This window comes from Osmia lignaria, unplaced genomic scaffold (genome assembly GCF_051020975.1).
Source record: "Osmia lignaria lignaria isolate PbOS001 unplaced genomic scaffold, iyOsmLign1 scaffold0006, whole genome shotgun sequence".
NCBI classification, from domain to species: Eukaryota; Metazoa; Arthropoda; class Insecta; order Hymenoptera; family Megachilidae; genus Osmia; species Osmia lignaria.
Window position 1 is genome coordinate 12,085,589 of NW_027478163.1, and position 72,089 is coordinate 12,157,677.

The window sequence follows — 72,089 nt, forward strand, 5'->3', positions numbered from 1 at the left end:
CATAAAAAGTAGGAAACTTAATTCTCTACAAATAAGGTCTCTTAACATTTTGCCATAGCTCGCTTGGTTTCCGAGATATTTGCAGATTTATCTCAAGGGAAGGGGCCTCAGGGACATATTTCGAGATATTTCTTCTTCTTGTTGTTCTTCTTCTGCACAGCTAAGCTGGAAGTGGCATTTGCAGGTCGCAATAGTGCAGAGTTATCTCAAAGAAAGGGGCCACGGTGTTTCTGTATCTCTATTATGTTGGTGCGGCTTCGGAACTTTTAAATATCTCGATATATCTCGAAAACTACGCTTCTGATCAAAAAATATCAGAGAACGCAAATTGTAGGAAACATAATTCTCTACAAAAAAGGTCTCTTAACATTTTGCCATAGCTCGCTTCGTTTCCGCGATATTTGCAGATTTATCTCAAGGGAAGGGGCCTGACGGACATATTTCGAGATATTTCTTCTTGTTGTTGTTCTTCTTCTGCACAGCTAAGCTGGAAGTGGCATTTGCAGCGCGCAATAGTGCAGAGTTATCTCAAAGAAAGGGGCCACGGTGTTTCTGTATCTCTATTATGTTAGTGCGGCTTCGGAACTTTTAAATATCTTGATATATCTCGAGAACTACGCCTCTGATCGAAAAATGTCATAGAACATAAAAAGTAGGAAACTTAATTCTCTACAAAAAAGGTCTCTTAACATTTTGCCATAGCTCGCTTCGTTTCCGAGATATTTACAGATTTATCTCAAGGGAAGGGGCCTGACGGACATATTTCGAGATATTTCTTCTTCTTGTTGTTCTTCTTCTGCACAGCTAAGCTGGAAGTGGCATTTGCAGCTCGCAATAGTGCAGAGTTATCTCAAAGAAAGGGGCCACGGTGTTTCTGTATCTCTATTATGTTGGTGCGGCTTGGGAACTTTTAAATATCTTGATATATCTCGAGAACTACGCATCTGATCAAAAAATATCGTAGAACATAAAAAGTAGGAAACTTAATTCTCTACAAATAAGGTCTCTTAACATTTTGCCATAGCTCGCTTGGTTTCCGAGATATTTGCAGATTTATCTCAAGGGAAGGGGCCTGAGGGACATATTTCGAGATATTTCTTCTTCTTGTTGTTCTTCTTCTGCACAGCTAAGCTGGAAGTGGCATTTGCAGCTCGCAATAGTGCAGAGTTACCTCAAAGAAAGGGGCCACGGTGTTTCTCTATCTCTATTATGTTGGTGCCGCTTCGGAACTTTTAAATATCTGGATATATCTCGAGAACTACGCATCTGATCAAAAAATATCATAGAACATAAAAAGTAGGAAACTTAATTCTCTACAAAAAAGGTCTCTTAAGATTTTGCCATAGCTCGCTTCGTTTCCGAGATATTTGCAGATTTATCTCAAGGGAAGGGGCCTGACGGACATATTTCGAGATATTTCTTCTTCTTGTTGTTCTTCTTCTGCACAGCTAAGCTGGAAGTGGCATTTGCAGCTCGCAATAGTGCAGAGTTATCTCAAAGAAAGGGGCCACGGTGTTTCTGTATCTCTATTATGTTGGTGCGGCTTGGGAACTTTTAAATATCTTGATATATCTCGAGAACTACGCATCTGATCAAAAAATATCGTAGAACATAAAAAGTAGGAAACTTAATTCTCTACAAATAAGGTCTCTTAACATTTTGCCATAGCTCGCTTGGTTTCCGAGATATTTGCAGATTTATCTCAAGGGAAGGGGCCTGAGGGACATATTTCGAGATATTTCTTCTTCTTGTTGTTCTTCTTCTGCACAGCTAAGCTGGAAGTGGCATTTGCAGCTCGCAATAGTGCAGAGTTACCTCAAAGAAAGGGGCCACGGTGTTTCTGTATCTCTATTATGTTGGTGCGGCTTCGGAACTTTTAAATATCTCGATATATCTCGAAAACTACGCTTCTGATCAAAAAATATCATAGAACATAAATTGTAGGAAACATAATTCTCTACAAAAAAGGTCTCTTAACATTTTGCCATAGCTCGCTTCGTTTCCGAGATATTTGCAGATTTATCTCAAGGCAAGGGGCCTGACGGACATATTCCGAGATATTTCTTCTTCTTGTTGTTCCTCTTCTGCACAGCTAAGCTGGAAGTGGCATTTGCAGGTCGCAATAGTGCAGAGTTATCTCAAAGAAAGGGGCCACGGTGTTTCTGTATCTCTATTATGTTGGTGCGGCTACGGAACTTTTAAATATCTGGATATATCTCGAAAACTACGCTTCTGATCAAAAAATATCAGAGACCGTAAATTGTAGGAAACATAATTCTCTACAAAAAAGGTCTCTTAAGATTTTGCCATAGCTCGCTTCGTTTCCGAGATATTTGCAGATTTATCTCAAGGGAAGGGGCCTGACGGACATATTTCGAGATATTTCTTCTTCTTGTTGTTCTTCTTCTGCACAGCTAAGCTGGAAGTGGCATTTGCAGCTCGCAATAGTGCAGAGTTATCTCAAAGAAAGGGGCCACGGTGTTTCTGTATCTCTATTATGTTGGTGCGGCTTCGGAACTTTTAAATATCTTGATATATCTCGAGAACTACGCATCTGATCAAAAAATATCGTAGAACATAAAAAGTAGGAAACTTAATTCTCTACAAATAAGGTCTCTTAACATTTTGCCATAGCTCGCTTGGTTTCCGAGATATTTGCAGATTTATCTCAAGGGAAGGGGCCTCAGGGACATATTTCGAGATATTTCTTCTTCTTGTTGTTCTTCTTCTGCACAGCTAAGCTGGAAGTGGCATTTGCAGCTCGCAATAGTGCAGAGTTACCTCAAAGAAAGGGGCCACGGTGTTTCTGTATCTCTATTATGTTGGTGCGGCTTCGGAACTTTTAAATATCTCGATATATCTCGAAAACTACGCTTCTGATCAAAAAATATCATAGAACATAAATTGTAGGAAACATAATTCTCTACAAAAAAGGTCTCTTAACATTTTGCCATAGCTCGCTTCGTTTCCGAGATATTTGCAGATTTATCTCAAGGCAAGGGGCCTGACGGACATATTCCGAGATATTTCTTCTTCTTGTTGTTCCTCTTCTGCACAGCTAAGCTGGAAGTGGCATTTGCAGGTCGCAATAGTGCAGAGTTATCTCAAAGAAAGGGGCCACGGTGTTTCTGTATCTCTATTATGTTGGTGCGGCTTCGGAACTTTTAAATATCTGGATATATCTCGAAAACTACGCTTCTGATCAAAAAATATCAGAGACCGTAAATTGTAGGAAACATAATTCTCTACAAAAAAGGTCTCTTAAGATTTTGTCATAGCTCGCTTCGTTTCCGAGATATTTGCAGATTTATCTCAAGGGAAGGGGCCTGACGGACATATTTCGAGATATTTCTTCTTCTTGTTGTTCTTCTTCTGCACAGCTAAGCTGGAAGTGGCATTTGCAGCTCGCAATAGTGCAGAGTTATCTCAAAGAAAGGGGCCACGGTGTTTCTGTATCTCTATTATGTTGGTGCGGCTTCGGAACTTTTAAATATCTTGATATATCTCGAGAACTACGCATCTGATCAAAAAATATCGTAGAACATAAAAAGTAGGAAACTTAATTCTCTACAAATAAGGTCTCTTAACATTTTGCCATAGCTCGCTTGGTTTCCGAGATATTTGCAGATTTATCTCAAGGGAAGGGGCCTCAGGGACATATTTCGAGATATTTCTTCTTCTTGTTGTTCTTCTTCTGCACAGCTAAGCTGGAAGTGGCATTTGCAGGTCGCAATAGTGCAGAGTTATCTCAAAGAAAGGGGCCACGGTGTTTCTGTATCTCTATTATGTTGGTGCGGCTTCGGAACTTTTAAATATCTCGATATATCTCGAAAACTACGCTTCTGATCAAAAAATATCAGAGAACGCAAATTGTAGGAAACATAATTCTCTACAAAAAAGGTCTCTTAACATTTTGCCATAGCTCGCTTCGTTTCCACGATATTTGCAGATTTATCTCAAGGGAAGGGGCCTGACGGACATATTTCGAGATATTTCTTCTTGTTGTTGTTCTTCTTCTGCACAGCTAAGCTGGAAGTGGCATTTGCAGCGCGCAATAGTGCAGAGTTATCTCAAAGAATGGGGCCACGGTGTTTCTGTATCTCTATTATGTTAGTGCGGCTTCGGAACTTTTAAATATCTTGATATATCTCGAGAACTACGCATCTGTTCAAAAAATATCATAGAACATAAAAAGTAGGAATCCTAATTTTCTACAAAAAAGGTCTCTTAACATTTTGCCGTAGCTCGCTTCGTTTCCGAGATATTTGCAGATTTATCTCAAGGGAAGGGGCCTGACGGACATATTTCGAGATATTTCTTCTTCTTGTTGTTCTTCTTCTGCACAGCTAAGCTGGAAGTGGCATTTGCAGCTCGCAGTAGTGCAGAGTTATCTCAAAGAAAGGGGCCACGGTGTTTCTGTATCTCTATTATGTTGGTGCGGCTTCGGAACTTTTAAATATCTCGATATATCTCGAAAACTACGCTTCTGATCAAAAAATATCAGAGAACGTAAATTGTAGGAAACATAATTCTCTACAAAAAAGGTCTCTTAACATTTTGCCATAGCTCGCTTCGTTTCCGAGATATTTGCAGATTTATCTCAAGGGAAGGGGCCTGACGGACATATTTCGAGATATTTCTTGTTCTTGTTGTTCTTCTTCTGCACAGCTAAGCTGGAAGTGGCATTTGCAGCTCGCAATAGTGCAGAGTTATCTCAAAGAACGGGGCCACGGTGTTTCTGTATCTCTATTATGTTGGTGCGGCTTGGGAACTTTTAAATATCTTGATATATCTCGAGAACTACGCATCTGATCAAAAAATATCGTAGAACATAAAAAGTAGGAAACTTAATTCTCTACAAATAAGGTCTCTTAACATTTTGCCATAGCTCGCTTGGTTTCCGAGATATTTGCAGATTTATCTCAAGGGAAGGGGCCTGAGGGACATATTTCGAGATATTTCTTCTTCTTGTTGTTCTTCTTCTGCACAGCTAAGCTGGAAGTGGCATTTGCAGCTCGCAATAGTGCAGAGTTACCTCAAAGAAAGGGGCCACGGTGTTTCTGTATCTCTATTATGTTGGTGCCGCTTCGGAACTTTTAAATATCTGGATATATCTCGAGAACTACGCATCTGATCAAAAAATATCATAGAACATAAAAAGTAGGAAACTTAATTCTCTACAAAAAAGGTCTCTTAACATTTTGCCATAGCTCGCTTCGTTTCCGAGATATTTGCAGATTTATCTCAAGGGAAGGGGCCTGACGGACATATTTCGAGATATTTCTTCTTCTTGTTGTTCTTCTTCTGCACAGCTAAGCTGGAAGTGGCATTTGCAGCTCGCTGTAGTGCAGAGTTATCTCAAAGAAAGGGGCCACGGTGTTTCTGTATCTCTATTATGTTGGTGCCGCTTCGGAACTTTTAAATATCTGGATATATCTCGAGAACTACGCATCTGATCAAAAAATATTATAGAACGTAAAAAGTAGGAAACTTAATTCTCTACAAAAAAGGTCTCTTAACATTTTGCCATAGCTCGCTTCGTTTCCGAGATATTTGCAGATTTATCTCAAGGGAAGGGGCCTGACGGACATATTTCGAGATATTTCTTCTTCTTGTTGTTCTTCTTCTGCACAGCTAAGCTGGATGTGGCATTTGCAGCTCGCCCTAGTGCAGAGTTATCTCAAAGAAAGGGGCCACGGTGTTTCTGTATCTCTATTATGTTGGTGCGGCTTCGGAACTTTTAAATATCTCGATATATCTCGAAAACTACGCTTCTGATCAAAAAATATCAGAGAACGCAAATTGTAGGAAACATAATTCTCTACAAAAAAGGTCTCTTAACATTTTGCCATAGCTCGCTTCGTTTCCGCGATATTTGCAGATTTATCTCAAGGGAAGGGGCCTGACGGACATATTTCGAGATATTTCTTCTTGTTGTTGTTCTTCTTCTGCACAGCTAAGCTGGAAGTGGCATTTGCAGCGCGCAATAGTGCAGAGTTATCTCAAAGAAAGGGGCCACGGTGTTTCTGTATCTCTATTATGTTAGTGCGGCTTCGGAACTTTTAAATATCTTGATATATCTCGAGAACTACGCCTCTGATCGAAAAATGTCATAGAACATAAAAAGTAGGAAACTTAATTCTCTACAAAAAAGGTCTCTTAACATTTTGCCATAGCTCGCTTCGTTTCCGAGATATTTACAGATTTATCTCAAGGGAAGGGGCCTGACGGACATATTTCGAGATATTTCTTCTTCTTGTTGTTCTTCTTCTGCACAGCTAAGCTGGAAGTGGCATTTGCAGCTCGCAATAGTGCAGAGTTATCTCAAAGAAAGGGGCCACGGTGTTTCTGTATCTCTATTATGTTGGTGCGGCTTGGGAACTTTTAAATATCTTGATATATCTCGAGAACTACGCATCTGATCAAAAAATATCGTAGAACATAAAAAGTAGGAAACTTAATTCTCTACAAATAAGGTCTCTTAACATTTTGCCATAGCTCGCTTGGTTTCCGAGATATTTGCAGATTTATCTCAAGGGAAGGGGCCTGAGGGACATATTTCGAGATATTTCTTCTTCTTGTTGTTCTTCTTCTGCACAGCTAAGCTGGAAGTGGCATTTGCAGCTCGCAATAGTGCAGAGTTACCTCAAAGAAAGGGGCCACGGTGTTTCTCTATCTCTATTATGTTGGTGCCGCTTCGGAACTTTTAAATATCTGGATATATCTCGAGAACTACGCATCTGATCAAAAAATATCATAGAACATAAAAAGTAGGAAACTTAATTCTCTACAAAAAAGGTCTCTTAACATTTTGCCATAGCTCGCTTCGTTTCCGAGATATTTGCAGATTTATCTCAAGGGAAGGGGCCTGACGGACATATTTCGAGATATTTCTTCTTCTTGTTGTTCTTCTTCTGCACAGCTAAGCTGGAAGTGGCATTTGCAGCTCGCAATAGTGCAGAGTTATCTCAAAGAAAGGGGCCACGGTGTTTCTGTATCTCTATTATGTTGGTGCGGCTTGGGAACTTTTAAATATCTTGATATATCTCGAGAACTACGCATCTGATCAAAAAATATCGTAGAACATAAAAAGTAGGAAACTTAATTCTCTACAAATAAGGTCTCTTAACATTTTGCCATAGCTCGCTTGGTTTCCGAGATATTTGCAGATTTATCTCAAGGGAAGGGGCCTGAGGGACATATTTCGAGATATTTCTTCTTCTTGTTGTTCTTCTTCTGCACAGCTAAGCTGGAAGTGGCATTTGCAGCTCGCAATAGTGCAGAGTTACCTCAAAGAAAGGGGCCACGGTGTTTCTGTATCTCTATTATGTTGGTGCGGCTTCGGAACTTTTAAATATCTCGATATATCTCGAAAACTACGCTTCTGATCAAAAAATATCATAGAACATAAATTGTAGGAAACATAATTCTCTACAAAAAAGGTCTCTTAACATTTTGCCATAGCTCGCTTCGTTTCCGAGATATTTGCAGATTTATCTCAAGGCAAGGGGCCTGACGGACATATTCCGAGATATTTCTTCTTCTTGTTGTTCCTCTTCTGCACAGCTAAGCTGGAAGTGGCATTTGCAGGTCGCAATAGTGCAGAGTTATCTCAAAGAAAGGGGCCACGGTGTTTCTGTATCTCTATTATGTTGGTGCGGCTACGGAACTTTTAAATATCTGGATATATCTCGAAAACTACGCTTCTGATCAAAAAATATCAGAGACAGTAAATTGTAGGAAACATAATTCTCTACAAAAAAGGTCTCTTAAGATTTTGCCATAGCTCGCTTCGTTTCCGAGATATTTGCAGATTTATCTCAAGGGAAGGGGCCTGACGGACATATTTCGAGATATTTCTTCTTCTTGTTGTTCTTCTTCTGCACAGCTAAGCTGGAAGTGGCATTTGCAGCTCGCAATAGTGCAGAGTTATCTCAAAGAAAGGGGCCACGGTGTTTCTGTATCTCTATTATGTTGGTGCGGCTTCGGAACTTTTAAATATCTTGATATATCTCGAGAACTACGCATCTGATCAAAAAATATCGTAGAACATAAAAAGTAGGAAACTTAATTCTCTACAAATAAGGTCTCTTAACATTTTGCCATAGCTCGCTTGGTTTCCGAGATATTTGCAGATTTATCTCAAGGGAAGGGGCCTCAGGGACATATTTCGAGATATTTCTTCTTCTTGTTGTTCTTCTTCTGCACAGCTAAGCTGGAAGTGGCATTTGCAGCTCGCAATAGTGCAGAGTTATCTCAAAGAAAGGGGCCACGGTGTTTCTGTATCTCTATTATGTTGGTGCGGCTTGGGAACTTTTAAATATCTTGATGTATCTCGAGAACTACGCATCTGATCAAAAAATATCGTAGAACATAAAAAGTAGGAAACTTAATTCTCTACAAATAAGGTCTCTTAACATTTTGCCATAGCTCGCTTGGTTTCCGAGATATTTGCAGATTTATCTCAAGGGAAGGGGCCTGAGGGACATATTTCGAGATATTTCTTCTTCTTGTTGTTCTTCTTCTGCACAGCTAAGCTGGAAGTGGCATTTGCAGCTCGCAATAGTGCAGAGTTACCTCAAAGAAAGGGGCCACGGTGTTTCTGTATCTCTATTATGTTGGTGCGGCTTCGGAACTTTTAAATATCTCGATATATCTCGAAAACTACGCTTCTGATCAAAAAATATCATAGAACATAAATTGTAGGAAATATAATTCTCTACAAAAAAGGTCTCTTAACATTTTGCCATAGCTCGCTTCGTTTCCGAGATATTTGCAGATTTATCTCAAGGCAAGGGGCCTGACGGACATATTCCGAGATATTTCTTCTTCTTGTTGTTCCTCTTCTGCACAGCTAAGCTGGAAGTGGCATTTGCAGGTCGCAATAGTGCAGAGTTATCTCAAAGAAAGGGGCCACGGTGTTTCTGTATCTCTATTATGTTGGTGCGGCTTCGGAACTTTTAAATATCTGGATATATCTCGAAAACTACGCTTCTGATCAAAAAATATCAGAGACCGTAAATTGTAGGAAACATAATTCTCTACAAAAAAGGTCTCTTAAGATTTTGCCATAGCTCGCTTCGTTTCCGAGATATTTGCAGATTTATCTCAAGGGAAGGGGCCTGACGGACATATTTCGACATATTTCTTATTCTTGTTGTTCTTCTTCTGCACAGCTAAGCTGGAAGTGGCATTTGCAGCTCGCAATAGTGCAGAGTTATCTCAAAGAAAGGGGCCACGGTGTTTCTGTATCTCTATTATGTTGGTGCGGCTTCGGAACTTTTAAATATCTTGATATATCTCGAGAACTACGCATCTGATCAAAAAATATCGTAGAACATAAAAAGTAGGAAACTTAATTCTCTACAAATAAGGTCTCTTAACATTTTGCCATAGCTCGCTTGGTTTCCGAGATATTTGCAGATTTATCTCAAGGGAAGGGGCCTCAGGGACATATTTCGAGATATTTCTTCTTCTTGTTGTTCTTCTTCTGCACAGCTAAGCTGGAAGTGGCATTTGCAGGTCGCAATAGTGCAGAGTTATCTCAAAGAAAGGGGCCACGGTGTTTCTGTATCTCTGTTATGTTGGTGCGGCTTCGGAACTTTTAAATATCTCGATATATCTCGAAAACTACGCTTCTGATCAAAAAATATCAGAGAACGCAAATTGTAGGAAACATAATTCTCTACAAAAAAGGTCTCTTAACATTTTGCCATAGCTCGCTTCGTTTCCGCGATATTTGCAGATTTATCTCAAGGGAAGGGGCCTGACGGACATATTTCGAGATATTTCTTCTTGTTGTTGTTCTTCTTCTGCACAGCTAAGCTGGAAGTGGCATTTGCAGCGCGCAATAGTGCAGAGTTATCTCAAAGAAAGGGGCCACGGTGTTTCTGTATCTCTATTATGTTAGTGCGGCTTCGGAACTTTTAAATATCTTGATATATCTCGAGAACTACGCATCTGTTCAAAAAATATCATAGAACATAAAAAGTAGGAATCCTAATTTTCTACAAAAAAGGTCTCTTAACATTTTGCCGTAGCTCGCTTCGTTTCCGAGATATTTGCAGATTTATCTCAAGGGAAGGGTCCTGACGGACATATTTCGAGATATTTCTTCTTCTTGTTGTTCTTCTTCTGCACAGCTAAACTTGGAGTGGCATTTCCAGCTCGCAATCGTGCAGAGTTATCTCAAAGAGAGGGGCCACGGTGTTTCTGTATCTCTATTATGTTGGTGCGGCTTCGGAACTTTTAAATATCTTGATATATCTCGAGAACTACGCCTCTGATCGAAAAATGTCATAGAACATAAAAAGTAGGAAACTTAATTCTCTACAAAAAAGGTCTCTTAACATTTTGCCATAGCTCGCTTCGTTTCCGAGATATTTACAGATTTATCTCAAGGGAAGGGGCCTGACGGACATATTTCGAGATATTTCTTCTTCTTGTTGTTCTTCTTCTGCACAGCTAAGCTGGAAGTGGCATTTGCAGCTCGCAGTAGTGCAGAGTTATCTCAAAGAAAGGGGCCACGGTGTTTCTGTATCTCTATTATGTTGGTGCGGCTTCGGAACTTTTAAATATCTCGATATATCTCGAAAACTACGCATCTGATCAAAAAATATCATAGAACATAAAAAGTAGGAAACTTAATTCTCTACAAAAAAGGTCTCTTAACATTTTCCCATAGCTGGCATCGTTTCCGAGATATTTGCAGATTTAGCTCAAGGGAAGGGGCCTGACGACATATTCCGAGATATTTCTTCTTCTTGTTGTTCCTCTTCTGCACAGCTAAGCTGGAAGTGGCATTTGCAGGTCGCAATAGTGCAGAGTTATCTCAAAGAAAGGGGCCACGGTGTTTCTGTATCTCTATTATGTTGGTGCGGCTTCGGAACTTTTAAATATCTCGATATATCTCGAAAACTACGCTTCTGATCAAAAAATATCAGAGAACGTAAATTGTAGGAAACATAATTGTCTACAAAAAAGGTCTCTTAACATTTTGCCATAGCTCGCTTCGTTTCCGAGATATTTGCAGATTTATCTCAAGGGAAGGGGCCTGACGGACATATTTCGAGATATTTCTTGTTCTTGTTGTTCTTCTTCTGCACAGCTAAGCTGGAAGTGGCATTTGCAGCTCGCAATAGTGCAGAGTTATCTCAAAGAAAGGGGCCACGGTGTTTCTGTATCTCTATTATGTTGGTGCGGCTTGGGAACTTTTAAATATCTTGATATATCTCGAGAACTACGCATCTGATCAAAAAATATCGTAGAACATAAAAAGTAGGAAACTTAATTCTCTACAAATAAGGTCTCTTAACATTTTGCCATAGCTCGCTTGGTTTCCGAGATATTTGCAGATTTATCTCAAGGGAAGGGGCCTGAGGGACATATTTCGAGATATTTCTTCTTCTTGTTGTTCTTCTTCTGCACAGCTAAGCTGGAAGTGGCATTTGCAGCTCGCAATAGTGCAGAGTTACCTCGAAGAAAGGGGCCACGGTGTTTCTGTATCTCTATTATGTTGGTGCCGCTTCGGAACTTTTAAATATCTGGATATATCTCGAGAACTACGCATCTGATCAAAAAATATCATAGAACATAAAAAGTAGGAAACTTAATTCTCTACAAAAAAGGTCTCTTAACATTTTGCCATAGCTCGCTTCGTTTCCGAGATATTTGCAGATTTATCTCAAGGGAAGGGGCCTGACGGACATATTTCGAGATATTTCTTCTTCTTGTTGTTCTTCTTCTGCACAGCTAAGCTGGAAGTGGCATTTGCAGCTCGCTGTAGTGCAGAGTTATCTCAAAGAAAGGGGCCACGGTGTTTCTGTATCTCTATTATGTTGGTGCCGCTTCGGAACTTTTAAATATCTGGATATATCTCGAGAACTACGCATCTGATCAAAAAATATTATAGAACGTAAAAAGTAGGAAACTTAATTCTCTACAAAAAAGGTCTCTTAACATTTTGCCATAGCTCGCTTCGTTTCCGAGATATTTGCAGATTTATCTCAAGGGAAGGGGCCTGACGGACATATTTCGAGATATTTCTTCTTCTTGTTGTTCTTCTTCTGCACAGCTAAGCTGGAAGTGGCATTTGCAGCTCGCCCTAGTGCAGAGTTATCTCAAAGAAAGGGGCCACGGTGGTTCTGTATCTCTATTATGTTGGTGCGGCTTCGGAACTTTTAAATATCTTGATATATCTCGAGAACTACGCATCTGATCAAAAAATATCGTAGAACATAAAAAGTAGGAAACTTAATTCTCTACAAATAAGGTCTCTTAACATTTTGCCATAGCTCGCTTGGTTTCCGAGATATTTGCAGATTTATCTCAAGGGAAAGGGCCTGACGGACATATTTCCAGATATTTCTTCTTCTTGTTGTTCTTCTTCTGCACAGCTAAGCTGGAAGTGGCATTTGCAGCTCGCAATAGTGCAGAGTTATCTCAAAGAAAGGGGCCACGGTGTTTCTGTATCTGTATTATGTTGGTGCGGCTTCGGAACTTTTAAATATCTTGATATATCTCGAGAACTACGCATCTGATCAAAAAATATCATAGAACATAAAAAGTAGGAAACCTAATTTTCTACAAAAAAGGTCGCTTAACATTTTGCCGTAGCTCGCTTCGTTTCCGAGATATTTGCAGATTTATCTCAAGGGAAGGGGCCTGACGGACATATTTCTAAATATTTCTTATTCTTGTTGTTCTTCTTCTGCACAGCTAAGCTGGAAGTGGCATTTGCAGCTCGCAATAGTGCAGAGTTATCTCAAAGAAAGGGGCCACGGTGTTTCTGTACCTCTATTATGTTGGTGCAGCTTCGGAGCTTTTAAATATCTTGATATATCTCGAGAACTACGCATCTGATCAAAAAATATCATAGAACATAAAAAGTAGGAGACTTAATTCTCTACAAAAAAGGTCTCTTAACGTTTTGCAATAGCTCGCTTCGTTTCCGAGATATTTGCAGATTTATCTCAAGGGAAGGGTCCTGACGGACATATTTCGAGATATTTCTTCTTCTTGTTGTTCTTCTTCTGCACAGCTAAACTGGAAGTGGCATTTCCAGCTCGCAATCGTGCAGAGTTATCTCAAAGAGAGGGGCCACGGTGTTTCTGTATCTCTATTATGTTGGTGCGGCTTCGGAACTTTTAAATATCTTGATATATCTCGAGAACTACGCCTCTGATCGAAAAATATCATAGAACATAAAAAGTAGGAAACTTAATTCTCTACAAAAAAGGTCTCTTAACATTTTGCCATAGCTCGCTTCGTTTCCGAGATATTTACAGATTTATCTCAAGGGAAGGGGCCTGACGGACATATTTCGAGATATTTCTTCTTCTTGTTGTTCTTCTTCTGCACAGCTAAGCTGGAAGTGGCATTTGCAGCTCGCAATAGTGCAGAGTTATCTCAAAGAAAGGGGCCACGGTGTTTCTGTATCTCTATTATGTTGGTGCGGCTTCGGAACTTTTAAATATCTTGATATATCTCGAGAACTACGCATCTGTTCAAAAAATATCATACAACATAAAAAGTAGGAATCCTAATTTTCTACAAAAAAGGTCTCTTAACATTTTGCGGTAGCTCGCTTCGTTTCCGAGATATTTGCAGATTTATCTCAAGGGAAGGGGCCTGACGGACATATTTCGAGATATTTCTTCTTTTTGTTGTTCTTCTTCTGCACAGCTAAGCTGGAAGTGGCATTTGCAGGTCGCAATAGTGCAGAGTTATCTCAAAGAAAGGGGCCACGGTGTTTCTGTATCTCTATTATGTTGGTGCGGCTTCGGAACTTTTAAATATCTTGATATATCTCGAGAACTACGCATCTGACCACAAAATACCATAGAACATAAAAAGTAGGAAACTTAATTCTCTACAAATAAGGTCTCTTAACATTTTGCCATAGCTCGCTTCGTTTCCGAGATATTTGCAGATTTATCTCGAGGGAAGGGGCCTGACGGACATATTTCGAGATATTTCTTCTTCTTGTTGTTCTTCTTCTGCACAGCTAAGCTGGAAGCGGCATTTGCGGCTCGCACTAGTGCAGAGTTATATCAGAGAAAGGGGCCACGGTGTTTCTGTATCTCTATTATGTTGGTGCGGCTTCGGAACTTTTAAATATCTTGATATATCTCGAGAACTACGCATCTGTTCAAAAAATATCATAGAACATAAAAAGTAGGAATCCTAATTTTCTACAAAAAAGGTCTCTTAACATTTTGCGGTAGCTCGCTTCGTTTCCGAGATATTTGCAGATTTATCTCAAGGGAAGGGGCCTGACGGACATATTTCGAGATATTTCTTCTTTTTGTTGTTCTTCTTCTGCACAGCTAAGCTGGAAGTGGCATTTGCAGATCGCAATAGTGCAGAGTTATCTCAAAGAAAGGGGCCACGGTGTTTCTGTATCTCTATTATGTTGGTGCGGCTTCGGAACTTTTAAATATCTTGATATATCTCGAGAACTACGCATCCGATCAAAAAATATCATAGAACATAGAAAGTAGGAAACTTAATTCTCTACAAAAAAGGTCTCTTAACATTTTGCCATAGCTCGCTTCGTTTCCGAGATATTTGCAGATTTATCTCGAGGGAAGGGGCCTGACGGACATATTTCGAGATATTTCTTCTTCTTGTTGTTCTTCTTCTGCACAGCTAAGCTGGAAGCGGCATTTGCGGCTCGCACTAGTGCAGAGTTATATCAAAGAAAGGGGCCACGGTGTTTCTGTATCTCTATTATGTTGGTGCGGCTTCGGAACTTTTAAATATCTTGATATATCTCTAGAACTACGCATCTGATCAAAAAATATCATAGAAGATAAAAAGTAGGAAACTTAATTCTCTACAAAAAAGGTCTCTTAACATTTTCCCATAGCTGGCATCGTTTCCGAGATATTTGCAGATTTATCTCAAGGGAAGGGGCCTTACGGACATATTCCGAGATATTTCTTCTTCTTGTTGTTCCTCTTCTGCACAGCTAAGCTGGAAGTGGCATTTGCAGCTCGCAATAGTGCAGAGTTATCTCAAAGAAAGGGGCCACGGTGTTTCTGTATCTCTATTATGTTGGTGCGGCTTCGGAACTTTTAAATATCTTGATATATCTCGAGAACTACGCATCTGATCAAAAAATATCATAGAACATAAAAAGCAGGAAACTTAATTCTCTACAAAAAAGGTCTCTTAACATTTTGCCATAGCTCGCTTCGTTTCCGAGATATTTACAGATTTACCTCAAGGGAAGGGGCCTGACGGACATATTTCGAGATATTTCTTCTTCTTGTTGTTCTTCTTCTGCACAGCTAAGCTGGAAGTGGCATTTGCAGCTCGCAATAGTGCAGAGTTATCTCAAAGAAAGGGGCCACGGTGTTTCTGTATCTCTATTATGTTGGTGCGGCTTCGGAACTTTTAAATATCTTGATATATCTCGAGAACTACGCATCTGTTCAAAAAATATCATAGAACATAAAAAGTAGGAATCCTAATTTTCTACAAAAAAGGTCTCTTAACATTTTGCGGTAGCTCGCTTCGTTTCCGAGATATTTGCAGATTTATCTCAAGGGAAGGGGCCTGACGGACATATTTCGAGATATTTCTTCTTTTTGTTGTTCTTCTTCTGCACAGCTAAGCTGGAAGTGGCATTTGCAGCTCGCAATAGTGCAGAGTTATCTCAAAGAAAGGGGCCACGGTGTTTCTGTATCTCTATTATGTTGGTGCGGCTTCGGAACTTTTAAATATCTTGATATATCTCGAGAACTACGCATCTGACCACAAAATACCATAGAACATATAAAGTAGGAAACTTAATTCTCTACAAATAAGGTCTCTTAACATTTTGCCATAGCTCGCTTCGTTTCCGAGATATTTGCAGATTTATCTCGAGGGAAGGGGTCTGACGGACATATTTCGAGATATTTCTTCTTCTTGTTGTTCTTCTTCTGCACAGCTAAGCTGGAAGTGGCATTTGCAGCTCGCAATAGTGCAGAGTTATCTCAAAGAAAGGGGCCACGGTGTTTCTGTATCTCTATTATGTTGGTGCGGCTTCGGAACTTTTAAATATCTTGATATATCTCGAGAACTACGCATCTGATCAAAAAATATCATAGAACGTGAAAAGTAGGAAACTTAATTCTCTACAAAAAAGGTCTCTTAACATTTTGCCATAGCTCTCTTCGTTTCCGAGATATTTGCAGATTTATCTCAAGGGAAGGGGCCTGACGGACATATTTCGAGATATTTCTTCTTCTTGTTGTTCTTCTTCTGCACAGCTAAGCTGGAAGTGGCATTTGCAGCTCGCAATAGTGCAGAGTTATCTCAAAGAAAGGGGCCACGGTGTTTCTGTATCTCTATTATGTTGGTGCGGCTTCGGAGCTTTTAAATATCTTGATATATCTCGAGAACTACGCATCTGATCAAAAAATGTCATAGAACGTAAAAAGTAGGAAACTTAATTCTCTACAAAAAAGGTCTCTTAACATTTTGCCATAGCTCTCTTCGTTTCCGAGATATTTCCAGATTTATCTCAAGGGAAGGGGCCTGACGGACATATTTCGGGATATTTCTTCTTCTTGTTGTTCTTCTTCTGCACAGCTAAGCTGGAAGTGGCATTTGCAGCTCGCAATAGTGCAGCGTTATCTCAAAGAAAGGGGCCACGGTGTTTCTGTATCTCTATTATGTTGGTGCGGCTTCGGAACTTTTAAATATCTTGATATATCTCGAGAACTACGCATCTGATCAAAAAATATCATAGAACATGAAAAGTAGGAAACTTAATTCTCTACAAAAAAGGTCTCTTAACATTTTGCCATAGCTCTCTTCGTTTCCGAGATATTTGCAGATTTATCTCAAGGGAAGGGGCCTGACGGACATATTTCGAGATATTTCTTCTTCTTGTTGTTCTTCTTCTGCACAGCTAAGCTGAAAGTGGCATTTGCAGCTCGCAATAGTGCAGAGTTATCTCAAAGAAAGGGGCCACGGTGTTTCTGTATCTCTATTATGTTGGTGCGGCTTCGGAACTTTTAAATATCTTGATATATCTCGAGAACTACGCATCTGATCAAAAAATATCATAGAACATGAAAAGTAGGAAACTTAATTCTCTACAAAAAAGGTCTGTTAACATTTTGCCATAGCTCTCTTCGTTTCCGAGATATTTGCAGATTTATCTCGAGGGAAGGGGTCTGACGGACATATTTCGAGATATTTCTTCTTCTTGTTGTTCTTCTTCTGCACAGCTAAGCTGGAAGTGGCATTTGCAGCTCGCAATAGTGCAGAGTTATCTCAAAGAAAGGGGCCACGGTGTTTCTGTATCTCTATTATGTTGGTGCGGCTTCGGAACTTTTAAATATCTTGATATATCTCGAGAACTACGCATCTGATCAAAAAATATCATAGAACATGAAAAGTAGGAAACTTAATTCTCTACAAAAAAGGTCTCTTAACATTTTGCCATAGCTCTCTTCGTTTCCGAGATATTTGCAGATTTATCTCAAGGGAAGGGGCCTGACGGACATATTTCGAGATATTTCTTCTTCTTGTTGTTCTTCTTCTGCACAGCTAAGCTGGAAGTGGCATTTGCAGCTCGCAATAGTGCAGAGTTATCTCAAAGAAAGGGGCCACGGTGTTTCTGTATCTCTATTATGTTGGTGCGGCTTCGGAACTTTTAAATATCTTGATATATCTCGAGAACTACGCATCTGATCAAAAAATATCATAGAACATAAAAAGTAGGAAACTTAATTCTCTACAAAAAAGGTCTCTTAACATTTTGCCATAGCTCGCTTCGTTTCCGAGATATTTGCAGATTTATCTCAAGGGAAGGGGCCTAACGGACATATTTCGAGATATTTCTTCTTCTTGTTGTTCTTCTTCTGCACAGCTAAACTGGAAGTGGCATTTCCAGCTCGCAATAGTGCAGAGTCATCTCAAAGAAAGGGGCCACGGTGTTTCTGTATCTCTATTATGTTGGTGCGGCTTCGGAACTTTTAAATATCTCGATATATCTCGAAAACTACGCTTCTGATCAAAAAATATCATAGAACATAAATTGTAGGAAACATAATTCTCGACAAAAAAGGTCTCTTAACATTTTGCCATAGCTCGCTTCGTTTCCGAGATATTTGCAGATATATCTCAAGGGAAGGGGCCTGACGGACATATTTCAAGATATTTCTTCTTCTTGTTGTTCTTCTTCTGCACAGCTAAGCTGGAAGTGGCATTTACAGCTCGCAATAGTGCAGAGTTATCTCAAAGAAAGGGGCCACGGTGTTTCTGTATCTCTATTATGTTGGTGCGGCTTCGGAACTTTTAAATACCTTGATATATCTCGAGAACTACGCATCTGATCAAAAAATGTCATAGAACGTGAAAAGTAGGAAATTTAATTCTCTACAAAAAAGGTCTCTTAACATTTTGCCATAGCTCTCTTCGTTTCCGAGATATTTCCAGATTTATCTCAAGGGAAGGGGCCTGACGGACATATTTCGAGATATTTCTTCTTCTTGTTGTTCTTCTTCTGCACAGCTAAGCTGGAAGTGGCATTTGCAGCTCGCAATAGTGCAGAGTTATCTCAAAGAAAGGGGCCACGGTGTTTCTGTATCTCTATTATGTTGGTGCGGCTTCGGAACTTTTAAATATCTTGATATATCTCGAGAACTACGCATCTGATCAAAAAATATCATAAAACATAAAAAGTAGGAAACTTAATTCTCTACAAAAAAGGTCTCTTAACATTTTGCCATAGCTCGCTTCGTTTCCGAGATATTTGCAGATTTATCTCAAGGGAAGGGGCCTAACGGACATATTTCGAGATATTTCTTCTTCTTGTTGTTCTTCTTCTGCACAGCTAAACTGGAAGTGGCATTTCCAGCTCGCAATAGTGCAGAGTCATCTCAAAGAAAGGGGCCACGGTGTTTCTGTATCTCTATTATGTTGGTGCGGCTTCGGAACTTTTAAATATCTCGATATATCTCGAAAACTACGCTTCTGATCAAAAAATATCATAGAACATAAATTGTAGGAAACATAATTCTCGACAAAAAAGGTCTCTTAACATTTTGCCATAGCTCGCTTCGTTTCCGAGATATTTGCAGATATATCTCAAGGGAAGGGGCCTGACGGACATATTTCGAGATATTTCTTCTTCTTGTTGTTCTTCTTCTGCACAGCTAAGCTGGAAGTGGCATTTACAGCTCGCAATAGTGCAGAGTTATCTCAAAGAAAGGGGCCACGGTGTTTCTGTATCTCTATTATGTTGGTGCGGCTTCGGAACTTTTAAATATCTTGATATATCTCGAGAACTACGCATCTGATCAAAAAATATCATAGAACATGAAAAGTAGGAAACTTAATTCTCTACAAAAAAGGTCTCTTAACGTTTTGCCATAGCTCTCTTCGTTTCCGAGATATTTGCAGATTTATCTCAAGGGAAGGGGCCTGACGGACATATTTCGAGATATTTCTTCTTCTTGTTGTTCTTCTTCTGCACAGCTAAGCTGGAAGTGGCATTTGCAGCTCGCAATAGTGCAGAGTTATCTCAAAGAAAGGGGCCACGGTGTTTCTGTATCTCTATTATGTTGGTGCGGCTTCGGAACTTTTAAATATCTTGATATATCTCGAGAACTACGCATCTGATCAAAAAATATCATAGAACATAAAATGTAGGAAACTTAATTCTCTACAAAAAAGGTCTCTTAACATTTTGCCATAGCTCGCTTCGTTTCCGAGATATTTGCAGATTTATCTCAAGGGAAGGGGCCTGACGGACATATTTCGAGATATTTCTTCTTCTCGTTGTTCTTCTTCTGCACAGCTAAGCTGTAAGTGGCATTTGCGGCTCGCACTAGTGCAGAGTTATCTCAAAGAAAGGGGCCACGGTGTTTCTGTATCTCTATTATGTTGGTGCGGCTTCGGAACCTTTAAATATCTCGATATATCTCGAAAACTACGCTTCTGATCAAAAAATATCATAGAACATAAATTGTAGGAAACATAATTCTCTACAAAAAAGGTCTCTTAACATTTTGCCATAGCTCGCTTCGTTTCCGAGATATTTGCAGATATATCTCAAGGGCAGGGGCCTGACGGACATATATCGAGATATTTCTTCTTCTTGTTGTTCTTCTTCTGCACAGCTAAGCTGGAAGTGGCATTTACAGCTCGCAATAGTGCAGAGTTATCTCAAAGAAAGGGGCCACGGTGTTTCTGTATCTCTATTATGTTGGTGCGGCTTCGGAACTTTTAAATATCTTGATATATCTCGAGCACTACGCATCTGATCAAAAAATATCATAGAACATAAAAAGTAGGAAACTTAATTCTCTACAAAAAAGGTCTCTTAACGTTTTGCCATAGCTCGCTTCGTTTCCGAGATATTTGCAGATATATCTCAAGGGCAGGGGCCTGACGGACATATTTCGAGATATTTCTTCTTCTTGTTGTTCTTCTTCTGCACAGCTAAACTGGAAGTGGCATTTCCAGCTCGCAATAGTGCAGAGTTATCTCAAAGAAACGAGCCACGGTGTTTCTGTATCTCTATTATGTTGGTGCGGCTTCGGAACTTTTAAATATCTTGATATATCTCGAGAACTACGCATCTGATCAAAAAATATCATAAAACATAAAAAGTAGGAAACTTAATTCTCTACAAAAAAGGTCTCTTAACATTTTGCCATAGCTCGCTTCGTTTCCGAGATATTTGCAGATTTATCTCAAGGGAAGGGGCCTAACGGACATATTTCGAGATATTTCTTCTTCTTGTTGTTCTTCTTCTGCACAGCTAAACTGGAAGTGGCATTTCCAGCTCGCAATAGTGCAGAGTCATCTCAAAGAAAGGGGCCACGGTGTTTCTGTATCTCTATTATGTTGGTGCGGCTTCGGAACTTTTAAATATCTCGATATATCTCGAAAACTACGCTTCTGATCAAAAAATATCATAGAACATAAATTGTAGGAAACATAATTCTCGACAAAAAAGGTCTCTTAACATTTTGCCATAGCTCGCTTCGTTTCCGAGATATTTGCAGATATATCTCAAGGGAAGGGGCCTGACGGACATATTTCGAGATATTTCTTCTTCTTGTTGTTCTTCTTCTGCACAGCTAAGCTGGAAGTGGCATTTACAGCTCGCAATAGTGCAGAGTTATCTCAAAGAAAGGGGCCACGGTGTTTCTGTATCTCTATTATGTTGGTGCGGCTTCGGAACTTTTAAATATCTTGATATATCTCGAGAACTACGCATCTGATCAAAAAATATCATAGAACATGAAAAGTAGGAAACTTAATTCTCTACAAAAAAGGTCTCTTAACGTTTTGCCATAGCTCTCTTCGTTTCCGAGATATTTGCAGATTTATCTCAAGGGAAGGGGCCTGACGGACATATTTCGAGATATTTCTTCTTCTTGTTGTTCTTCTTCTGCACAGCTAAGCTGTAAGTGGCATTTGCGGCTCGCACTAGTGCAGAGTTATCTCAAAGAAAGGGGCCACGGTGTTTCTGTATCTCTATTATGTTGGTGCGGCTTCGGAACCTTTAAATATCTCGATATATCTCGAAAACTACGCTTCTGATCAAAAAATATCATAGAACATAAATTGTAGGAAACATAATTCTCTACAAAAAAGGTCTCTTAACATTTTGCCATAGCTCGCTTCGTTTTCGAGATATTTGCAGATATATCTCAAGGGCAGGGGCCTGACGGACATATATCGAGATATTTCTTCTTCTTGTTGTTCTTCTTCTGCACAGCTAAGCTGGAAGTGGCATTTACAGCTCGCAATAGTGCAGAGTTATCTCAAAGAAAGGGGCCACGGTGTTTCTGTATCTCTATTATGTTGGTGCGGCTTCGGAACTTTTAAATATCTTGATATATCTCGAGCACTACGCATCTGATCAAAAAATATCATAGAACATAAAAAGTAGGAAACTTAATTCTCTACAAAAAAGGTCTCTTAACGTTTTGCCATAGCTCGCTTCGTTTCCGAGATATTTGCAGATATATCTCAAGGGCAGGGGCCTGACGGACATATTTCGAGATATTTCTTCTTCTTGTTGTTCTTCTTCTGCACAGCTAAACTGGAAGTGGCATTTCCAGCTCGCAATAGTGCAGAGTTATCTCAAAGAAACGAGCCACGGTGTTTCTGTATCTCTATTATGTTGGTGCGGCTTCGGAACTTTTAAATATCTTGATATATCTCGAGAACTACGCATCTGATCAAAAAATATCATAGAACATAAAAAGTAGGAAACCTTATTTTCTACAAAAAAGGTCTCTTAACATTTTGCCATAGCTCGCTTCGTTTCCGAGATATTTGCAGATTTATCTCAAGGGAAGGGGCCTGACGGACATATTTCGAGATATTTCTTCTTCTTGTTGTTCTTCTTCTGCACAGCTAAGCTGGAAGTGGCATTTACAGCTCGCAATAGTGCAGAGTTATCTCAAAGAAAGGGGCCACGGTGTTTCTGTATCTCTATTATGTTGGTGCGGCTTCGGAACTTTTAAATATCTTGATATATCTCGAGAACTACGCATCTGATCAAAAAATATCATAGAACATAAAAAGTAGGAAACCTTATTTTCTACAAAAAAGGTCTCTTAACATTTTGCCATAGCTCGCTTCGTTTCCGAGATATTCGCAGATTTATCTCAAGGGAAGGCGCCTGACGGACATATTTCGAGATATTTGTTCTTTTTGTTGTTCTTCTTCTGCACAGCTAAGCTGGAAGTGGCATTTGCGGCTCGCACTAGTGCAGAGTTATCTCAAAGATAGGGGCCACGGTGTTTCTGTATCCCTATTATGTTGGTGCGGCTTCGGAACTTTTAAATATCTTGATATATCTCGAAAACTACGCTTCTGATCAAAAAATATCATAGAACATAAATTGTAGGAAACATAATTCTCTACAAAAAAGGTCTCTCAACATTTTGCCATAGCTCGCTTCGTTTCCGAGATATTTGCAGATATATCTCAAGGGCAGGGGCCTGACGGACATATTTCGAGATATTTCTTCTTCTTGTTGTTCTTCTTCTGCACAGCTAAACTGGAAGTGGCATTTCCAGCTCGCAATAGTGCAGAGTTATCTCAAAGAAAGGAGCCACGGTGTTTCTGTATCTCTATTATGTTGGTGCGGCTTCGGAACTTTTAAATATCTTGATATATCTCGAGAAGTACGCATCTGATCAAAAAATATCATAGAACATAAAATGTAGGAAACTTAATTCTCTACAAAAAAGGTCTCTTAACATTTTGCCATAGCTCGCTTCGTTTCCGAGATATTTGCAGATTTATCTCAAGGGAAGGGGCCTGACGGACATATTTCGAGATATTTCTTCTTCTCGTTGTTCTTCTTCTGCACAGCTAAGCTGTAAGTGGCATTTGCGGCTCGCACTAGTGCAGAGTTATCTCAAAGAAAGGGGCCACGGTGTTTCTGTATCTCTATTATGTTGGTGCGGCTTCGGAACCTTTAAATATCTCGATATATCTCGAAAACTACGCTTCTGATCAAAAAATATCATAGAACATAAATTGTAGGAAACATAATTCTCTACAAAAAAGGTCTCTTAACATTTTGCCATAGCTCGCTTCGTTTCCGAGATATTTGCAGATATATCTCAAGGGCAGGGGCCTGACGGACATATTTCGAGATATTTCTTCTTCTTGTTGTTCTTCTTCTGCACAGCTAAGCTGGAAGTGGCATTTACAGCTCGCAATAGTGCAGAGTTATCTCAAAGAAAGGGGCCACGGTGTTTCTGTATCTCTATTATGTTGGTGCGGCTTCGGAACTTTTAAATATCTTGATATATCTCGAGAACTACGCATCTGATCAAAAAATATCATAGAGATAAAAAGTAGGAAACTTAATTCTCTACAAAAAAGGTCTCTTAACATTTTGCCATAGCTCTCTTCGTTTCCGAGATATTTGCAGATTTATCTCAAGGGAAGGGGCCTGACGGACATATTTCGAGATACTCCTTCTTCTTGTTGTTCTTCTTCTGCACAGCTAAGCTGGAAGTGGCATTTGCAGCTCGCAATAGTGCAGAGTTATCTCAAAGAAAGGGGCCACGGTGTTTCTGTATCTCTATTATGTTGGTGCGGCTTCGGAACTTTTAAATATCTTAATATATCTCCAGAACTACGCATCTGATCAAAAAATATCATAGAACATAAAAAGTAGGAAACTTAATTCTCTACAAAAAAGGTCTCTTAACATTTTGCCATAGCTCACTTCGTTTCCGAGATATTTGCAGATATATCTCAAGGGCAGGGGCCTGACGGACATATTTCGAGATATTTCTTCTTCTTGTTGTCCTTCTTCTGCACAGCTAAACTGGAAGTGGCATTTCCAGTTCGCAATAGTGCAGAGTTATCTCAAAGAAAGGAGCCACGGTGTTTCTGTATCTCTATTATGTTGGTGCGGCTTCGGAACTTTTAAATATCTTGATATATCTCGAGAACTACGCATCTGATCAAAAAATATCATAGAACATAAAATGTAGGAAACTTAATTCTCTACAAAAAAGGTCTCTTAACATTTTGCCATAGCTCGCTTCGTTTCCGAGATATTTGCAGATTTATCTCAAGGGAAGGGGCCTAACGGACATATTTCGAGATATTTCTTCTTCTTGTTGTTCTTCTTCTGCACAGCTAAGCTGTAAGTGGCATTTGCGGCTCGCACTAGTGCAGAGTTATCTCAAAGAAAGGGGCCACGGTGTTTCTGTATCTCTATTATGTTGGTGCGGCTTCGGAACCTTTAAATATCTTGATATATCTCGAGAACTACGCATCTGATCAAAAAATATCATAGAACATAAAAAGTAGGAAACCTTATTTTCTACAAAAAAGGTCTCTTAACATTTTGCCATAGCTCGCTTCGTTTCCGAGATATTTGCAGATATATCTCAAGGGAAGGGGCCTGACGGACATATTTCGAGATATTTCTTCTTCTTGTTGTTCTTCTTCTGCACAGCTAAGCTGGAAGTGGCATTTGCGGCTCGCACTAGTGCAGAGTTATCTCAAAGATAGGGGCCACGGTGTTTCTGTATCCCTATTATGTTGGTGCGGCTTCGGAACTTTTAAATATCTCGATATATCTCGAAAACTACGCTTCTGATCAAAAAATATCATAGAACATAAATTGTAGGAAACATAATTCTCTACAAAAAACGTCTCTTAACATTTTGCCATAGCTCGCTTCGTTTCCGAGATATTTGCAGATTCAGCTCAAAGGAACTGGCCTGACGGACATATTTCGAGATATTTCTTCTTCTTGTTGTTCTTCTTCTGCACAGCTAAACTGGAAGTGGCATTTCCAGCTCGCAATCGTGCAGAGTTATCTCAAAGAAAGGGGCCACGGTGTTTCTGTATCTCTATTATGTTGGTGCGGCTTCGGAACTTTTAAATATCTTGATATATCTCGAGAACTACGCCTCTGATCGAAAAATATCATAGAACATAAAAAGTAGGAAACTTAATTCTCTACAAAAAAGGTCTCTTAACATTTTGCCATAGCTCGCTTCGTTTCCGAGATATTTGCAGATTTATCTCAAGGGAAGCGGCCTGACGGACATATTTCGAGATATTTCTTCTTCTTGTTGTTCTTCTTCTGCACAGCTAAGCTGGAAGTGGCATTTGCAGCTCGCAATAGTGCAGAGTTGTCCCAAAGAAAGGGGCCACGGTGTTTCTGTATCTCTATTATGTTGGTGCGGCTTCGGAACTTTTACATATCTCGATATATCTCGAAAACTACGCTTCTGATCAAAAAATATCATAGAACATAAATTGTAGGAAACATAATTCTCTACAAAAAAGGTCTCTTAACATTTTGCCATAGCTCGCTTCGTTTCCGAGATATTTGCAGATATATCTCAAGGGAAGGGTCCTGACGGACATATTTCGAGATATTTCTTCTTCTTGTTGTTCTTCTTCTGCACAGCTAAGCTGGAAGTGGCATTTGCAGCGCGCAATAGTGCAGAGTTATCTCAAAGAAAGGGGCCACGGTGATTCTGTATCTCTATTATGTTGGTGCGGCTTCGGAACTTTTAAATATCTTGATATATCTCGAGAACTACGCATCTGATCAAAAAATATCATAGAAGATAAAAAGTAGGAAACTTAATTCTCTACAAAAAAGGTCTCTTAACATTTCGCCATAGCTCGCTTCGTTTCCGAGATATTTGCAGATTTATCTCAAGGGAAGGGGCCTGTCGGACATATTTCGAGATATTTCTTCTTCTTGTTGTTCTTCTTCTGCACAGCTAAGCTGGAAGTGGCATTTGCGGCTCGCACTAGTGCAGAGTTATCTCAAAGAAAGGGGCCACGGTGTTTCTGTATCTCTATTATGTTGGTGCGGCTTCGGAACTTTTAAATATCTCGATATATCTCGAAAACTACGCTTCTGATCAAAAAATATCATAGAAGATAAATTGTAGGAAACATAATTCTCTACAAAAAACGTCTCTTAACATTTTGCCATAGCTCGCTTCGTTTCCGAGATATTTGCAGATTCAGCTCAAAGGAACGGGCCTGACGGACATATTTCGAGATAATTCTTCTTCTTGTTGTTCTTCCTCTGCACAGCTAAGCTGGAAGTGGCATTTGCAGCTCGCAATAGTGCAGAGTTATCTCAAAGAAAGGGGCCACGGTGTTTCTGTATCTCTATTATGTTGGTGCGGCTTCGGAACTTTTAAATATCTTGATATATCTCGAGAACTACGCATCTGATCAAAAAATATCATAGAACATAAAAAGTAGGAAACTTAATTCTCTACAAAAAAGGTCTCTTAACATTTTGCCATAGCTCGCTTCGTTTCCGAGATATTTGCAGATTTATCTCAAGGGAAGGGGCCTGACGGACATATTTCGAGATATTTCTTCTTCTTGTTGTTCTTCTTCTGCACAGCTGAGCTGGAAGTGGCATTTGCAGGTCGCAATAGTGCAGAGTTATCTCAAAGAAAGGGGCCACGGTGTTTCTGTATCTCTATTATGTTGGTGCGGCTTCGGAACTTTTAAATATCTCGATATATCTCGAAAACTACGCTTCTGATCAAAAAATGTCATAGAACGCAAATTGTAGGAAACATTATTCTCTACAAAAAAGGTCTCTTAACATTTTGCCATAGCTCGATTCGTTTCCGAGATATTTGCAGATTTATCTCAAGGGAAGGGTCCTGATGGACATATTTCGAGATATTTCTTCTTCTTGTTGTTCTTCTTCTGCACAGCTAAACTGGAAGTGGCATTTCCAGCTCGCAATAGTGCAGAGTTATCTCAAAGAAACGAGCCACGGTGTTTCTGTATCTCTATTATGTTGGTGCGGCTTCGGAACTTTTAAATATCTTGATATATCTCGAGAACTACGCATCTGATCAAAAAATATCATAGAACATAAAAAGTAGGAAACCTTATTTTCTACAAAAAAGGTCTCTTAACATTTTGCCATAGCTCGCTTCGTTTCCGAGATATTTGCAGATTTATCTCAAGGGAAGGCGCCTGACGGACATATTTCGAGATATTTGTTCTTCTTGTTGTTCTTCTTCTGCACAGCTAAGCTGGAAGTGGCATTTGCGGCTCGCACTAGTGCAGAGTTATCTCAAAGATAGGGGCCACGGTGTTTCTGTATCCCTATTATGTTGGTGCGGCTTCGGAACTTTTAAATATCTCGATATATCTCGAAAACTACGCTTCTGATCAAAAAATATCATAGAACATAAATTGTAGGAAACATAATTCTCTACAAAAAAGGTCTCTTAACATTTTGCCATAGCTCGCTTCGTTTCCGAGATATTTGCAGATATATCTCAAGGGAAGGGGCCTGACGGACATATTTCGAGATATTTCTTCTTCTTGTTGTTCTTCTTCTGCACAGCTAAGCTGGAAGTGGCATTTACAGCTCGCAATAGTGCAGAGTTATCTCAAAGAAAGGGGCCACGGTGTTTCTGTATCTCTATTATGTTGGTGCGGCTTTGGAACTTCTAAATATCTGGATATATCTCGAAAACTACGCTTCTGATCAAAAAATATCATAGAACATAAATTGTAGGAAACATAATTCCCTACAAAAAAGGTCTCTGAACATTTTGCCATAGCTCGCTTCGTTTCCGAGATATTTGCAGATATATCTCAAGGGAAGGGGCCTGACGGACATATTTCGAGATATGTCTTCTTCTTGTTGTTCTTCTTCTGCACAGCTAAGCTGGAAGTGGCATTTACAGCTCGCAATAGTGCAGAGTTATCTCAAAGAGAGGGGCCACGGTGTTTCTGTATCTCTATTATGTTGGTGCGGCTTCGGAACTTTTAAATATCTTGATATATCTCGAGAACTACGCATCTGATCAAAAAATATCATAGAACATAAAAAGTAGGAAACTTAATTCTCTACAAAAAAGGTCTCTCAACATTTTGCCATAGCTCGCTTCGTTTCCGAGATATTTGCAGATTTATCTCAAGGGAAGGGGCCTGACGGACATATTTCGAGATATTCCTTCTTCTTGTTGTTCTTCTTCTGCACAGCTAAGGTGGAAGTGGCATTTGCGGCTCGCACTAGTGCAGAGTTATCTCAAAGAAAGGGGCCACGGTGTTTCTGTATCCCTATTATGTTGGTGCGGCTTCGGAACTTTTAAATATCTCGATATATCTCGAAAACTACGCTTCTGATCAAAAAATATCATGGAACATAAATTGTAGGAAACATAATTCTCTACAAAAAACGTCTCTTAACATTTTGCCATAGCTCGCTTCGTTTCCGAGATATTTGCAGATTTATCTCAAGGGAAGGGGCCTGACGGACATATTTCGAGATATTTCTTCTTCTTGTTGTTCTTCTTCTGCACAGCTAAACTGGGAGTGGCATTTCCAGCTCGCAATAGTGCAGAGTTATCTCAAAGAAAGGGGCCACGGTGTTTCTGTATCTCTATTATGTTGGTGCGGCTTCGGAACTTTTAAATATTTTGATATATCTCGAGAACTACGCATCTGATCAAAAAATATCGTAGAAGATAAAAAGTAGGAAACTTAATTCTCTACAAAAAAGGTCTCTTAACATTTTGCCATAGCTCGCTTCGTTTCCGAGATATTTGCAGATTCAGCTCAAAGGAACTGGCCTGACGGTCATATTTCGAGATATTTCTTCTTCTTGTTGTTCTTCCTCTGCACAGCTAAGCTGGAAGTGGCATTTGCAGCTCGCAATAGTGCAGAGTTATCTCAAAGAAAGGGGCCACGGTGTTTCTGTATCTCTATTATGTTGGTGCGGCTTCGGAACTTTTAAATATCTCGATATATCTCGAGAACTACGCTTCTGATCAAAAAATATCATAGAACATAAATTGTAGGAAACAAAATTCTCTATAAAAAACGTCTCTTAACATTTTGCCATAGCTCGCTTCGTTTCCGAGATATTTGCAGATTCAGCTCAAAGGAACTGGCCTGACGGACATATTTCGAGATATTTCTTCTTCTTGTTGTTCTTCCTCTGCACAGCTAAGCTGGAAGTGGCATTTGCAGCTCGCAATAGTGCAGAGTTATCTCAAAGAAAGGGGCCACGGTGTTTCTGTATCTCTATTATGTTGGTGCGGCTTCGGAACTTTTAAATATCTTGATATATCTCGAGAACTACGCATCTGATCAAAAAATATCATAGAACATAAAAGGTAGGAAACTTAATTCTCTACAAAAAAGGTCTCTGAACATTTTGCCATAGCTCGCTTCGTTTCCGAGATATTTGCAGATTTATCTCAAGGGAAGGGGCCTGACGGACATATTTCGAGATATTTCTTCTTCTTGTTGTTCTTCTTCTGCACAGCTAAGCTGGAAGTGGCATTTGCGGCTCGCACTAGTGCAGAGTTATCTCAAAGAAAGGGGCCACGGTGTTTCTGTATCCCTATTATGTTGGTGCGGCTTCGGAACTTTTAAATATCTCGATATATCTCGAAAACTACGCTTCTGATCAAAAAATATCATAGAACATAAATTGTAGGAAACATAATTCTCTACAAAAAAGGTCTCTTAACATTTTGAAATAGCTCGCTTCGTTTCCGAGATATTTGCAGATATATCTCAAGGGAAGGGGCCTGACGGACATATTTCGAGATATTTCTTCTTCTTGTTGTTCTTCTTCTGCACAGCTAAGCTGGAAGTGGCATTTACAGCTCGCAATAGTGCAGAGTTATCTCAAAGAAAGGGGCCACGGTGTTTCTGTATCTCTATTATGTTGGTGCGGCTTCGGAACTTTTAAATATCTTGATATATCTCGAGAACTACGCATCAGATCAAAAAATATCATAGAACATAAAAAGTAGGAAACTTAATTCTCTACAAAAAAGGTCTCTTAACATTTTGCCATAGCTCTCTTCGTTTCCGAGATATTTGCAGATTTATCTCAAGGGAAGGGGCCTGACGGACATATTTCGAGATATGTCTTCTTCTTGTTGTTCTTCTTCTGCACAGCTAAGCTGGAAGTGGCATTTACAGCTCGCAATAGTGCAGAGTTATCTCAAAGAGAGGGGCCACGGTGTTTCTGTATCTCTATTATGTTGGTGCGGCTTCGGAACTTTTAAATATCTTGATATATCTCGAGAACTACGCATCTGATCAAAAAATATCATAGAACATAAAAAGTAGGAAACTTAATTCTCTACAAAAAAGGTCTCTCAACATTTTGCCATAGCTCGCTTCGTTTCCGAGATATTTGCAGATTTATCTCAAGGGAAGGGGCCTGACGGACATATTTCGAGATATTCCTTCTTCTTGTTGTTCTTCTTCTGCACAGCTAAGGTGGAAGTGGCATTTGCGGCTCGCACTAGTGCAGAGTTATCTCAAAGAAAGGGGCCACGGTGTTTCTGTATCCCTATTATGTTGGTGCGGCTTCGGAACTTTTAAATATCTCGATATATCTCGAAAACTACGCTTCTGATCAAAAAATATCATGGAACATAAATTGTAGCAAACATAATTCTCTACAAAAAACGTCTCTTAACATTTTGCCATAGCTCGCTTCGTTTCCGAGATATTTGCAGATTTATCTCAAGGGAAGGGGCCTGACGGACATATTTCGAGATATTTCTTCTTCTTGTTGTTCTTCTTCTGCACAGCTAAACTGGGAGTGGCATTTCCAGCTCGCAATAGTGCAGAGTTATCTCAAAGAGAGGGGCCACGGTGTTTCTGTATCTCTATTATGTTGGTGCGGCTTCGGAACTTTTAAATATCTTGATATATCTCGAGAACTACGCATCTGATCAAAAAATATCATAGAACATAAAAAGTAGGAAACTTAATTCTCTACAAAAAAGGTCTCTCAACATTTTGCCATAGCCCGCTTCGTTTCCGAGATATTTGCAGATTTATCTCAAGGGAAGGGGCCTGACGGACATATTTCGAGATATTTCTTCTTCTTGTTGTTCTTCTTCTGCACAGCTAAGCTGGAAGTGGCATTTGCGGCTCGCACTAGTGCAGAGTTATCTCAAAGAAAGGGGCCACGGTGTTTCTGTATCCCTATTATGTTGGTGCGGCTTCGGAACTTTTAAATATCTCGATATATCTCGAAAACTACGCTTCTGATCAAAAAATATCATAGAACATAAATTGTAGGAAACATAATTCTCTACAAAAAACGTCTCTTAACATTTTGCCATAGCTCGCTTCGTTTCCGAGATATTTGCAGATTTATCTCAAGGGAAGGGGCCTGACGGACATATTTCGAGATATTTCTTCTTCTTGTTGTTCTTCTTCTGCACAGCTAAACTGGGAGTGGCATTTCCAGCTCGCAATAGTGCAGAGTTATCTCAAAGAGAGGGGCCACGGTGTTTCTGTATCTCTATTATGTTGGTGCGGCTTCGGAACTTTTAAATATCTTGATATATCTCGAGAACTACGCATCTGATCAAAAAATATCATAGAACATAAAAAGTAGGAAACTTAATTCTCTACAAAAAAGGTCTCTCAACATTTTGCCATAGCCCGCTTCGTTTCCGAGATATTTGCAGATTTATCTCAAGGGAAGGGGCCTGACGGACATATTTCGAGATATTTCTTCTTCTTGTTGTTCTTCTTCTGCACAGCTAAGCTGGAAGTGGCATTTGCGGCTCGCACTAGTGCAGAGTTATCTCAAAGAAAGGGGCCACGGTGTTTCTGTATCCCTATTATGTTGGTGCGGCTTCGGAACTTTTAAATATCTCGATATATCTCGAAAACTACGCTTCTGATCAAAAAATATCATAGAACATAAATTGTAGGAAACATAATTCTCTACAAAAAACGTCTCTTAACATTTTGCCATAGCTCGCTTCGTTTCCGAGATATTTGCAGATTTATCTCAAGGGAAGGGGCCTGACGGACATATTTCGAGATATTTCTTCTTCTTGTTGTTCTTCTTCTGCACAGCTAAGCTGGAAGTGGCATTTGCGGCTCGCACTAGTGCAGAGTTATCTCAACGAAAGGGGCCACGGTGTTTCTGTATCCCTATTATGTTGGTGCGGCTTCGGAACTTTTAAATATCTCGATATATCTCGAAAACTACGCTTCTGATCAAAAAATATCATGGAACATAAATTGTAGGAAACATAATTCTCTACAAAAAACGTCTCTTAACATTTTGCCATAGCTCGCTTCGTTTCCGAGATATTTGCAGATTTATCTCAAGGGAAGGGGCCTGACGGACATATTTCGAGATATTTCTTCTTCTTGTTGTTCTTCTTCTGCACAGCTAAGCTGGAAGTGGCATTTGCGGCTCGCACTAGTGCAGAGTTATCTCAAAGAAAGGGGCCACGGTGTTTCTGTATCCCTATTATGTTGGTGCGGCTTCGGAACTTTTAAATATCTCGATATATCTCGAAAACTACGCTTCTGATCAAAAAATATCATAGAACATAAATTGTAGGAAACATAATTCTCTACAAAAAACGTCTCTTAACATTTTGCCATAGCTCGCTTCGTTTCCGAGATATTTGCAGATTTATCTCAAGGGAAGGGGCCTGACGGACATATTTCGAGATATTTCTTCTTCTTGTTGTTCTTCTTCTGCACAGCTAAGCTGGAAGTGGCATTTGCGGCTCGCACTAGTGCAGAGTTATCTCAACGAAAGGGGCCACGGTGTTTCTGTATCTCTATTATGTTGGTGCGGCTTCGGAACTTTTAAATATCTCGATATATCTCGAAAACTACGCTTCTGATCAAAAAATATCATAGAACATAAATTGTAGGAAACATAATTCTCTACAAAAAAGGTCTCTTAATATTTTGCCATAGCTCGCTTCGTTTCCGAGATATTTGCAGATATATCTCAAGGGAAGGGGCCTGACGGACATATTTCGAGATATGTCTTCTTCTTGTTGTTCTTCTTCTGCACAGCTAAGCTGGAAGTGGCATTTACAGCTCGCAATAGTGCAGAGTTATCTCAAAGAAAGGGGCCACGGTGTTTCTGTATCTCTATTATGTTGGTGCGGCTTTGGAACTTCTAAATATCTGGATATATCTCGAAAACTACGCTTCTGATCAAAAAATATCATAGAACATAAATTGTAGGAAACATAATTCTCTACAAAAAAGGTCTCTGAACATTTTGCCATAGCTCGCTTCGTTTCCGAGATATTTGCAGATATATCTCAAGGGAAGGGGCCTGACGGACATATTTCGAGATATGTCTTCTTCTTGTTGTTCTTCTTCTGCACAGCTAAGCTGGAAGTGGCATTTACAGCTCGCAATAGTGCAGAGTTATCTCAAAGAGAGGGGCCACGGTGTTTCTGTATCTCTATTATGTTGGTGCGGCTTCGGAACTTTTAAATATCTTGATATATCTCGAGAACTACGCATCTGATCAAAAAATATCATAGAACATAAAAAGTAGGAAACTTAATTCTCTACAAAAAAGGTCTCTCAACATTTTGCCATAGCTCGCTTCGTTTCCGAGATATTTGCAGATTTATCTCAAGGGAAGGGGCCTGACGGACATATTTCGAGATATTCCTTCTTCTTGTTGTTCTTCTTCTGCACAGCTAAGGTGGAAGTGGCATTTGCGGCTCGCACTAGTGCAGAGTTATCTCAAAGAAAGGGGCCACGGTGTTTCTGTATCCCTATTATGTTGGTGCGGCTTCGGAACTTTTAAATATCTCGATATATCTCGAAAACTACGCTTCTGATCAAAAAATATCATAGAACATAAAAAGTAGGAAACTTAATTCTCTACAAAAAAGGTCTCGTAACATTTTGCCATAGCTCGCTTCGTTTCCGAGATATTTGCAGATTTATCTCAAGGGAAGGGGCCTGACGGACATATTTCGAGATATTTCTTCTTCTTGTTGTTCTTCTTCTGCACAGCAAAGCTGGAAGTGGCATTTGCGGCTCGCACTAGTGCAGAGTTATCTCAAAGAAAGGGGCCACGGTGTTTCTGTATCCCTATTATGTTGGTGCGGCTTCGGAACTTTTAAATATCTCGATATATCTCGAAAACTACGCTTCTGATCAAAAAATATCATAGAACATAAATTGTAGGAAACATAATTCTCTACAAAAAACGTCTCCTAACATTTTGCCATAGCTCGCTTCGTTTCCGAGATATTTGCAGATTCAGCTCAATGGAACTGGCCTGACGGACATATTTCGAGATATTTCTTCTTCTTGTTGTTCTTCCTCTGCACAGCTAAGCTGGAAGTGGCATTTGCAGCTCGCAATAGTGCAGAGTTATCTCAAAGAAAGGGGCCACGGTGTTTCTGTATCTCTATTATGTTGGTGCGGCTTCGGAACTTTTAAATATCTCGATATATCTCGAAAACTACGCTTCTGATCAAAAAATATCATAGAACATAAATTGTAGGAAACATAATTCTCTACAAAAAAGGTCTCTTAACATTTTGCCATAGCTCGCTTCGTTTCCGAGATATTTGCAGATATATCTCAAGGGAAGGGGCCTGACGGACATATTTCGAGATATGTCTTCTTCTTGTTGTTCTTCTTCTGCACAGCTAAGCTGGAAGTGGCATTTACAGCTCGCAATAGTGCAGAGTTATCTCAAAGGAAGGGGCCACGGTGTTTCTGTATCTCTATTATGTTGGTGCGGCTTCGGAACTTTTAAATATCTTGATATATCTCGAGAACTACGCATCAGATCAAAAAATATCATAGAACATAAAAAGTAGGAAACTTAATTCTCTACAAAAAAGGTCTCTTAACATTTTGCGATAGCTCTGTTCGTTTCCGAGATATTTGCAGATTTATCTCAAGGGAAGGGGCCTGACGGACATATTTCAAGATATTTCTTCTTCTTGATGTTCTTCTTCTGCACAGCTAAGCTGGAAGTGGCATTTGCAGCTCGCAATAGTGCAGAATTATCTCAAAGAAAGGGGCCACGGTGTTTCTGTATCTCTATTATGTTGGTGCGGCTTCGGAACTTTTAAATATCTTGATATATCTCGAGAACTACGCATCTGATCAAAAAATATCATAGAACATAAAACGTAGGAAACTTAATTCTCTACAAAAAAGGTCTCTCAACATTTTGCCATAGCTCGCTTCGTTTCCGAGATATTTGCAGATTTATCTCAAGGGAAGGGGCCTGACGGACATATTTCGAGATATTTCTTCTTCTTGTTGTTCTTCTTCTGCACAGCTAAGCTGGAAGTGGCATTTGCGGCTCGCAATAGTGCAGAGTTATCTCAAAGAAAGGGGCCACGGTGTTTCTGTATCCCTATTATGTTGGTGCGGCTTCGGAACTTTTAAATATCTCGATATATCTCGAAAACTACGGTTCTGATCAAAAAATATCATAGAACATAAATTGTAGGAAACATAATTCTCTACAAAAAACGTCTCCTAACATTTTGCCATAGCTCGCTTCGTTTCCGAGATATTTGCAGATTCAGCTCAATGGAACTGGCCTGACGGACATATTTCGAGATATTTCTTCTTCTTGTTGTTCTTCCTCTGCACAGCTAAGCTGGAAGTGGCATTTGCAGCTCGCAATAGTGCAGAGTTATCTCAAAGAAAGGGGCCACGGTGTTTCTGTATCTCTATTATGTTGGTGCGGCTTCGGAACTTTTAAATATCTCGATATATCTCGAAAACTACGCTTCTGATCAAAAAATATCATAGAACATAAATTGTAGGAAACATAATTCTCTACAAAAAAGGTCTCTTAACATTTTGCCATAGCTCGCTTCGTTTCCGAGATATTTGCAGATTTATCTCAAGGGAAGGGGCCTGACGGACATATTTCGAGATATTTCTTCTTCTTGTTGTTCTTCTTCTGCACAGCTAAACTGGAAGTGGCATTTCCAGCTCGCAATAGTGTAGAGTTATCTCAAAGAGAGGGGCCACGGTGTTTCTGTATCTCTATTATGTTGGTGCGGCTTCGGAACTTTTAAATATCTTGATATATCTCGAGAACAACGCATCTGATCAAAAAATATCATAGAACATAAAACGTAGGAAACTTAATTCTCTACAAAAAAGGTCTCTCAACATTTTGCCATAGCTCGCTTCGTTTCCGAGATATTTGCAGATTTATCTCAAGGGAAGGGGCCTGACGGACATATTTCGACATATTTCTTCTTCTTGTTGTTCTTCTTCTGCACAGCTAAGCTGGAAGTGGCATTTGCAGCTCGCAATAGTGCAGAGTTATCTCAAAGAAATGGGCCACGGTGTTACTGTATCTCTATTATGTTGGTGCGGCTTCGGAACTTTTAAATATCTCGATATATCTCGAAAACTACGCTTCTGATCAAAAAATATCATAGAACATAAATTGTAGGAAACATAATTCTCTACAAAAAAGGTCTCTTAACATTTTGCCATAGCTCGCTTCGTTTCCGAGATATTTGCAGATATATCTCAAGGGAAGGGGCCTGACGGACATATTTCGAGATATGTCTTCTTCTTGTTGTTCTTCTTCTGCACAGCTAAGCTGGAAGTGGCATTTACAGCTCGCAATAGTGCAGAGTTATCTCAAAGAAAGGGGCCACGGTGTTTCTGTATCTCTATTATGTTGGTGCGGCTTCGGAACTTTTAAATATCTTGATATATCTCGAGAACTACGCATCAGATCAAAAAATATCATAGAACATAAAAAGTAGGAAACTTAATTCTCTACAAAAAAGGTCTCTTAACATTTTGCCATAGCTCGCTTCGTTTCCGAGATATTTGCAGATATATCTCAAGGGAAGGGGCCTGACGGACATATTTCGAGATATGTCTTCTTCTTGTTGTTCTTCTTCTGCACAGCTAAGCTGGAAGTGGCATTTACAGCTCGCAATAGTGCAGAGTTATCTCAAAGAAAGGGGCCACGGTGTTTCTGTATCTCTATTATGTTGGTGCGGCTTCGGAACTTATAAATATCTTGATATATCTCGAGAACTACGCATCTGATCAAAAAATATCATAGAACATAAAAAGTAGGAAACTTAATTCTCTACAAAAAAGGTCTCTTAACATTTTGCCACAGCTCGCTTCGTTTCCGAGATATTTGCAGATTTATCTCAAGGGAAGGGGCCTAACGGACATATTTCGAGATATTTCTTCTTCTTGTTGTTCTTCTTCTGCACAGCTAAACTGGAAGTGGCATTTCCAGCTCGCAATAGTGCAGAGTTATCTCAAAGAGAGGGGCCACGGTGTTTCTGTATCTCTATTATGTTGGTGCGGCTTCGGAACTTTTAAATATCTTGATATATCTCGAGAACTACGCATCTGATCAAAAAATATCATAGAACATAAAAAGTAGGAAACTTAATTCTCTACAAAAAAGGTCTCTTAACATTTTGCCATAGCTCACTTCGTTTCCGAGATATTTGCAGATTTATCTCAAGGGAAGGGGCCTGACGGACATATTTCGAGATATTTCTTCTTCTTGTTGTTCTTCTTCTGCACAGCTAAGCTGGAAGTGGCATTTGCGGCTCGCACTAGTGCAGAGTTATCTCAAAGAAAGGGGCCACGGTGTTTCTGTATCTCTATTATGTTGGTGCGGCTTCGGAACTTTTAAATATCTTGATATATCTCGAGAACTACGCATCTGATCAAAAAATATCATAGAACATAAAAAGTAGGAAACTTAATTCTCTACAAAAAAGGTCTCTTAACATTTTGCCATAGCTCGCTTCGTTTCCGAGATATTTGCAGATTTATCTCAAGGGAAGGGGCCTGACGGACATATTTCGAGATATTTCTTCTTCTTGTTGTTCTTCTTCTGCACAGCTAAGCTGGAAGTGGCATTTGCGGCTCGCACTAGTGCAGAGTTATCTCAAAGAAAGGGGCCACGGTGTTTCTGTATCGCTATTATGTTGGTGCGGCTTCGGAACTTTTAAATATCTCGATATATCTCGAAAACTACGCTTCTGATCAAAAAATATCATAGAACATAAATTGTAGGAAACATAATTCTCTACAAAAAAGGTCTCTTAACATTTTGCCATAGCTCTCTTCGTTTCCGAGATATTTGCAGATTTATCTCAAGGGAAGGGGCCTAACGGACATATTTCGAGATATTTCTTCTTCTTGTTGTTCTTCTTCTGCACAGCTAAACTGGAAGTGGCATTTCCAGCTCGCAATAGTGCAGAGTTATCTCAAAGAGAGGGGCCACGGTGTTTCTGTATCTCTATTATGTTGGTGCGGCTTCGGAACTTTTAAATATCTTGATATATCTCGAGAGCTACGCGTCTGATCAAAAAATATCATAGAACATAAAAAGTAGGAAACATAATTCTCTACAAAAAAGGTCTCTTAACATTTTGCCATAGCTCGCTTCGTTTCCGAGATATTTGCAGATTTATCTCAAGGGAAGGGGCCTAACGGACATATTTCGAGATATTTCTTCTTCTTGTTGTTCTTCTTCTGCACAGCTAAACTGGACGTGGCATTTCCAGCTCGCAATAGTGCAGAGTTATCTCAAAGAGTGGGGCCACGGTGTTTCTGTATCGCTATTATGTTGGTGCGGCTTCGGAACTTTTAAATATCTTGATATATCTCGAGAGCTACGCGTCTGATCAAAAAATATCATAGAACATAAAAAGTAGGAAACATAATTCTCTACAAAAAAGGTCTCTTAACATTTTGCCATAGCTCGCTTCGTTTCCGAGATATTTGCAGATTTATCTCAAGGGAAGGGGCCTGACGGACATATTTCGAGATATTTCTTCTTCTTGTTGTTCTTCTTCTGCACAGCAAAGCTGGAAGTGGCATTTGCGGCTCGCACTAGTGCAGAGTTATCTCAAAGAAAGGGGCCACGGTGTTTCTGTATCCCTATTATGTTGGTGCGGCTTCGGAACTTTTAAATATCTCGATATATCTCGAAAACTACGCTTCTGATCAAAAAATATCATAGAACATAAATTGTAGGAAACATAATTCTCTACAAAAAACGTCTCCTAACATTTTGCGATAGCTCTGTTCGTTTCCGAGATATTTGCAGATTTATCTCAAGGGAAGGGGCCTGACGGACATATTTCAAGATATTTCTTCTTCTTGATGTTCTTCTTCTGCACAGCTAAGCTGGAAGTGGCATTTGCAGCTCGCAATAGTGCAGAATTATCTCAAAGAAAGGGGCCACGGTGTTTCTGTATCTCTATTATGTTGGTGCGGCTTCGGAACTTTTAAATATCTTGATATATCTCGAGAACTACGCATCTGATCAAAAAATATCATAGAACATAAAACGTAGGAAACTTAATTCTCTACAAAAAAGGTCTCTCAACATTTTGCCATAGCTCGCTTCGTTTCCGAGATATTTGCAGATTTATCTCAAGGGAAGGGGCCTGACGGACATATTTCGAGATATTTCTTCTTCTTGTTGTTCTTCTTCTGCACAGCTAAGCTGGAAGTGGCATTTGCGGCTCGCAATAGTGCAGAGTTATCTCAAAGAAAGGGGCCACGGTGTTTCTGTATCTCTATTATGTTGGTGCGGCTTCGGAACTTTTAAATATCTTGATATATCTCGAGAACTACGCATCAGATCAAAAAATATCATAGAACATAAAAAGTAGGAAACTTAATTCTCTACAAAAAAGGTCTCGTAACATTTTGCCATAGCTCGCTTCGTTTCCGAGATATTTGCAGATTTATCTCAAGGGAAGGGGCCTGACGGACATATTTCGAGATATTTCTTCTTCTTGTTGTTCTTCTTCTGCACAGCTAAGCTGGAAGTGGCATTTGCGGCTCGCACTAGTGCAGAGTTATCTCAAAGAAAGGGGCCACGGTGTTTCTGTATCCCTATTATGTTGGTGCGGCTTCGGAACTTTTAAATATCTCGATATATCTCGAAAACTACGGTTCTGATCAAAAAATATCATAGAACATAAATTGTAGGAAACATAATTCTCTACAAAAAACGTCTCCTAACATTTTGCCATAGCTCGCTTCGTTTCCGAGATATTTGCAGATTCAGCTCAATGGAACTGGCCTGACGGACATATTTCGAGATATTTCTTCTTCTTGTTGTTCTTCCTCTGCACAGCTAAGCTGGAAGTGGCATTTGCAGCTCGCAATAGTGCAGAGTTATCTCAAAGAAAGGGGCCACGGTGTTTCTGTATCTCTATTATGTTGGTGCGGCTTCGGAACTTTTAAATATCTCGATATATCTCGAAAACTACGCTTCTGATCAAAAAATATCATAGAACATAAATTGTAGGAAACATAATTCTCTACAAAAAAGGTCTCCTAACATTTTGCCATAGCTCGCTTCGTTTCCGAGATATTTGCAGATTTATCTCAAGGGAAGGGGCCTGACGGACATATTTCGAGATATTTCTTCTTCTTGTTGTTCTTCTTCTGCACAGCTAAACTGGAAGTGGCATTTCCAGCTCGCAATAGTGTAGAGTTATCTCAAAGAGAGGGGCCACGGTGTTTCTGTATCTCTATTATGTTGGTGCGGCTTCGGAACTTTTAAATATCTTGATATATCTCGAGAACAACGCATCTGATCAAAAAATATCATAGAACATAAAACGTAGGAAACTTAATTCTCTACAAAAAAGGTCTCTCAACATTTTGCCATAGCTCGCTTCGTTTCCGAGATATTTGCAGATTTATCTCAAGGGAAGGGGCCTGACGGACATATTTCGACATATTTCTTCTTCTTGTTGTTCTTCTTCTGCACAGCTAAGCTGGAAGTGGCATTTGCAGCTCGCAATAGTGCAGAGTTATCTCAAAGAAATGGGCCACGGTGTTACTGTATCTCTATTATGTTGGTGCGGCTTCGGAACTTTTAGATATCTCGATATATCTCGAAAACTACGCTTCTGATCAAAAAATATCATAGAACATAAATTGTAGGAAACATAATTCTCTACAAAAAAGGTCTCTTAACATTTTGCCATAGCTCGCTTCGTTTCCGAGATATTTGCAGATATATCTCAAGGGAAGGGGCCTGACGGACATATTTCGAGATATGTCTTCTTCTTGTTGTTCTTCTTCTGCACAGCTAAGCTGGAAGTGGCATTTACAGCTCGCAATAGTGCAGAGTTATCTCAAAGAAAGGGGCCACGGTGTTTCTGTATCTCTATTATGTTGGTGCGGCTTCGGAACTTTTAAATATCTCGATATATCTCGAAAACTACGCTTCTGATCAAAAAATATCATAGAACATAAATTGTAGGAAACATAATTCTCTACAAAAAAGGTCTCTTAACATTTTGCCATAGCTCGCTTCGTTTCCGAGATATTTGCAGATTTATCTCAAGGGAAGGGGCCTGACGGACATATTTCGAGATATTTCTTCTTCTTGTTGTTCTTCTTCTGCACAGCTAAACTGGAAGTGGCATTTCCAGCTCGCAATAGTGTAGAGTTATCTCAAAGAGAGGGGCCACGGTGTTTCTGTATCTCTATTATGTTGGTGCGGCTTCGGAACTTTTAAATATCTTGATATATCTCGAGAACAACGCATCTGATCAAAAAATATCATAGAACATAAAACGTAGGAAACTTAATTCTCTACAAAAAAGGTCTCTCAACATTTTGCCATAGCTCGCTTCGTTTCCGAGATATTTGCAGATTTATCTCAAGGGAAGGGGCCTGACGGACATATTTCGACATATTTCTTCTTCTTGTTGTTCTTCTTCTGCACAGCTAAGCTGGAAGTGGCATTTGCAGCTCGCAATAGTGCAGAGTTATCTCAAAGAAATGGGCCACGGTGTTACTGTATCTCTATTATGTTGGTGCGGCTTCGGAACTTTTAGATATCTCGATATATCTCGAAAACTACGCTTCTGATCAAAAAATATCATAGAACATAAATTGTAGGAAACATAATTCTCTACAAAAAAGGTCTCTTAACATTTTGCCATAGCTCGCTTCGTTTCCGAGATATTTGCAGATATATCTCAAGGGAAGGGGCCTGACGGACATATTTCGAGATATGTCTTCTTCTTGTTGTTCTTCTTCTGCACAGCTAAGCTGGAAGTGGCATTTACAGCTCGCAATAGTGCAGAGTTATCTCAAAGAAAGGGGCCACGGTGTTTCTGTATCTCTATTATGTTGGTGCGGCTTCGGAACTTTTAAATATCTTGATATATCTCGAGAACTACGCATCAGATCAAAAAATATCATAGAACATAAAAAGTAGGAAACTTAATTCTCTACAAAAAAGGTCTCTTAACATTTTGCCATAGCTCGCTTCGTTTCCGAGATATTTGCAGATATATCTCAAGGGAAGGGGCCTGACGGACATATTTCGAGATATGTCTTCTTCTTGTTGTTCTTCTTCTGCACAGCTAAGCTGGAAGTGGCATTTACAGCTCGCAATAGTGCAGAGTTATCTCAAAGAAAGGGGCCACGGTGTTTCTGTATCTCTATTATGTTGGTGCGGCTTCGGAACTTATAAATATCTTGATATATCTCGAGAACTACGCATCTGATCAAAAAATATCATAGAACATAAAAAGTAGGAAACTTAATTCTCTACAAAAAAGGTCTCTTAACATTTTGCCATAGCTCTCTTCGTTTCCGAGATATTTGCAGATTTATCTCAAGGGAAGGGGCCTAACGGACATATTTCGAGATATTTCTTCTTCTTGTTGTTCTTCTTCTGCACAGCTAAACTGGAAGTGGCATTTCCAGCTCGCAATAGTGCAGAGTTATCTCAAAGAGAGGGGCCACGGTGTTTCTGTATCTCTATTATGTTGGTGCGGCTTCGGAACTTTTAAATATCTTGATATATCTCGAGAGCTACGCGTCTGATCAAAAAATATCATAGAACATAAAAAGTAGGAAACATAATTCTCTACAAAAAAGGTCTCTTAACATTTTGCCATAGCTCGCTTCGTTTCCGAGATATTTGCAGATTTATCTCAAGGGAAGGGGCCTAACGGGCATATTTCGAGATATTTCTTCTTCTTGTTGTTCTTCTTCTGCACAGCTAAACTGGACGTGGCATTTCCAGCTCGCAATAGTGCAGAGTTATCTCAAAGAGTGGGGCCACGGTGTTTCTGTATCGCTATTATGTTGGTGCGGCTTCGGAACTTTTAAATATCTTGATATATCTCGAGAGCTACGCGTCTGATCAAAAAATATCATAGAACATAAAAAGTAGGAAACATAATTCTCTACAAAAAAGGTCTCTTAACATTTTGCCATAGCTCGCTTCGTTTCCGAGATATTTGCAGATTTATCTCAAGGGAAGGGGCCTAACGGACATATTTCGAGATATTTCTTCTTCTTGTTGTTCTTCTTCTGCACAGCTAAACTGGAAGTGGCATTTCCAGCTCGCAATAGTGCAGAGTTATCTCAAAGAGAGGGGCCACGGTGTTTCTGTATCTCTATTATGTTGGTGCGGCTTCGGAACTTTTAAATATCTTGATATATCTCGAGAGCTACGCGTCTGATCAAAAAATATCATAGAACATAAAAAGTAGGAAACATAATTCTCTACAAAAAAGGTCTCTTAACATTTTGCCATAGCTCGCTTCGTTTCCGAGATATTTGCAGATTTATCTCAAGGGAAGGGGCCTAACGGACATATTTCGAGATATTTCTTCTTCTTGTTGTTCTTCTTCTGCACAGCTAAACTGGACGTGGCATTTCCAGCTCGCAATAGTGCAGAGTTATCTCAAAGAGTGGGGCCACGGTGTTTCTGTATCGCTATTATGTTGGTGCGGCTTCGGAACTTTTAAATATCTTGATATATCTCGAGAGCTACGCGTCTGATCAAAAAATATCATAGAACATAAAAAGTAGGAAACATAATTCTCTACAAAAAAGGTCTCTTAACATTTTGCCATAGCTCGCTTCGTTTCCGAGATATTTGCAGATTTATCTCAAGGGAAGTGGCCTGACGGACATATTTCGAGATATTTGTTCTTCTTGTTGTTCTTCTTCTGCACAGCTAAGCTGGAAGTGGCATTTGCGGCTCGCACTAGTGCAGAGTTATCTCAAACAAAGGGGCCACGGTGTTTCTGTATCTCTATTATGTTGGTGCGGCTTCGGAACTTTTAAATATCTTGATATATCTCGAGAACTACGCATCTGATCAAAAAATATCATAGAACATAAGAAGTAGGAAACTTAATTCTCTACAAAAAAGGTCTCTTAACATTTTGCCATAGCTCGCTTCGTTTCCGAGATATTTGCAGATATATCTCAAGGGAAGGGGCCTGACGGACATATTTCGAGATATTTCTTCTTCTTGTTGTTCTTCTTCTGCACAGCTAAGCTGGAAGTGGCATTTACAGCTCGCAATAGTGCAGAGTTATCTCAAAGAAAGGGGCCACGGTGTTTCTGTATCTCTAATATGTTGGTGCGGCTTCGGAACTTTTAAATATCTTGATATATCTCGAGAACTACGCATCAGATCAAAAAATATCATAGAACATAAATTGTAGTAAACATAATTCTCTACAAAAAAGGTCTCTTAACATTTTACCATAGCTCGCTTCGTTTCCGAGATATTTGCAGATTTATCTCAAGGGAAGGGGCCTGACGGACATATTTCGAGATATTTCTTCTTCTTGTTGTTCTTCTTCTGCACAGCTAAGCTGGAAGTGGCATTTGCGGCTCGCACTAGTGCAGAGTTATCTCAAAGAAAGGGGCCACGGTGTTTCTGTATCTCTATTATGTTGGTGCGGCTTCGGAACTTTTAAATATCTCGATATATCTCGAAAACTACGCTTCTGATCAAAAAATATCATAGAACATAAATTGTAGGAAACATAATTCTCTACAAAAAAGGTCTCTTAACATTTTGCCATAGCTCTCTTCGTTTCCGAGATATTTGCAGATTTATCTCAAGGGAAGGGGCCTAACGGACATATTTCGAGATATTTCTTCTTCTTGTTGTTCTTCTTCTGCACAGCTAAACTGGAAGTGGCATTTCCAGCTCGCAATAGTGCAGAGTTATCTCAAAGAGAGGGGCCACGGTGTTTCTGTATCTCTATTATGTTGGTGCGGCTTCGGAACTTTTAAATATCTTGATATATCTCGAGAGCTACGCGTCTGATCAAAAAATATCATAGAACATAAAAAGTAGGAAACATAATTCTCTACAAAAAAGGTCTCTAAACATTTTGCCATAGCTCGCTTCGTTTCCGAGATATTTGCAGATTCAGCTCAAAGGAACTGGCCTGACGGACATATTTCGAGATATTTCTTCTTCTTGTTGTTCTTCCTCTGCACAGCTAAGCTGGAAGTGGCATTTGCAGCTCGCAATAGTGCAGAGTTATCTCAAAGAAAGGGGCCACGGTGTTTCTGTATCTCTATTATGTTGGTGCGGCTTCGGAACTTTTAAATATCTCGATATATCTCGAAAACTACGCTTCTGATCAAAAAATATCATAGAACATAAATTGTAGGAAACATAATTCTCTACAAAAAAGGTCTCTTAACATTTTGCCATAGCTCGCTTCGTTTCCGAGATATTTGCAGATTTATCTCAAGGGAAGGGGCCTGACGGACATATTTCGAGATATTTCTTCTTCTTGTTGTTCTTCTTCTGCACAGCTAAACTGGAAGTGGCATTTCCAGCTCGCAATAGTGCAGAGTTATCTCAAAGAGAGGGGCCACGGTGTTTCTGTATCTCTATTATGTTGGTGCGGCTTCGGAACTTTTAAATATCTTGATATATCTCGAGAACTACGCATCTGATCAAAAAATATCATAGAACATAAAAAGTAGGAAACTTAATTCTCTACAAAAAAGGTCTCTCAACATTTTCCCATAGCTCGCTTCGTTTCCGAGATATTTGCAGATTTATCTCAAGGGAAGGGGCCTGACGGACATATTTCGAGATATTTCTTCTTCTTGTTGTTCTTCTTCTGCACAGCTAAGCTGGAAGTGGCATTTGCGGCTCGCACTAGTGCAGAGTTATCTCAAAGAAAGGGGCCACGGTGTTTCTGTATCTCTATTATGTTGGTGCGGCTTCGGAACTTTTAAATATCTCGATATATCTCGAAAACTACGCTTCTGATCAAAAAATATCATAGAACATAAATTGTAGGAAACATAATTCTCTACAAAAAACGTCTCTTAACATTTTGCCATAGCTCGCTTCGTTTCCGAGATATTTGCAGATTCAGCTCAAAGGAACGGGCCTGACGGACATATTTCGAGATACTTCTTCTTCTTGTTGTTCTCCTTCTGCACAGCTAAACTGGAAGTGGCATTTACAGCTCGCAATACTGCAGAGTTATCTCAAAGAAAGGGGCCACGGTGTTTCTGTATCTCTATTATGTTGGTGCGGCTTCGGAACTTTTAAATATCTTGATATATCTCGAGAACTACGCATCTGATCAAAAAATATCATAGAACATAAAAAGTAGGAAACTTAATTCTCTACAAAAGAGGTCTCTTAACATATTGCCATAGCTCGCTTCGTTTCCGAGATATTTGCAGATTTATCTCAAGGGAAGGGGCCTGACGGACATATTTCGAGATATTTCTTCTTCTTGTTGTTCTTCTTCTGCACAGCTAAGCTGGAAGTGGCATTTGCGGCTCGCACTAGTGCAGAGTTATCTCAAAGAAAGGGGCCACTGTGTTTCTGTATCCCTATTATGTTGGTGCGGCTTCGGAACTTTTAAATATCTCGATATATCTCGAAAACTACGCTTCTGATCAAGAAATATCGTAGAACATAAATTGTAGGAAACATAATTCTCTACAAAAAACGTCTCTTAACATTTTGCCATAGCTCGCTTCGTTTCCGAGATATTTGCAGATTTATCTCAAGGGAAGGGGCCTAACGGACATATTTCGAGATATTTCTTCTTCTTGTTGTTCTTCTTCTGCACAGCTAAACTGGAAGTGGCATTTCCAGCTCGCAATAGTGCAGAGTTATCTCAAAGAGAGGGGCCACGGTGTTTCTGTATCTCTATTATGTTGGTGCGGCTTCGGAACTTTTAAATATCTTGATATATCTCGAGAACTACGCATCTGATCAAAAAATATCATAGAACATAAAAAGTAGGAAACTTAATTCTCTACAAAAAAGGTCTCTTAACATTTTGCCATAGCTCACTTCGTTTCCGAGATATTTGCAGATTTATCTCAAAGGAACTGGCCTGACGGACATATTTCGAGATATTTCTTCTTCTTGTTGTTCTTCCTCTGCACAGCTAAGCTGGAAGTGGCATTTGCAGCTCGCAATAGTGCAGAGTTATCTCAAAGAAAGGGGCCACGGTGTTTCTGTATCTCTATTATGTTGGTGCGGCTTCGGAACTTTTAAATATCTCGATATATCTCGAAAACTACGCTTCTGATCAAAAAATATCATAGAACATAAATTGTAGGAAACATAATTCTCTACAAAAAAGGTCTCTTAACATTTTGCCATAGCTCGCTTCGTTTCCGAGATATTTGCAGATTTATCTCAAGGGAAGGGGCCTGACGGACATATTTCGAGATATTTCTTCTTCTTGTTGTTCTTCTTCTGCACAGCTAAACTGGAAGTGGCATTTCCAGCTCGCAATAGTGCAGAGTTATCTCAAAGAGAGGGGCCACGGTGTTTCTGTATCTCTATTATGTTGGTGCGGCTTCGGAACTTTTAAATATCTTGATATATCTCGAGAACTACGCATCTGATCAAAAAATATCATAGAACATAAAAAGTAGGAAACTTAATTCTCTACAAAAAAGGTCTCTCAACATTTTCCCATAGCTCGCTTCGTTTCCGAGATATTTGCAGATTTATCTCAAGGGAAGGGGCCTGACGGACATATTTCGAGATATTTCTTCTTCTTGTTGTTCTTCTTCTGCACAGCTAAGCTGGAAGTGGCATTTGCGGCTCGCACTAGTGCAGAGTTATCTCAAAGAAAGGGGCCACGGTGTTTCTGTATCTCTATTATGTTGGTGCGGCTTCGGAACTTTTAAATATCTCGATATATCTCGAAAACTACGCTTCTGATCAAAAAATATCATAGAACATAAATTGTAGGAAACATAATTCTCTACAAAAAACGTCTCTTAACATTTTGCCATAGCTCGCTTCGTTTCCGAGATATTTGCAGATTCAGCTCAAAGGAACGGGCCTGACGGACATATTTCGAGATACTTCTTCTTCTTGTTGTTCTCCTTCTGCACAGCTAAACTGGAAGTGGCATTTACAGCTCGCAATACTGCAGAGTTATCTCAAAGAAAGGGGCCACGGTGTTTCTGTATCTCTATTATGTTGGTGCGGCTTCGGAACTTTTAAATATCTTGATATATCTCGAGAACTACGCATCTGATCAAAAAATATCATAGAACATAAAAAGTAGGAAACTTAATTCTCTACAAAAGAGGTCTCTTAACATATTGCCATAGCTCGCTTCGTTTCCGAGATATTTGCAGATTTATCTCAAGGGAAGGGGCCTGACGGACATATTTCGAGATATTTCTTCTTCTTGTTGTTCTTCTTCTGCACAGCTAAGCTGGAAGTGGCATTTGCGGCTCGCACTAGTGCAGAGTTATCTCAAAGAAAGGGGCCACTGTGTTTCTGTATCCCTATTATGTTGGTGCGGCTTCGGAACTTTTAAATATCTCGATATATCTCGAAAACTACGCTTCTGATCAAGAAATATCGTAGAACATAAATTGTAGGAAACATAATTCTCTACAAAAAACGTCTCTTAACATTTTGCCATAGCTCGCTTCGTTTCCGAGATATTTGCAGATTTATCTCAAGGGAAGGGGCCTAACGGACATATTTCGAGATATTTCTTCTTCTTGTTGTTCTTCTTCTGCACAGCTAAACTGGAAGTGGCATTTCCAGCTCGCAATAGTGCAGAGTTATCTCAAAGAGAGGGGCCACGGTGTTTCTGTATCTCTATTATGTTGGTGCGGCTTCGGAACTTTTAAATATCTTGATATATCTCGAGAACTACGCATCTGATCAAAAAATATCATAGAACATAAAAAGTAGGAAACTTAATTCTCTACAAAAAAGGTCTCTTAACATTTTGCCATAGCTCACTTCGTTTCCGAGATATTTGCAGATTTATCTCAAGGGAAGGGGCCTGACGGACATATTTCGAGATATTTCTTCTTCTTGTTGTTCTTCTTCTGCACAGCTAAGCTGGAAGTGGCATTTGCGGCTCGCACTAGTGCAGAGTTATCTCAAAGAAAGGGGCCACGGTGTTTCTGTATCTCTATTATGTTGGTGCGGCTTCGGAACTTTTAAATATCTTGATATATCTCGAGAACTACGCATCTGATCAAAAAATATCATAGAACATAAAAAGTAGGAAACTTAATTCTCTACAAAAAAGGTCTCTTAACATTTTGCCATAGCTCGCTTCGTTTCCGAGATATTTGCAGATTTATCTCAAGGGAAGGGGCCTGACGGACATATTTCGAGATATTTCTTCTTCTTGTTGTTCTTCTTCTGCACAGCTAAGCTGGAAGTGGCATTTGCGGCTCGCACTAGTGCAGAGTTATCTCAAAGAAAGGGGCCACGGTGTTTCTGTATCGCTATTATGTTGGTGCGGCTTCGGAACTTTTAAATATCTCGATATATCTCGAAAACTACGCTTCTGATCAAAAAATATCATAGAACATAAATTGTAGGAAACATAATTCTCTACAAAAAAGGTCTCTTAACATTTTGCCATAGCTCTCTTCGTTTCCGAGATATTTGCAGATTTATCTCAAGGGAAGGGGCCTAACGGACATATTTCGAGATATTTCTTCTTCTTGTTGTTCTTCTTCTGCACAGCTAAACTGGAAGTGGCATTTCCAGCTCGCAATAGTGCAGAGTTATCTCAAAGAGAGGGGCCACGGTGTTTCTGTATCTCTATTATGTTGGTGCGGCTTCGGAACTTTTAAATATCTTGATATATCTCGAGAGCTACGCGTCTGATCAAAAAATATCATAGAACATAAAAAGTAGGAAACATAATTCTCTACAAAAAAGGTCTCTTAACATTTTGCCATAGCTCGCTTCGTTTCCGAGATATTTGCAGATTTATCTCAAGGGAAGGGGCCTAACGGACATATTTCGAGATATTTCTTCTTCTTGTTGTTCTTCTTCTGCACAGCTAAACTGGACGTGGCATTTCCAGCTCGCAATAGTGCAGAGTTATCTCAAAGAGTGGGGCCACGGTGTTTCTGTATCGCTATTATGTTGGTGCGGCTTCGGAACTTTTAAATATCTTGATATATCTCGAGAGCTACGCGTCTGATCAAAAAATATCATAGAACATAAAAAGTAGGAAACATAATTCTCTACAAAAAAGGTCTCTTAACATTTTGCCATAGCTCGCTTCGTTTCCGAGATATTTGCAGATTTATCTCAAGGGAAGTGGCCTGACGGACATATTTCGAGATATTTGTTCTTCTTGTTGTTCTTCTTCTGCACAGCTAAGCTGGAAGTGGCATTTGCGGCTCGCACTAGTGCAGAGTTATCTCAAACAAAGGGGCCACGGTGTTTCTGTATCTCTATTATGTTGGTGCGGCTTCGGAACTTTTAAATATCTTGATATATCTCGAGAACTACGCATCTGATCAAAAAATATCATAGAACATAAGAAGTAGGAAACTTAATTCTCTACAAAAAAGGTCTCTTAACATTTTGCCATAGCTCGCTTCGTTTCCGAGATATTTGCAGATATATCTCAAGGGAAGGGGCCTGACGGACATATTTCGAGATATTTCTTCTTCTTGTTGTTCTTCTTCTGCACAGCTAAGCTGGAAGTGGCATTTACAGCTCGCAATAGTGCAGAGTTATCTCAAAGAAAGGGGCCACGGTGTTTCTGTATCTCTAATATGTTGGTGCGGCTTCGGAACTTTTAAATATCTTGATATATCTCGAGAACTACGCATCAGATCAAAAAATATCATAGAACATAAATTGTAGTAAACATAATTCTCTACAAAAAAGGTCTCTTAACATTTTACCATAGCTCGCTTCGTTTCCGAGATATTTGCAGATTTATCTCAAGGGAAGGGGCCTGACGGACATATTTCGAGATATTTCTTCTTCTTGTTGTTCTTCTTCTGCACAGCTAAGCTGGAAGTGGCATTTGCGGCTCGCACTAGTGCAGAGTTATCTCAAAGAAAGGGGCCACGGTGTTTCTGTATCTCTATTATGTTGGTGCGGCTTCGGAACTTTTAAATATCTCGATATATCTCGAAAACTACGCTTCTGATCAAAAAATATCATAGAACATAAATTGTAGGAAACATAATTCTCTACAAAAAAGGTCTCTTAACATTTTGCCATAGCTCTCTTCGTTTCCGAGATATTTGCAGATTTATCTCAAGGGAAGGGGCCTAACGGACATATTTCGAGATATTTCTTCTTCTTGTTGTTCTTCTTCTGCACAGCTAAACTGGAAGTGGCATTTCCAGCTCGCAATAGTGCAGAGTTATCTCAAAGAGAGGGGCCACGGTGTTTCTGTATCTCTATTATGTTGGTGCGGCTTCGGAACTTTTAAATATCTTGATATATCTTGAGAGCTACGCGTCTGATCAAAAAATATCATAGAACATAAAAAGTAGGAAACATAATTCTCTACAAAAAAGGTCTCTAAACATTTTGCCATAGCTCGCTTCGTTTCCGAGATATTTGCAGATTCAGCTCAAAGGAACTGGCCTGACGGACATATTTCGAGATATTTCTTCTTCTTGTTGTTCTTCCTCTGCACAGCTAAGCTGGAAGTGGCATTTGCAGCTCGCAATAGTGCAGAGTTATCTCAAAGAAAGGGGCCACGGTGTTTCTGTATCTCTATTATGTTGGTGCGGCTTCGGAACTTTTAAATATCTCGATATATCTCGAAAACTACGCTTCTGATCAAAAAATATCATAGAACATAAATTGTAGGAAACATAATTCTCTACAAAAAAGGTCTCTTAACATTTTGCCATAGCTCGCTTCGTTTCCGAGATATTTGCAGATTTATCTCAAGGGAAGGGGCCTGACGGACATATTTCGAGATATTTCTTCTTCTTGTTGTTCTTCTTCTGCACAGCTAAACTGGAAGTGGCATTTCCAGCTCGCAATAGTGCAGAGTTATCTCAAAGAGAGGGGCCACGGTGTTTCTGTATCTCTATTATGTTGGTGCGGCTTCGGAACTTTTAAATATCTTGATATATCTCGAGAACTACGCATCTGATCAAAAAATATCATAGAACATAAAAAGTAGGAAACTTAATTCTCTACAAAAAAGGTCTCTCAACATTTTCCCATAGCTCGCTTCGTTTCCGAGATATTTGCAGATTTATCTCAAGGGAAGGGGCCTGACGGACATATTTCGAGATATTTCTTCTTCTTGTTGTTCTTCTTCTGCACAGCTAAGCTGGAAGTGGCATTTGCGGCTCGCACTAGTGCAGAGTTATCTCAAAGAAAGGGGCCACGGTGTTTCTGTATCTCTATTATGTTGGTGCGGCTTCGGAACTTTTAAATATCTCGATATATCTCGAAAACTACGCTTCTGATCAAAAAATATCATAGAACATAAATTGTAGGAAACATAATTCTCTACAAAAAACGTCTCTTAACATTTTGCCATAGCTCGCTTCGTTTCCGAGATATTTGCAGATTCAGCTCAAAGGAACGGGCCTGACGGACATATTTCGAGATACTTCTTCTTCTTGTTGTTCTCCTTCTGCACAGCTAAACTGGAAGTGGCATTTACAGCTCGCAATACTGCAGAGTTATCTCAAAGAAAGGGGCCACGGTGTTTCTGTATCTCTATTATGTTGGTGCGGCTTCGGAACTTTTAAATATCTTGATATATCTCGAGAACTACGCATCTGATCAAAAAATATCATAGAACATAAAAAGTAGGAAACTTAATTCTCTACAAAAGAGGTCTCTTAACATATTGCCATAGCTCGCTTCGTTTCCGAGATATTTGCAGATTTATCTCAAGGGAAGGGGCCTGACGGACATATTTCGAGATATTTCTTCTTCTTGTTGTTCTTCTTCTGCACAGCTAAGCTGGAAGTGGCATTTGCGGCTCGCACTAGTGCAGAGTTATCTCAAAGAAAGGGGCCACTGTGTTTCTGTATCCCTATTATGTTGGTGCGGCTTCGGAACTTTTAAATATCTCGATATATCTCGAAAACTACGCTTCTGATCAAGAAATATCGTAGAACATAAATTGTAGGAAACATAATTCTCTACAAAAAACGTCTCTTAACATTTTGCCATAGCTCGCTTCGTTTCCGAGATATTTGCAGATTCAGCTCAAAGGAACTGGCCTGACGGACATATTTCGAGATATTTCTTCTTCTTGTTGTTCTTCCTCTGCACAGCTAAGCTGGAAGTGGCATTTGCAGCTCGCAATAGTGCAGAGTTATCTCAAAGAAAGGGGCCACGGTGTTTCTGTATCACTATTATGTTGGTACGGCTTCGGAACTTTTAAATATCTTGATACATCTCGAGAACTACGCATCTGATCAAAAAATATCATAGAACATAAAAAGTAGGAAACTTAATTCTCTACAAAAAAGGTCTCTTAACATTTTGCCATAGCTCGCTTCGTTTCCGAGATATTTGCAGATTTATCTCAAGGGAAGGGGCCTGACGGACATATTTCGAGATATTTCTTCTTCTTGTTGTTCTTCTTCTGCACAGCTAAACTGGAAGTGGCATTTCCAGCTCGCAATAGTGCAGAGTTATCTCAAAGAGAGGGGCCACGGTGTTTCTGTATCTCTATTATGTTGGTGCGGCTTCGGAACTTTTAAATATCTTGATATATCTCGAGAACTACGCATCTGATCAAAAAATATCATAGAACATAAAAAGTAGGAAACTTAATTCTCTACAAAAAAGGTCTCTTAACATTTTGCCATAGCTCACTTCGTTTCCGAGATATTTGCAGATTTATCTCAAGGGAAGGGGCCTGACGGACATATTTCGAGATATTTCTTCTTCTTGTTGTTCTTCTTCTGCACAGCTAAGCTGGAAGTGGCATTTGCGGCTCGCACTAGTGCAGAGTTATCTCAAAGAAAGGGGCCACGGTGTTTCTGTATCTCTATTATGTTGGTGCGGCTTCGGAACTTTTAAATATCTTGATATATCTCGAGAACTACGCATCTGATCAAAAAATATCATAGAACATAAAAAGTAGGAAACTTAATTCTCTACAAAAAAGGTCTCTTAACATTTTGCCATAGCTCGCTTCGTTTCCGAGATATTTGCAGATTTATCTCAAGGGAAGGGGCCTGACGGACATATTTCGAGATATTTCTTCTTCTTGTTGTTCTTCTTCTGCACAGCTAAGCTGGAAGTGGCATTTGCGGCTCGCACTAGTGCAGAGTTATCTCAAAGAAAGGGGCCACGGTGTTTCTGTATCGCTATTATGTTGGTGCGGCTTCGGAACTTTTAAGTATCTCGATATATCTCGAAAACTACGCTTCTGATCAAAAAATATCATAGAACATAAATTGTAGGAAACATAATTCTCTACAAAAAAGGTCTCTTAACATTTTGCCATAGCTCTCTTCGTTTCCGAGATATTTGCAGATTTATCTCAAGGGTAGGGGCCTAACGGACATATTTCGAGATATTTCTTCTTCTTGTTGTTCTTCTTCTGCACAGCTAAACTGGAAGTGGCATTTCCAGCTCGCAATAGTGCAGAGTTATCTCAAAGAGAGGGGCCACGGTGTTTCTGTATCTCTATTATGTTGGTGCGGCTTCGGAACTTTTAAATATCTTGATATATCTCGAGAGCTACGCGTCTGATCAAAAAATATCATAGAACATAAAAAGTAGGAAACATAATTCTCTACAAAAAAGGTCTCTTAACATTTTGCCATAGCTCGCTTCGTTTCCGAGATATTTGCAGATTTATCTCAAGGGAAGGGGCCTAACGGACATATTTCGAGATATTTCTTCTTCTTGTTGTTCTTCTTCTGCACAGCTAAACTGGACGTGGCATTTCCAGCTCGCAATAGTGCAGAGTTATCTCAAAGAGTGGGGCCACGGTGTTTCTGTATCGCTATTATGTTGGTGCGGCTTCGGAACTTTTAAATATCTTGATATATCTCGAGAGCTACGCGTCTGATCAAAAAATATCATAGAACATAAAAAGTAGGAAACATAATTCTCTACAAAAAAGGTCTCTTAACATTTTGCCATAGCTCGCTTCGTTTCCGAGATATTTGCAGATTTATCTCAAGGGAAGTGGCCTGACGGACATATTTCGAGATATTTGTTCTTCTTGTTGTTCTTCTTCTGCACAGCTAAGCTGGAAGTGGCATTTGCGGCTCGCACTAGTGCAGAGTTATCTCAAACAAAGGGGCCACGGTGTTCCTGTATCTCTATTATGTTGGTGCGGCTTCGGAACTTTTAAATATCTTGATATATCTCGAGAACTACGCATCTGATCAAAAAATATCATAGAACATAAGAAGTAGGAAACTTAATTCTCTACAAAAAAGGTCTCTTAACATTTTGCCATAGCTCGCTTCGTTTCCGAGATATTTGCAGATATATCTCAAGGGAAGGGGCCTGACGGACATATTTCGAGATATTTCTTCTTCTTGTTGTTCTTCTTCTGCACAGCTAAGCTGGAAGTGGCATTTACAGCTCGCAATAGTGCAGAGTTATCTCAAAGAAAGGGGCCACGGTGTTTCTGTATCTCTAATATGTTGGTGCGGCTTCGGAACTTTTAAATATCTTGATATATCTCGAGAACTACGCATCAGATCAAAAAATATCATAGAACATAAATTGTAGTAAACATAATTCTCTACAAAAAAGGTCTCTTAACATTTTACCATAGCTCGCTTCGTTTCCGAGATATTTGCAGATTTATCTCAAGGGAAGGGGCCTGACGGACATATTTCGAGATATTTCTTCTTCTTGTTGTTCTTCTTCTGCACAGCTAAGCTGGAAGTGGCATTTGCGGCTCGCACTAGTGCAGAGTTATCTCAAAGAAAGGGGCCACGGTGTTTCTGTATCTCTATTATGTTGGTGCGGCTTCGGAACTTTTAAATATCTCGATATATCTCGAAAACTACGCTTCTGATCAAAAAATATCATAGAACATAAATTGTAGGAAACATAATTCTCTACAAAAAAGGTCTCTTAACATTTTGCCATAGCTCTCTTCGTTTCCGAGATATTTGCAGATTTATCTCAAGGGAAGGGGCCTAACGGACATATTTCGAGATATTTCTTCTTCTTGTTGTTCTTCTTCTGCACAGCTAAACTGGAAGTGGCATTTCCAGCTCGCAATAGTGCAGAGTTATCTCAAAGAGAGGGGCCACGGTGTTTCTGTATCTCTATTATGTTGGTGCGGCTTCGGAACTTTTAAATATCTTGATATATCTCGAGAGCTACGCGTCTGATCAAAAAATATCATAGAACATAAAAAGTAGGAAACATAATTCTCTACAAAAAAGGTCTCTTAACATTTTGCCATAGCTCGCTTCGTTTCCGAGATATTTGCAGATTTATCTCAAGGGACGGGGCCTAACGGACATATTTCGAGATATTTCTTCTTCTTGTTGTTCTTCTTCTGCACAGCTAAACTGGACGTGGCATTTCCAGCTCGCAATAGTGCAGAGTTATCTCAAAGAGTGGGGCCACGGTGTTTCTGTATCGCTATTATGTTGGTGCGGCTTCGGAACTTTTAAATATCTTGATATATCTCGAGAGCTACGCGTCTGATCAAAAAATATCATAGAACATAAAAAGTAGGAAACATAATTCTCTACAAAAAAGGTCTCTTAACATTTTGCCATAGCTCGCTTCGTTTCCGAGATATTTGCAGATTTATCTCAAGGGAAGTGGCCTGACGGACATATTTCGAGATATTTGTTCTTCTTGTTGTTCTTCTTCTGCACAGCTAAGCTGGAAGTGGCATTTGCGGCTCGCACTAGTGCAGAGTTATCTCAAACAAAGGGGCCACGGTGTTTCTGTATCTCTATTATGTTGGTGCGGCTTCGGAACTTTTAAATATCTTGATATATCTCGAGAACTACGCATCTGATCAAAAAATATCATAGAACATAAGAAGTAGGAAACTTAATTCTCTACAAAAAAGGTCTCTTAACATTTTGCCATAGCTCGCTTCGTTTCCGAGATATTTGCAGATATATCTCAAGGGAAGGGGCCTGACGGACATATTTCGAGATATTTCTTCTTCTTGTTGTTCTTCTTCTGCACAGCTAAGCTGGAAGTGGCATTTACAGCTCGCAATAGTGCAGAGTTATCTCAAAGAAAGGGGCCACGGTGTTTCTGTATCTCTAATATGTTGGTGCGGCTTCGGAACTTTTAAATATCTTGATATATCTCGAGAACTACGCATCAGATCAAAAAATATCATAGAACATAAATTGTAGTAAACATAATTCTCTACAAAAAAGGTCTCTTAACATTTTACCATAGCTCGCTTCGTTTCCGAGATATTTGCAGATTTATCTCAAGGGAAGGGGCCTGACGGACATATTTCGAGATATTTCTTCTTCTTGTTGTTCTTCTTCTGCACAGCTAAGCTGGAAGTGGCATTTGCGGCTCGCACTAGTGCAGAGTTATCTCAAAGAAAGGGGCCACGGTGTTTCTGTATCTCTATTATGTTGGTGCGGCTTCGGAACTTTTAAATATCTCGATATATCTCGAAAACTACGCTTCTGATCAAAAAATATCATAGAACATAAATTGTAGGAAACATAATTCTCTACAAAAAAGGTCTCTTAACATTTTGCCATAGCTCTCTTCGTTTCCGAGATATTTGCAGATTTATCTCAAGGGAAGGGGCCTAACGGACATATTTCGAGATATTTCTTCTTCTTGTTGTTCTTCTTCTGCACAGCTAAACTGGAAGTGGCATTTCCAGCTCGCAATAGTGCAGAGTTATCTCAAAGAGAGGGGCCACGGTGTTTCTGTATCTCTATTATGTTGGTGCGGCTTCGGAACTTTTAAATATCTTGATATATCTCGAGAGCTACGCGTCTGATCAAAAAATATCATAGAACATAAAAAGTAGGAAACATAATTCTCTACAAAAAAGGTCTCTAAACATTTTGCCATAGCTCGCTTCGTTTCCGAGATATTTGCAGATTCAGCTCAAAGGAACTGGCCTGACGGACATATTTCGAGATATTTCTTCTTCTTGTTGTTCTTCCTCTGCACAGCTAAGCTGGAAGTGGCATTTGCAGCTCGCAATAGTGCAGAGTTATCTCAAAGAAAGGGGCCACGGTGTTTCTGTATCTCTATTATGTTGGTGCGGCTTCGGAACTTTTAAATATCTCGATATATCTCGAAAACTACGCTTCTGATCAAAAAATATCACAGAACATAAATTGTAGGAAACATAATTCTCTACAAAAAAGGTCTCTTAACATTTTGCCATAGCTCGCTTCGTTTCCGAGATATTTGCAGATTTATCTCAAGGGAAGGGGCCTGACGGACATATTTCGAGATATTTCTTCTTCTTGTTGTTCTTCTTCTGCACAGCTAAGCTGGAAGTGGCATTTGCGGCTCGCACTAGTGCAAAGTTATCTCAAAGAAAGATGCCACGGTGTTTCTGTATCTCTATTATGTTGGTGCGGCTTCGGAACTTTTAAATATCTCGATATATCTCGAAAACTACGCTTCTGATCAAAAAATATCATAGAACATAAATTGTAGGAAACATAATTCTCTACAAAAAAGGTCTCTTAACATTTTGCCATAGCTCGCTTCGTTTCCGAGATATTTGCAGATTTATCTCAAGGGAAGGGGCCTGACGGACATATTTCGAGATATTTCTTCTTCTTGTTGTTCTTCTTCTGCACAGCTAAACTGGAAGTGGCATTTCCAGCTCGCAATAGTGCAGAGTTATCTCAAAGAGAGGGGCCACGGTGTTTCTGTATCTCTATTATGTTGGTGCGGCTTCGGAACTTTTAAATATCTTGATATATCTCGAGAACTACGCATCTGATCAAAAAATATCATAGAACATAAAAAGTAGGAAACTTAATTCTCTACAAAAAAGGTCTCTCAACATTTTCCCATAGCTCGCTTCGTTTCCGAGATATTTGCAGATTTATCTCAAGGGAAGGGGCCTGACGGACATATTTCGAGATATTTCTTCTTCTTGTTGTTCTTCTTCTGCACAGCTAAGCTGGAAGTGGCATTTGCGGCTCGCACTAGTGCAGAGTTATCTCAAAGAAAGGGGCCACGGTGTTTCTGTATCTCTATTATGTTGGTGCGGCTTCGGAACTTTTAAATATCTCGATATATCTCGAAAACTACGCTTCTGATCAAGAAATATCGTAGAACATAAATTGTAGGAAACATAATTCTCTACAAAAAACGTCTCTTAACATTTTGCCATAGCTCGCTTCGTTTCCGAGATATTTGCAGATTCAGCTCAAAGGAACTGGCCTGACGGACATATTTCGAGATATTTCTTCTTCTTGTTGTTCTTCCTCTGCACAGCTAAGCTGGAAGTGGCATTTGCAGCTCGCAATAGTGCAGAGTTATCTCAAAGAAAGGGGCCACGGTGTTTCTGTATCACTATTATGTTGGTACGGCTTCGGAACTTTTAAATATCTTGATACATCTCGAGAACTACGCATCTGATCAAAAAATATCATAGAACATAAAAAGTAGGAAACTTAATTCTCTACAAAAAAGGTCTCTTAACATTTTGCCATAGCTCGCTTCGTTTCCGAGATATTTGCAGATTTATCTCAAGGGAAGGGGCCTGACGGACATATTTCGAGATATTTCTTCTTCTTGTTGTTCTTCTTCTGCACAGCTAAGCTGGAAGTGGCATTTGCGGCTCGCACTAGTGCAGAGTTATCTCAAAGAAAGGGGCCACGGTGTTTCTGTATCTCTATTATGTTGGTGCGGCTTCGGAACTTTTAAATATCTCGATATATCTCGAAAACTACGCTTCTGATCAAAAAATATCATAGAACATAAATTGTAGGAAACATAATTCTCTACAAAAAACGTCTCTTAACGTTTTGCCATAGCTCGCTTCGTTTCCGAGATATTTGCAGATTCAGCTCAAAGGAACGGGCCTGACGGACATATTTCGAGATACTTCTTCTTCTTGTTGTTCTTCTTCTGCACAGCTAAACTGGAAGTGGCATTTACAGCTCGCAATACTGCAGAGTTATCTCAAAGAAAGGGGCCACGGTGTTTCTGTATCTCTATTATGTTTGTGCGGCTTCGGAACTTTTAAATATCTTGATATACCCAGAGAACTACGCATCTGATCAAAAAATATCATAGAACATAAAAAGTAGGAAACTTAATTCTCTACAAAAAAGGTCTCTTAACATTTTGCCATAGCTCGCTTGGTTTCCGAGATATTTGCAGATATATCTCAAGGGAAGGGGCCTGACGGACATATTTCGAGATATTTCTTCTTCTTGTTGTTCTTCTCCTCCACCGCTAAGCTGGAAGTGGCATTTACAGCTCGCAATACTGCAGAGTTATCTCAAAGAAAGGGGCCACGGTGTTTCTGTATCTCTATTATGTTGGTGCGGCTTCGGAACTTTTAAATATCTTGATATATCTCGAGAACTACGCATCTGATCAAAAAATATCATAGAACATAAAAAGTAGGAAACTTAATTCTCTACAAAAAAGGTCTCTTAACATTTTGCTATAGCTCGCTTCGTTTCCGAGATATTTGCAGATTTATCTCAAGGGAAGGGGCCTGACGGACATATTTCGAGATATTTCTTCTTCTTGTTGTTCTTCTTCTGCACAGCTAAACTGGAAGTGGCATTTGCGGCTCGCACTAGTGCGGAGTTATCTCAAAGAAAGGGGCCACGGTGTTTCTGTATCCCTATTATGTTGGTGCGGCTTCGGAACTTTTAAAAATCTCGATATATCTCGAAAACTACGCTTCTGATCAAAAAATATCATAGAACATAAATTGTAGGAAACATAATTCTCTACAAAAAACGTCTCTTAACATTTTGCCATAGCTCGCTTCGTTTCCGAGATATTTGCAGATTCAGCTCAAAGGAACTGGCCTGACGGACATATTTCGAGATATTTCTTCTTCTTGTTGTTCTTCCTCTGCACAGCTAAGCTGGAAGTGGCATTTGCAGCTCGCAATAGTGCAGAGTTATCTCAAAGAAAGGGGCCACGGTGTTTCTGTATCTCTATTATGTTGGTGCGGCTTCGGAACTTTTAAATATCTCGATATATCTCGAAAACTACGCTTCTGATCAAAAAATATCATAGAACATAAAAAGTAGGAAACTTAATTCTCTACAAAAAAGGTCTCTTACCATTTTGCCATAGCTCGCTTCGTTTCCGAGATATTTGCAGATTTATCTCAAGGGAAGGGGCCTAACGGACATATTTCGAGATATTTCTTCTTCTTGTTGTTCTTCTTCTGCACAGCTAAACTGGAAGTGGCATTTCCACCTCGCAATAGTGCAGAGTTATCTCAAAGAAAGGGGCCACGGTGTTTCTGTATCTCTATTATGTTGGTGCGGCTTCGGAACTTTTAAATATCTTGATATATCTCGAGAACTACGCATCTGATCAAAAAATACCATAGAACATAAAAAGTAGGAAACTTAATTCTCTACAAAAAAGGTCTCTTAACATTTTGCCATAGCTCGCTTCGTTTCCGAGATATTTGCAGATTTATCTCAAGGGAAGGGGCCTGACGGACATATTTCGAGATATTTCTTCTTCTTGTTGTTCTTCTTCTGCACAGCTAAGCTGGAAGTGGCATTTGCGGCTCGCACTAGTGCAGAGTTATCTCAAAGAAAGGGGCCACGGTGTTTCTGTATCTCTATTATGTTGGTGCGGCTTTGGAACTTTTAAATATCTCGATATATCTCGAAAACTACGCTTCTGATCAAAAAATATCATAGAACATAAATTGTAGGAAACATAATTCTCTACAAAAAAGGTCTCTTAACATTTTGCCATAGCTCGCTTCGTTTCCGAGATATTTGCAGATATATCTCAAGGGAAGGGGCCTGACGGACATATTTCGAGATATTTCTTCTTCTTGTTGTTCTTCTTCTGCACAGCTAAACTGGAACTGGCATTTCCAGCTCGCACTAGTGCGGAGTTATCTCAAAGAAAGGGGCCACGGTGTTTCTGTATCCCTATTATGTTGGTGCGGCTTCGGAACTTTTAAATATCTCGATATATCTCGAAAACTACGCTTCTGATCAAAAAATATCATAGAACATAAATTGTAGGAAACATAATTCTCTACAAAAAACGTCTCTTAACATTTTGCCATAGCTCGCTTCGTTTCCGAGATATTTGCAGATTCAGCTCAAAGGAACTGGCCTGACGGACATATTTCGAGATATTTCTTCTTCTTCTTGTTCTTCCTCTGCACAGCTAAGCTGGAAGTGGCATTTGCAGCTCGCAATAGTGCAGAGTTATCTCAAAGAAAGGGGCCACGGTGTTTCTGTATCCCTATTATGTTGGTGCGGCTTCGGAACTTTTAAATATCTTGATATATCTCGAGAACTACGCATCTGATCAAAAAATATCATAGAACATAAAAAGTAGGAAACTTAATTCTCTACAAAAAAGGTCTCTTAACATTTTGCCATAGCTCGCTTCGTTTCCGAGATATTTGCAGATTTATCTCAAGGGAAGGGGCCTGACGGACATATTTCGAGATATTTCTTCTTCTTGTTGTTCTTCTTCTGCACCGCTAAGCTGGAAGTGGCATTTGCGGCTCGCACTAGTGCAGAGTTATCTCAAAGAAAGGGGCCACGGTGTTTCTGTATCTCTATTATGTTGGTGCGGCTTTGGAACTTTTAAATATCTCGATATATCTCGAAAACTACGCTTCTGATCAAAAAATATCATAGAACATAAATTGTAGGAAACATAATTCTCTACAAAAAAGGTCTCTTAACATTTTGCCATAGCTCTCTTCGTTTCCGAGATATTTGCAGATGTATCTCAAGGGAAGGGGCCTGACGGACACATTTCGAGATATTTCTTCTTCTTGTTGTTCTTCTTCTGCACAGCTAAGCTGGAAGTGGCATTTGCAGCTCGCAATAGTGCAGAGTTATCTCAAAGAAAGGGGCCACGGTGTTTCTGTATCTCTATTATGTTGGTGCTGCTTCGGAACTTTTAAATATCTCGATATATCTCGAAAACTACGCTTCTGATCAAAAAATATCATAGAACATAAATTGTAGGAAACATAATTCTCTACGAAAAACGTCTCTTAACATTTTGCCATAGCTCGCTTCGTTTCCGAGATATTTGCAGATTCATCTCAAGGGAAGGGGCCTAACGGACATATTTCGAGATATTTCTTCTTCTTGTTGTTCTTCTTCTGCACAGCTAAACTGGAAGTGGCATTTCCAGCTCGCAATAGTACAGAGTTATCTCAAAGAAAGGGGCCACGGTGTTTCTGTATCTCTATTATGTTGGTGCGGCTTCGGAACTTTTAAATATCTTGATATATCTCGAGAACTACGCATCTGATCAAAAAATATCATAGAACATAAAAGGTAGGAAACTTAATTCTCTACAAAAAAGGTATCTTAACATTTTGCCATAGCTCTCTTCGTTTCCGAGATATTTGCAGATTTATCTCAAGGGAAGGGGCCTGACGGACACATTTCGAGATATTTCTTCTTCTTGTTGTTCTTCTTCTGCACAGCTAAGCTGGAAGTGGCATTTGCAGCTCGCAATAGTGCAGAGTTATCTCAAAGAAAGGGGCCACGGTGTTTCTGTATCTCTATTATGTTGGTGCGGCTTCGGAACTTTTAAATATCTTGATATATCTCGAGAACTACGCATCTGATCAAAAAATATCATAGAACATAAAAAGTAGGAAACTTAATTCTCTACAAAAAAGTCTGGTACGATTTTGCCATAGCTCGCTTCGTTTCCGAGATATTTGCAGATTTATCTCAAGGGAAGGGGCCTAACGGACATATTTCGAGATATTTCTTCTTCTTGTTGTTCTTCTTCTGCACAGCTAAACTGGAAGTGGCATTTCCAGCTCGCAATAGTGCAGAGTTATCTCAAAGAGAGGGGCCACGGTGTTTCTGTATCTCTATTATGTTGGTGCGGCTTCGGAACTTTTAAATATCTTGATATATCTCGAGAACTACGCATCTGATCAAAAAATATCATACAACATAGAACGTAGGAAACTTAATTCTCTACAAAAAAGGTCTCTTAACATTTTGCCATATCTCGCTTCGTTTCCGAAATATTTGCAGATTTATCTCAAGGGAAGGGGCCTAACGGACATATTTCGAGATATTTCTTCTTCTTGTTGTTCTTCTTCTGCACAGCTAAACTGGAAGTGGCATTTCCAGCTCGCAATAGTGCAGAGTTATCTCAAAGAAAGGGGCCACGGTGTTTCTGTATCTCTATTATGTTGGTGCGGCTTCGGAACTTTTAAATATCTTGATATATCTCGAGAACTACGCATCTGATCAAAAAATATCATAGAACATAAAAAGTAGGAAACTTAATTCTCTACAAAAAAGGTCTCTTAACATTTTACCATAGCTCGCTTCGTTTCCGAGATATTTGCAGATTTATCTCAAGGGAAGGGGCCTGACGGACATATTTCGAGATATTTCTTCTTCTTGTTGTTCTTCTTCTGCACAGCTAAGCTGGAAGTGGCATTTGCGGCTCGCACTAGTGCAGAGTTATCTCAAAGAAAGGGGCCACGGTGTTTCTGTATCTCTATTATGTTGGTGCGGCTTTGGAACTTTTAAATATCTCGATATATCTCGAAAACTACGCTTCTGATCAAAAAATATCATAGAACATAAATTGTAGGACACATAATTCTCTACAAAAAAGGTCTCTTAACATTTTGCCATAGCTCGCTTCGTTTCCGAGATATTTGCAGATTTATCTCAAGGGAAGGGGCCTAACGGACATATTTCGAGATATTTCTTCTTCTTGTTGTTCTTCTTCTGCACAGCTAAACTGGAAGTGGCATTTCCAGCTCGCAATAGTGCAGAGTTATCTCAAAGAGAGGGGCCACGGTGTTTCTGTATCTCTATTATGTTGGTGCGGCTTCGGAACTTTTAAATATCTTGATATATCTCGAGAACTACGCATCTGATCAAAAAATATCATAGAACATAAAAAGTAGGAAACTTAATTCTCTACAAAAAAGGCCTCTTAACATTTTGCCATAGCTCGCTTCGTTTCCGAGATATTTGCAGATTTATCTCAAGGGAAGGGGCCTGACGGACATATTTCGAGATATTTCTTCTTCTTGTTGTTCTTCTTCTGCACAGCTAAGCTGGAAGTGGCATTTGCGGCTCGCACTAGTGCAGAGTTATCTCAAAGAAAGGGGCCACGGTGTTTCTGTATCTCTATTATGTTGGTGCGGCTTCGGAACTTTTAAATATCTTGATATATCTCGAGAACTACGCATCTGATCAGAAAATATCATAGAAGATAAAAGGTAGGAAACTTAATTCTCTACAAAAAACGTCTCTTAACATTTTGCCATAGCTCGCTTCGTTTCCGAGATATTTGCAGATTTATCTCAAGGTAAGGGGCCTGACGGACATATTTCGAGATATTTCTTCTTCTTGTTGTTCTTCTTCTGCACAGCTAAGCTGGAAGTGGCATTTACAGCTCGCAATAGTGCATAGTTATCTGAAAGAAAGGGGCCACGGTGTTTCTGTATCTCTATTATGTTGGTGCGGCTTCGTAACTTTTAAATATCTTGATATATCTCGAGAACTACGCATCTGATCAAAAAATATCATAGAACATAAAAAGTAGGAAACTTAATTCTCTACAAAAAAGTCTGGTAAGATTTTGCCATAGCTCGCTTCGTTTCCGAGATATTTGCAGATTTATCTCAAGGGAAGGGGCCTAACGGACATATTTCGAGATATTTCTTCTTCTTGTTGTTCTTCTTCTGCACAGCTAAACTGGAAGTGGCATTTCCAGCTCGCAATAGTGCAGAGTTATCTCAAAGAGAGGGGCCACGGTGTTTCTGTATCTCTATTATGTTGGTGCTGCTTCGGAACTTTTAAATATCTCGATATATCTCGAAAACTACGCTTCTGATCAAAAAATATCATAGAACATAAATTGTAGGAAACATAATTCTCTACAAAAAACGTCTCTTAACATTTTGCCATAGCTCGCTTCGTTTCCGAGATATTTGCAGATTTATCTCAAGGGAAGGGGCCTAACGGACATATTTCGAGATATTTCTTCTTCTTGTTGTTCTTCTTCTGCACAGCTAAACTGGAAGTGGCATTTCCAGCTCGCAATAGTACAGAGTTATCTCAAAGAAAGGGGCCACGGTGTTTCTGTATCTCTATTATGTTGGTGCGGCTTCGGAACTTTTAAATATCTTGATATATCTCGAGAACTACGCATCTGATCAAAAAATATCATAGAACATAAAAAGTAGGAAACTTAATTCTCTACAAAAAACGTCTCTTAACATTTTGCCATAGCTCGCTTCGTTTCCGAGATATTTGCAGATTCATCTCAAGGGAAGGGGCCTAACGGACATATTTCGAGATATTTCTTCTTCTTGTTGTTCTTCTTCTGCACAGCTAAACTGGAAGTGGCATTTCCAGCTCGCAATAGTACAGAGTTATCTCAAAGAAAGGGGCCACGGTGTTTCTGTATCTCTATTATGTTGGTGCGGCTTCGGAACTTTTAAATATCTTGATATATCTCGAGAACTACGCATCTGATCAAAAAATATCATAGAACATAAAAAGTAGGAAACTTAATTCTCTACAAAAAAGGTCTCTTAACATTTTGCCATAGCTCTCTTCGTTTCCGAGATATTTGCAGATTTATCTCAAGGGAAGGGGCCTAACGGACATATTTCGAGATATTTCTTCTTCTTGTTGTTCTTCTTCTGCACAGCTAAACTGGAAGTGGCATTTCCAGCTCGCAATAGTGCAGAGTTATCTCAAAGAGAGGGGCCACGGTGTTTCTGTATCTCTATTATGTTGGTGCGGCTTCGGAACTTTTAAATATCTTGATATATCTCGAGAACTACGCATCTGATCAAAAAATATCATAGAACATAAAAAGTAGGAAACTTAATTCTCTACAAAAAAGGCCTGTTAACATTTTGCCATAGCTCGCTTCGTTTCCGAGATATTTGCAGATTTATCTCAAGGGAAGGGGCCTGACGGACATATTTCGAGATATTTCTTCTTCTTGTTGTTCTTCTTCTGCACAGCTAAGCTGGAAGTGGCATTTGCGGCTCGCACTAGTGCAGAGTTATCTCAAAGAAAGGGGCCACGGTGTTTCTGTATCTCTATTATGTTGGTGCGGCTTCGGAACTTTTAAATATCTTGATATATCTCGAGAACTACGCATCTGATCAGAAAATATCATAGAAGATAAAAAGTAGGAAACTTAATTCTCTACAAAAAACGTCTCTTAACATTTTGCCATAGCTCGCTTCGTTTCCGAGATATTTGCAGATTTATCTCAAGGTAAGGGGCCTGACGGACATATTTCGAGATATTTCTTCTTCTTGTTGTTCTTCTTCTGCACAGCTAAGCTGGAAGTGGCATTTACAGCTCGCAATAGTGCATAGTTATCTGAAAGAAAGGGGCCACGGTGTTTCTGTATCTCTATTATGTTGGTGCGGCTTCGGAACTTTTAAATATCTTGATATATCTCGAGAACTACGCATCTGATCAAAAAATATCATAGAACATAAAAAGTAGGAAACTCAATTCTCTACAAAAAAGGTCTCTTAACATTTTGCAATAGCTCTCTTCGTTTCCGAGATATTTGCAGATTTATCTCAAGGGAAGGGGCCTGACGGACATATTTCGAGATATTTCTTCTTCTTGTTGTTCTTCTTCTGCACAGCTAAACTGGAAGTGGCATTTCCAGCTCGCAATAGTGCAGAGTTATCTCAAAGATAGGGGCCACGGTGTTTCTGTATCTCTATTATGTTGGTGCTGCTTCGGAACTTTTAAATATCTCGATATATCTCGAAAACTACGCTTCTGATCAAAAAATATCATAGAACATAAAAAGTAGGAAACTTAATTCTCTACAAAAAACGTCTCTTAACATTTTGCCATAGCTCGCTTCGTTTCCGAGATATTTGCAGATTCATCTCAAGGGAAGGGGCCTAACGGACATATTTCGAGATATTTCTTCTTCTTGTTGTTCTTCTTCTGCACAGCTAAACTGGAAGTGGCATTTCCAGCTCGCAATAGTACAGAGTTATCTCAAAGAAAGGGGCCACGGTGTTTCTGTATCTCTATTATGTTGGTGCGGCTTCGGAACTTTTAAATATCTTGATATATCTCGAGAACTACGCATCTGATCAAAAAATATCATAGAACATAAAAAGTAGGAAACTTAATTCTCTACAAAAAAGGTCTCTTAACATTTTGCCATAGCTCTCTTCGTTTCCGAGATATTTGCAGATTTATCTCAAGGGAAGGGGCCTAACGGACATATTTCGAGATATTTCTTCTTCTTGTTGTTCTTCTTCTGCACAGCTAAACTGGAAGTGGCATTTCCAGCTCGCAATAGTGCAGAGTTATCTCAAAGAGAGGGGCCACGGTGTTTCTGTATCTCTATTATGTTGGTGCGGCTTCGGAACTTTTAAATATCTTGATATATCTCGAGAACTACGCATCTGATCAAAAAATATCATAGAACATAAAAAGTAGGAAACTTAATTCTCTACAAAAAAGGCCTGTTAACATTTTGCCATAGCTCGCTTCGTTTCCGAGATATTTGCAGATTTATCTCAAGGGAAGGGGCCTGACGGACATATTTCGAGATATTTCTTCTTCTTGTTGTTCTTCTTCTGCACAGCTAAGCTGGAAGTGGCATTTGCGGCTCGCACTAGTGCAGAGTTATCTCAAAGAAAGGGGCCACGGTGTTTCTGTATCTCTATTATGTTGGTGCGGCTTCGGAACTTTTAAATATCTTGATATATCTCGAGAACTACGCATCTGATCAAAAAATATCATAGAAGATAAAAAGTAGGAAACTTAATTCTCTACAAAAAACGTCTCTTAACATTTTGCCATAGCTCGCTTCGTTTCCGAGATATTTGCAGATTTATCTCAAGGTAAGGGGCCTGACGGACATATTTCGAGATATTTCTTCTTCTTGTTGTTCTTCTTCTGCACAGCTAAGCTGGAAGTGGCATTTACAGCTCGCAATAGTGCATAGTTATCTGAAAGAAAGGGGCCACGGTGTTTCTGTATCTCTATTATGTTGGTGCGGCTTCGGAACTTTTAAATATCTTGATATATCTCGAGAACTACGCATCTGATCAAAAAATATCATAGAACATAAAAAGTAGGAAACTCAATTCTCTACAAAAAAGGTCTCTTAACATTTTGCAATAGCTCTCTTCGTTTCCGAGATATTTGCAGATTTATCTCAAGGGAAGGGGCCTGACGGACATATTTCGAGATATTTCTTCTTCTTGTTGTTCTTCTTCTGCACAGCTAAACTGGAAGTGGCATTTCCAGCTCGCAATAGTACAGAGTTATCTCAAAGAAAGGGGCCACGGTGTTTCTGTATCTCTATTATGTTGGTGCGGCTTCGGAACTTTTAAATATCTTGATATATCTCGAGAACTACGCATCTGATCAAAAAATATCATAGAACATAAAAAGTAGGAAACTTAATTCTCTACAAAAAAGGTCTCTTAACATTTTGCCATAGCTCTCTTCGTTTCCGAGATATTTGCAGATTTATCTCAAGGGAAGGGGCCTGACGGACACATTTCGAGATATTTCTTCTTCTTGTTGTTCTTCTTCTGCACAGCTAAGCTGGAAGTGGCATTTGCAGCTCGCAATAGTGCAGAGTTATCTCAAAGAAAGGGGCCACGGTGTTTCTGTATCTCTATTATGTTGGTGCTGCTTCGGAACTTTTAAATATCTCGATATATCTCCAAAACGACGCTTCTGATCAAAAAATATCATAGAACATAAATTGTAGGAAACATAATTCTCTACAAAAAACGTCTCTTAACATTTTGCCATAGCTCGCTTCGTTTCCGAGATATTTGCAGATTCATCTCAAGGGAAGGGGCCTAACGGACATATTTCGAGATATTTCTTCTTCTTGTTGTTCTTCTTCTGCACAGCTAAACTGGAAGTGGCATTTCCAGCTCGCAATAGTACAGAGTTATCTCAAAGAAAGGGGCCACGGTGTTTCTGTATCTCTATTATGTTGGTGCGGCTTCGTAACTTTTAAATATCTTGATATATCTCGAGAACTACGCATCTGATCAAAAAATATCATAGAACATAAAAAGTAGGAAACTTAATTCTCTACAAAAAAGTCTGGTAAGATTTTGCCATAGCTCGCTTCGTTTCCGAGATATTTGCAGATTTATCTCAAGGGAAGGGGCCTAACGGACATATTTCGAGATATTTCTTCTTCTTGTTGTTCTTCTTCTGCACAGCTAAACTGGAAGTGGCATTTCCAGCTCGCAATAGTGCAGAGTTATCTCAAAGAGAGGGGCCACGGTGTTTCTGTATCTCTATTATGTTGGTGCTGCTTCGGAACTTTTAAATATCTCGATATATCTCGAAAACTACGCTTCTGATCAAAAAATATCATAGAACATAAATTGTAGGAAACATAATTCTCTACAAAAAACGTCTCTTAACATTTTGCCATAGCTCGCTTCGTTTCCGAGATATTTGCAGATTTATCTCAAGGGAAGGGGCCTAACGGACATATTTCGAGATATTTCTTCTTCTTGTTGTTCTTCTTCTGCACAGCTAAACTGGAAGTGGCATTTCCAGCTCGCAATAGTACAGAGTTATCTCAAAGAAAGGGGCCACGGTGTTTCTGTATCTCTATTATGTTGGTGCGGCTTCGGAACTTTTAAATATCTTGATATATCTCGAGAACTACGCATCTGATCAAAAAATATCATAGAACATAAAAAGTAGGAAACTTAATTCTCTACAAAAAACGTCTCTTAACATTTTGCCATAGCTCGCTTCGTTTCCGAGATATTTGCAGATTCATCTCAAGGGAAGGGGCCTAACGGACATATTTCGAGATATTTCTTCTTCTTGTTGTTCTTCTTCTGCACAGCTAAACTGGAAGTGGCATTTCCAGCTCGCAATAGTACAGAGTTATCTCAAAGAAAGGGGCCACGGTGTTTCTGTATCTCTATTATGTTGGTGCGGCTTCGGAACTTTTAAATATCTTGATATATCTCGAGAACTACGCATCTGATCAAAAAATATCATAGAACATAAAAAGTAGGAAACTTAATTCTCTACAAAAAAGGTCTCTTAACATTTTGCCATAGCTCTCTTCGTTTCCGAGATATTTGCAGATTTATCTCAAGGGAAGGGGCCTAACGGACATATTTCGAGATATTTCTTCTTCTTGTTGTTCTTCTTCTGCACAGCTAAACTGGAAGTGGCATTTCCAGCTCGCAATAGTGCAGAGTTATCTCAAAGAGAGGGGCCACGGTGTTTCTGTATCTCTATTATGTTGGTGCGGCTTCGGAACTTTTAAATATCTTGATATATCTCGAGAACTACGCATCTGATCAAAAAATATCATAGAACATAAAAAGTAGGAAACTTAATTCTCTACAAAAAAGGCCTGTTAACATTTTGCCATAGCTCGCTTCGTTTCCGAGATATTTGCAGATTTATCTCAAGGGAAGGGGCCTGACGGACATATTTCGAGATATTTCTTCTTCTTGTTGTTCTTCTTCTGCACAGCTAAGCTGGAAGTGGCATTTGCGGCTCGCACTAGTGCAGAGTTATCTCAAAGAAAGGGGCCACGGTGTTTCTGTAACTCTATTATGTTGGTGCGGCTTCGGAACTTTTAAATATCTTGATATATCTCG